At 33.8% G+C, this 72089-nt stretch overlaps 1 long non-coding RNA gene across 1 annotated transcript; it reads left to right on the plus strand.

Moving 5' to 3' along the window:
• Nucleotides 1-25156: 25156 nt before the first annotated feature.
• On the plus strand, nucleotides 25157-46963 carry LOC134738038 (uncharacterized). The gene is made up of 3 exons (XR_010123509.1): nucleotides 25157-25208; nucleotides 46446-46529; nucleotides 46875-46963. It is a non-coding gene; the product is annotated as an uncharacterized LOC134738038 (long non-coding RNA).
• Nucleotides 46964-72089: the final 25126 nt, after the last annotated feature.

Genomic DNA, 72089 nt, shown 5'->3' on the forward strand with positions numbered 1-72089 from the left:
CTTGAGGAATCGCCACACTGTCTTCCACAATGGTTGAACCAGTTTACAGTCCCACCAGCAGTGTAAAAGTGTTCCTATTTCTCCACATCCTCCCCAGCACCTGTTGTTTCCTGACTTTTTAATGATCGCCATTCTAACTGGTGTGAGACACTATCTCATTGTGGTTTTGATTTGCATTTTTCTGATGGCCAGTGATGATGAGCATTGTTTCATGTGTCTGTTGGCACATGAAATGTCTTCTTTTGAGAAGTGTCTGTTCATATCCTTTGCCCACTTGTTGATGGGGTTTGTTTTTTTCTTGTAAATTTGTTGGAGTTCTTCGTAGATTCTGGATATTAGCCCTTTGTCACATGAGTAGATTGCAAAAATTTTCTCCCATTCTGTAGGTTGCCTGTTCACTCTGATGGTAGTGTCTTTTGCTGTTCAGGAGCTCTTTAGTTTAATTAGATCCCATTTGTCAATTTTGGCTTTTGTTGCTGTTGCTTTTAGTGTTTTAGACAAGAAGTCCTTGCCCATGCCTATGTCCTGAATGGTGTTGCCTAGGTTTTCTTCTAGGGTTTTTATGGTTTTAGGTCTAACATTTAAGTCTTTAATCCATCTTGAATTAATTTTTGTATAAGGTGCAAGGAAGGGATCCAGTTTCAGCTTTCTACATGTGGCTAGCCAGTTTTCCCAGCACCATTTATTAAATAGGGAATCCTTTCCCCATTGCTTGTTTTTCTCAGGTTTGTCAAAGATCAGGTGATTGTAGATGTGTGGTATTATTTCTGAGGCCTCTGTTCTGTTCCATTGATCTATATCTCTGTTTTGGTACCAGCACCATGCTGTTTTGGTTACTGTAGCCTTGTAGTATAGTTTGAAGTCAGGTAGCATGATGCCTCCAGCTTTGTTCATTTGGCTTAGGATTGTCTTGGCAATGTGGGTTCTTTTTTGATTCCATATGAACTTTAAAGTAGTTTTTTCCAATTCTGTGAATAAAGTCATTGGTAGCTTGATGGGAATGACATTAAATCTATAAATTACCTTGGGCAGTATGGCCATTTTCACGACATTGATTCTTCCTGTCCATGAGCATGGAATATTCTTCCATTTGTTTGTGTCCTCTTTAATTTTGTTGAGCAGTGGTTTGTAGTTCTCCTTGAAGAGGTCCTTCACATCCCTTGTAAGTTGGATTCCTAGGTATTTTATTCTCTTTGAAGCAATTGTGAATGGGAGTTCACTCATGATTTGGCTCTCTGTTTGTCTGTTATTGGTGTATAAGAATGCTTGTGATTTTTGCACATTGATTTTGTATCCTGAGTCTTTGCTGAAGTTGCTTATCAGCTTAAGGAGATTTTGGGCTGAGATGATGGGGTTTTCTAAATATACAATCATGTCATCTGCAAACAGGGACAATTTGACTTCCTCTTTTCCTAATTGAATACCCTTTATTTCTTTCTCCTGCCTGATTGCCCGGGCCAGAATTTCCAGCACTGTGTTGAATAGGAGTGGTGAGAGAGGGCATTCCTGTCTTGTGCCAGTTTTCAAAGGGAATGCTTCCAGTTTTTGCCCATTCAGTATGATATTGGCTGTGGGTTTGTCATAAATAGCTCTTATTATTTTGAGATACGTCCCATCAATACCAACGTATTGCGAGTTTTTAGCATGAAGCGCTGTTGAATTTTGTCAAAGGTCTTTTCTGCATCTATTGAGATAATCATGTGGTTTTTGTCTTTGGTTTTGTTTATATGCTGGATTACATTTATTGATTTGCATATGTTGAACCAGCCTTGCATCCCAAGGATGAAGCCCACTTGATCACGGTGGATAAGCTTTTTGATGTGCTGCTGGATTCGGTTTGCTGGTATTTTATTGAGGATTTTTGCATCGATGTTCATCAGGGATGTTGGTCTAAAATTCTCTTTTTTTGTTGTGTCTCTGCCAGGCTTTGGTGTCAGGATGATGCTGGCCACATAAAATGAGTTACAGAGGATTCCCTCTTTTTCTATTGATTGGAATAGTTTCAGAAGGAATAGTACCAGCTCCTCCTTGTACCTCTGGTAGAATTTGGCTGTGAATCTGTGTGGTCCTGGACTTTTTTTGGTTGGTTAGCTATTAATATTGCCTCAATTTCAGAGCCTGTTATTGGTCTATTCAGGGATTCAGCTTCTTCCTGGTTTAGTCTTGGGAGGGTGTATGTGTCCAGGAATTTATGCATTTCTTCTAGATTTTCTAGTTTGTTTGTGTAGAGTTGTTTATAGACTGCTATACTTTTTAATGTACTTTTTAATATGATTGGGTTTGAGTCCAACGTCTCTGTTTTCCACTTGTCTCATCTATTAAAAAAATCTTTTCATGTTTTCTTTTGGAATAATATTATATGCTAGTGTTTCACTTTACTTTTACTATTATTTCATTAGCTATGCCTCTTTTATTTACATTATTCTAGAGCAGTGATTTTCAACTAGAGACGATATTGCCCTCAAGATACACTTGTCAGTGTCTGGGGATATTTTTTGCTTTCATATTGGACAGGAAGTGTGTGTGCTGCTGACATTTAATGGGTAGACGTCAGAGATTCTGCTCAACATCCTAGAATTCACAGGAGAGCCCCCCATAGCAAAGAATTATCTAAGCCAAAGTGTCAGTAGTGTCAAGATTGAGAAACTCTTATTTAAGATGCATAACATAACATCAAGTAACATTAAATACTAGATTTAAAAAACTAGTTCAAATAGTATTTAGTATGAAATATTGTCTAATGCTATTTAAACAACATTAAATCAGATAATATTATCTAATGCTATTTAAATAACATCTAATGATATTTAAATAACATTAAAGTGTAAGAATCTTAAATCAGTGTACTGTAATTCTAGTTATCCCCTTATGTGTACTATTAGCTAGCATTTTACTTCTGTACTTGTTTATATATCGTATGTTTATAAGCCTCACAAAACATCAGTTGTAATTTCCTTTCAATCAATTGATTTTAAAGTGATTAAAATGAGAAGAAAGATTTTTATTCACCCACATAACGTTCTATAGGTCTTCATTCCTTTGTATAGTTCCCAATTTCCTTAAAATATTTTACTTCACCCTGAAGAATTTCCTTTAACTTTTCTTATATTCATGTCTATTAGCAATACATTCATTCTCAAAAAGTTTTATTTTGCCTACCTTTTAAAATATATTTTCATTGTGAATAGGATTCTAAATTAGCCAGATTTTTCTTTAGTTCTTCTGTGGTAGTGCTCTAGTTTTCTCAATATTGAATAGTTTCTGACACAAAGTTGGCTATGTCATGATATACCGTTGTTCCTCTCTCTATATATAGTCTTTTTTTTCCTGCTGCTTTTAACTTTTTTATTTTTATGACTTGTATTCAACAATTTTATTATGATGTGTCTTGATATCATTTTCTGTATGTTTACTATGCTTGCAGTTGATTAAACTTCTTAGATCTGTGGATTCATAGTTTTGATCACATTTAGATAATTCTTTGTCAGTGTCTCTTCAAATATTATTTTCTGACTTACCCTGGACTTTTTTTCAGTATTCTAACTACATATCTATTAGAGTGTTAAATTATATTCCTCAGATACTGATTGATATGGTTGCTTGTGTCCCCACCCCAATCTCATCTTGAAACATAACTTTCATAATCCCCATGTGTCATGGGAGAGACCCGTTGGGAGGTAATTGAATCCCAGCATGGTTACCTCTATGCTGTTCTCACCAAGGTGAGTGAGTTTTCATGAGATCTGATGTTTTTATAAGGGGTTTTTCCCCTCACTTTGCTCTGCACATCTCCTTGCTGCCACCATGTGGAGAAGGACTTGTCTGCTTCCCCTTCCACCATGATAATATGGTTTGGCTGTGTCCCAACCCAAATCTCATCTTGAATTGTAGCTCCCATAATCCCTACATGTCGTGAAAGGGACCAGTTGCGAGGTAATTGAATCATGAGGGCAGGTTTTTCCCATGCTGTTCTCATGATAGTGAATAAGTCTCATGAGATCTTGTGGTTTTAAAAAGAGCAGTTCCCCTGCACACTCTCTATTTCCTGCCACCATGTAAGATGTGCCTTTGCCCCTCCTTTGCCTTCTGCCGTGATTGTGTGGTCTCCCCAGTCATGTGAAACTGTGAGTCCATTAAATTACCCAGTCTTGCGTATTTCTTCATAGCAGTATGAAAATGGACTAATACACTGATGCTTTGCTGATTTTTAAAAAATCTTTTAGTTTCAAAGGTACATGTGCAGTTTTGATATAGGTAAACTCCTGTTATGCGGGTGTATTGTGCAGACTGTTTTGTATCCCAGATACTAAGCCTAGTACTCAAAAGCCACTTTTTTCTACTCCTCTCCCTCCTCCCACTCTTCAACCTCAGGTAGGCCCCAGCAACTGTTGTTCCCCTCTTTGTGTTCTTGTGTTCTTATCATTTAGCTCCCACCTATAAGTGAGAGCATGCAGCATTTGCTTTTCTTTTCCTGTGTTAGTTTGCTAAAGATAATGCCTCCAGCTCCTATTCTATAAATTTTCTATTCACTCTGATGATGGTTTATTTTGCTGTGCAGAAATGCTTTAGTTTAATTAGATCTCATTTGTAAATTTTTACCTCTGTTGCAATTGCTTTTTTGACATCTTTGTCATGAAATCTTTGCCCAATTCTGTGTCTAGAATGTTATTGCCTAGGTTGTCTTTCATGGTTTTTATAGTTTTGGGTTTTAAATTTAGGTCTTTAATTCATCTTGAGTTAATTTTTTTATGTGGTGAAAAGAAGGGGCCTAGTTCCACTGTTCTGCATATGGCTAGCCAGTTATCCCTGCACCAAGGAGTCTTTTCCCCATTGCTTTTCTTTTTCAGTTTTGTCAAAGATCAGATGCTTATAGATTTGAGGACTTATTTCTGGGTTTTATGTTCTATTTCATTGGTCTATGTGTCTGTTTTTGTATCAATACCATGCTGTTTTTAATACTGTAACCCTGTAGTGTAGTTTGAAGTTAAGTAGCACACTGATGCAAAAATCCTCAACCAAAATACTAGCAAGCTGAATCCAACAGCACGTCAAAAAGCTAATCCACTATGATCAAGCAGGCTTTATCCATAGGATGCAAGGTTGGTTCAGCATATGCAAATTAATAATTGTAATTCATCACATAAGTAGAGGTAAAGACAAAAACCACATGATTATCTTCATAGATGCAGAAAAGTCTTTCAATACAATTCAGTATCCCTTTATGTTAAAAACTTTCCGAAAACTAGGCATTGAAGGAACATAGCTCAAAATAAATCGAGCCATCTGTGACAAACCCACAGGCCAATGTCATACGAAATGGTCCCTTTGAAAACTGGCACAAGACAAGGATGTCCTCTCTCACCACTCCTGTTCAACATAGTATTGAAAGTCCTGGCCAGAGCAATCAGGCAAGAAAAAAAAATAAAGGCGTCCAAATAGGAGGAGAGGAAGTCAAGGTATCCCTCTTTGCAGATGATAAACCAGGGAGGGCAACCATCTCTACAATGAGAATTACAAAACACTACTCAAAGAAATCAGAGACAACACAAACAAATGAGAAAACATCCCATGCTTATGGATTGGAAGATTCAATATTGTTAAAATGGCCATACTGCCTAAAACTTTACAGATTCAATACTATTCCTATCAAACTACCAAAAACATTCTTCGATGAACTAGAAAAGCTATTTTAAAATTCATATGGAACCAAAAAGGAGCTCAAATAGCTAAGGCAATACTAAGCAAAAAAGAGCAAAGCAAGAAACATCTACCTAATAATTTATTAGTGTCTCTATCCCTTACTCTGTTTCCTTTTGGATAGTTACTGTTAGTATGTCTTCAAGTTCACTTACCTTTTCTTCTGTAGTACATAATCTACTGTTAATCTCATAAAATATTTTAAACATTTTTATTTTTAATTTATCATATAGTAACCTACTATTGTATATGAATAATATTAATGAGAAAATGTTACATTCTTAGTTAAATTACTTGGGATTCATTTGCTTCTGAGTTTTTGTAATGACAAATATGGAGCAGCCTCTACTTTTACGCTTTTATAGCTTTACTACTAAACACAGTTGTTCTGTAGATTCTATTTAATATCCTATGGAGTATGAGAGCTCTGTTTTCTGTCTAGTAAAAATTGTTTACTTGCTTGCCAGTGGTGCTTTCTTTAGCCTTGAAATTTTACCCATGCATGCAGAGATTGATACTCTACCAAAGACTGGAGAGGAGGTTTCCCTGGGCAGTTTTTCGTGATCTGTTTTTGTTTATGCAGCTTCTTTACCTCCAGTGTGCTGCTATACAAATAATAGCCATCTTAACCTTTCCTTTCTAAACCCTAATGTCTGTCTCTTCATCTCAGCAAGATCACTAGACTAGTTTCATACACCTTTGCTCGGGCTTAGAGACTGATTTCTGCAGCAATCTAGGAAAGTTGTAGGACTTACCCCATTTTGTTTTCTTTCAAGTATCCCAGTCCTTCAAGGTCCATTGTCCAATATCTGAAAACATGTATTTTGTCTGTTTTTTCAGGTATGTGTGGTAAGATTACAATTCTGGAACCAGTTAAGGTTTTCTGGGCAATTCTATAAACTTCAAGTTATACAAACTGGAATATTTTCTGAGCTTTTAGAGAACTAGATGACTTCTATTTTTCTGGATCTACGTTAATGAAGATAAATGTGGTTCTTTTCATTTTGTTAATAGAAGATACCTTATTGTTCTCGCTAATGTGAAATAAAGTATTTAATAAATGACTTATTTGTCCCCTGAATCCTGATTACTTCCTACTACAAACACACAACTCCCTCAACACACACTCACACATACACATGCTCACAAAATGCACACACAAAGTGACAGACCTCCTCGTGAGTTCACTGATGACTTCTCTATTGCCAAATTCTCATCTCATCAGCATTTGACATCATTAATTATTTCTCCAAAGACCTTCTTCACTTTTGCTTTCAGAATACCACCATCTCTTGTTTTTTCTTCTTATTTAGCAGGCTGCTTAACTCAGATTTCTTTGTTATTCCTTGTGTATCCTCAAAGCTGTTCATGTTGAAGTGCTGCGGGCCTTAGCAGTTGGTGCTCTAATCTTCTGTAGCTGCACTTTCTCCTCTGATGATGTCATTCGGTTTCATCTGTGTAAGTACCATTTCTAAGCCAGTAACTGCAACTGATATCTCCAGCCAGACCATTTGTCTGAAATCTAACTTCATATATCCAAATATTTGCTGAACATTTCTACTTGATTCTTTCTAAATATATAAATTATAATGTGTGAAACTCAATTTTTTGTTCTTCCAATCCAAAACCAACTTTACCCTCTCTACTTTCTCCTCTAATTCAATAGCGTTAATATTCTCCCTGCTGCTTTTCCTTGGATCTTTACGTCTTTGGCAGGTGATATTCAATGTGCCAGGAATTAATCATTGCATTGCCTTCAAAATATATCCAGAGTCCAGTGACTTCTCTCAGCCTCTTCTGCTACCACCTGATATTGCACAACTACCATAATTTCTTTACTACAGCACATATTTACTAAGTGTATAAATATGCTGTTATAAACATAGGTACTTGAATAATATTTATGGAATGTTTGGTCACATACATACATAGCAATAATCCTATACATTTAGTGTCATTACTTGAGTACTCATAGTTTTGTTACAAGGGAAAATAAAGCCTTCTAAGAAGGTTAAGGCCCAAAATAATAATATATATATTGAAAAATTTTGAATGTATCACATGGAACATAAAGATAGGAAATGCAGTGCGAACACATATAGGACTAAATAAGAAAGTGGCAAATCAGGAATTGGCCCTTGACTCTAGATGTATATGATCACTCCTGTCCAGATAACTTAATAACTCGTTAAATTTAATATTGTCATTGCTCAAGACCTGTATAAACTATTCCTTGTTGAGTATGTTCATGCTTATTCAGCCAACTGGTTTAGGGTTCTTATGTAAAGTCACAGAATATAAAGATGTGCTTTCCAGGGCTGATAAAGTCACTGTAAATAGGTAGTAAGCGTTCATACAGATTTGACGGACATTTTAATACAATCATTTTTACATAATTTATTGCTAAAAAATTGAAGCTTCAAGAGTCCAAAGAACTTGCCCAAGATCATTCAGCTATTAAAAAACTGTGAGTTATGTCTTTATAAACAATATCAAAATTATGTATTTGATTGTTAGAATAAATCACATTAGTCTCTGCACTTAAAAAAATCACTATCCTCATCTATGTTTGGTACTGAGGACATGCTAGTCTCATAGAATTATTTGGGTAGTTTTCTATATTTTATATATGTATGTAGTATTATGTATAGTTACTATAAAGAACTCCTGTTGAAGTTTTTGTCAAGTTCATGCTAGAATGATCAAGAAAATATATGTAATGTGTTTATATCTATACATCTGTGCCCTCATATCCATGTAAATATATTTGTATTGGTTTAGATAATTTGACATGATTTTATTAAGGCTTCACTAATATAAAATCACACCTTAATAAGAGACTTTCCTACAGTTCTTCCAGAAATTAGAACAAGAGGACAATAAGTAAATTAACAAAATTCATAGAATTTTAACCGTGACAATATAAATTTTAAAAGTTGGAAGATTGTGTCAGAAAACTATAAATTAACAAAATTGGCTTAAATATGAAGTCTTTTAGCTCTATTTTTAGAAAATAAATTGAATAATACATACAGTTCTATACCCAAAAAAGCACAAGGGTTTGTTGCACAAATCAGTAATTTTATATGTATATACCTATGTCCAGATCACTTTTCTAAGAGAAAATGTTTTAGAGAAATAAAACATTTTTAAGTGCTTTAAGAAATATACTAATAAGGCCGGGTGCAGTGGCTCAAGCCTGTAATTCCAGCACTTTGGGAGGCTGAGGTGGGCAGATCACAATGTCAGGAGATGGAGACGTTCCTGACCAACATGGTAAAACCCCATCTCTACTAAAATACAAAAAAAACAGCCATGGTGGTGCGTGCCTGTAGTCCCAAGTACTTGGGAGGCTGAGTCAGGGGGATCAGGTGAACCAGGGAGGTGGAGATTGCAGTGAGCCAAGATCACGCCACTGCACTCCAACATGGTGACAGAGTGCGATTCCGTCTCAAAAATATAGGCATATATATAATATATGTTGTATATTATATGTTATATATCATGTTATATATGATATATTGTATATAACATGTTATATATAATATATTGTATATAACATGTTATATATTATATAACATGTTATATATAGTATATGTTATATATTACATAATATGTTATATATATACACTAATGAATTCAGAAATGGAGAAAACTATATAGAACAAAAATAAAATCAGAATATTAATTCAAAATGGTAAGAGTATGCTAAAATTAACAGGTAACTTATAAGTGGTGTACACTCATAAGTATGAGTATATAATATTTGTAACATAAGATAAATGTTAGCCAAACATTATTGATGAGAGTATTTTAATTTCAACTCAAAAAGTTAAACAGTAGTTGCATGCTTTCTAAAACAGGACCAAAACTTAGCAAGATTTCAATTTTCCTCATGCCTATGTGCTGTCACCTCTAAAACTGTATGAAATTGAGGCTTTGGTGTTATATTTGTTTTATTTTACATATCAGCAATTCATTTCCTATTATCTATTAGACCATTTAATTTCTTCCCTATTTCTCTTACCCTACTTTCTTGAATACATTCTTAAATAATTATTCCAGAGTTGATCAGTGGGTGGTATTTACCTTTTGATTCTTTGCATCTTTTCTAGATGTCTCTATATTGTATTTCTATTTGACAGTTTCTATAATCAGAATTATTTTCCTTTACAAAGCAAAAATTTCAGCATAGATTTTTCCTCCAATTTTCATACTTATTCATTTAATTTGCTACTATGCTTTTCTTCCTGGGTCACTCACTAACAACTCAAGATCATTACTTTTTTCATCTTTTCCCGACCGTCAGTATTCCTCCCTTAAATGTCGCTGTTTTAGTTCACAACACGATGGTCTAACTAATTTCACCAGGAACTTGGTGTTCATCTTGGATAGCTTGTTTTCCCTTAAAATCTTCATGTAAGCTCCCAGCAAGCTCTACTACTTCCTCCAAATATGAATCTTGGATATCTATCTTGAAACCTTGTGTGCAGGTCTATTATCATTTGAATCCCAGATACAACATTTTACATTCAAGTTGCTGAAATGGCCACCTGCAAGATCTTCCTGCCTTCCCTCTTGCTCTTATACAATCTATTTGCCAGGAAATATCTGTAAGTAACCCCTAAAAAAACATAATTCACATCATGGGTGCCCTGCAATATTCCATTTTATTTAAAATACAGCCAAACCTACTTGCCATGTCCTCCATGTTCTTTTGTGATCAGTCTCCAGTTTACGCCTGCAACCTTGTCTAGAACTCTCCTATTCTTGGCTTCTTTTGGTTGTTTCCAAAACCCATGTATTTTCTGTCTCCGGGCCTTTTCACTTTCTGTTCCCTATTTTTTTTTTTTTTTTTTTTTTTTTTGAGACAGGATCTTGCTGTGTCACCCAGGCTACAGTGCAGTGGTGCAATCTTGGTTCACTACAACCTCTGACTCCCGGGTTCGAGTGATTCTTCTGCCTCGGCCTCCTGAGTAGCTGGGATTACAGGTGCACACCAACATACCTGGCTAATTTTTGTATTTTTAGTAGAGACGGGGTTTCACCATGTTGGTCAGGCTGTTCTCCAACTCCTGACCTCGTGATCCACCCACCTCGGCCTCCCAAAGTGCAGTGATTACTGGTGTGAGCCACTGTGCCTGGCCTCCGTTCCCTCTTTTAAGAAACTTTAACCTTTGGTTCAAGGCCACCTCCTTTATTTGGTTCAATTCTCAAATTTAATGTTTTTCTTTTAATCCAGAGAAAACTTATCTAATAATCATGTCTAATATGCCTCCAAGTTGGACTTTCTTTCACTATACATTATTGATTTTCTTATGGATCTATTTTAATCCCTAGTTATTTTCTTCTTTTAATTTGTTTTTTTCTGTTTATATCTATTTATTTGTATTTATAGCTACTTACTTTTATTTATACCTATTTTCTGTTTCTGTTTATACCTATGTATATCTGTATTTTCCTGTTATAGCTACCAAGATATACTATCTATGAAGACAAGGAATATATATATCAATCTTAGTTATCCATCATATAATCAGAGTCTATCGTATACTAATGAGTAATAATATTTTGAATATATCTCTAAATAAGTATTATTTGATGAGTAAATATTTTAAGTACAATTTGACCTATGAGTTTGAGCACTTTTAAGTATTTCTGCCTTAAGGAAAACCATCATGGAGAATAGAAGTAGTTTCAGTAGGTTATAGAAAATTTAGGTTAGAAATTCATTTTGATTTTTGTGTGTTATCAACTAAAAACTTTGCAAGGCGTATTTGATATTTGTCCTATCTCCATTAAAAAGAAAAATAATGCTATTTGTAGCCAATGATGCATTTATAAGATCAATGTGAATCTATAATATTTGATTTTCTCTATTTTTGTTGTCATATCTTAATATTTTATTATTTGAAAGAGACTGGAGATTCATGGTCAAAATACTCGTAGATATTCTAGTCAAATTGTTTTATTTGCAAGTCAGAGAAATATCACAATATAATTAAAATAAAGGCAAAATTATTAAATACAGAAAAATCATGCAAATAATTGTATCTAATCTAAGTTATCAAGAATAAAATTCACTTTCCCTCTCAGTATCTACGTGGAATTCGTTATTCCTGTATCTTTCTGTATCTTCTCTTTCTATGCTGTGTCTTCTTTTGTTCACAAATCAACATTAGCTAGAAGGTATGCACTGCAAATCTTTACAAGAAACAACTTCCCCTTCGTGTCCATGTGCAACTTTCCCGGTGAAGCACCTCACACTGTTTGGGCTGCCTTGGTCCAATCAGTTATGAGGTGCCAGATATGCACACCCACCCACTGATATGGTTTGGCTCTGTGTCCCCACCCAAATCTCATCTTGTAGCTCCCATAATTCCCACCTGTTGTGGGAGGGACTCAGTGGGAGATGACTGAACCATGGGGGTGGGTCTTTCCCATGCTGTTCTCGTGATAGTGAATGAATCTCATGCGAGCTGATCATTTAAAAAAATGGGAGTTTCTCTGCACAAGCTCTTTTTTTGCCTGCTGCCGTCTACGTAAGATATGACTTGCTCCTCCTTGTCTTCCACTATAATTGTGAGGCATCCCAGCCATGTGGAAGTGTAAGTCCAATTAAAACTCTTTCTTTTGTAAATTACCCAGTCTTGGGTATGTCTTTATCAGCAGCAGGGAAATGGACTAATAAATCCATCCACCCACCTACACACACACACACACACACACATTTGTTTTCTTTATTGAGGTATAATCAATATACAAAATGTTGCACATAGATGACTTTGGCCATATGCGGCTACTTGTGATGTAATCACAATCAATGTGCTATATATTAGTAAGAATTCTTTTGCTTACACTTTGCACTAATCTAATTCCAACATAATATAAATATAAACTAGTCTGTATTCTAAAACAACATTTAATAACTCATACAGCATGGATGTGCCATGGCTAGCTGCTTATGACTACATGCAGAGACTCACACCTATTCAAACTTTGTCTTTGAATCTATACTATTTCCCTTATAGACCAACTTCTCAACAAGTGAGTTGCTGAATCTTAGGCAATTACCAGGCTTCTGTCTTTACATTTGTACCATTTAAGACAAACAAAAAGAACTTTTATTCAGGTCAGTTTGAAAAATTTTTGTGAATTCTGGTTGGCAAGGATTGGGTTGCACGATTATTCTTTGAAACCCTTCCTGTACCTATGAGGGTAAAATGAAATAATTGCTAGTGCCCTCTAAAGGCATATGTTTGGAGTCAGGAAGGAGCAGTTGCCCAAAAGAAGAATGTGGATTCTAAGAGACAAAAGAGAAAAAGTCATGATTTAATAACAAAATATTTCCATTATAAGATGTTAAGTGCTATCTCTTCCAAGTAATGAAGTTATTTGTAGTGTAGGTACAGCAGTCAATGGTGTGTCTGCATTTTGACAAAGCATTTGTCAAAATCTCTTCTTATATCTTCACAGAAAGATGAAGAAGCATTGGGAAGAAAATAATATGGTGAAATGTATTCACATCTGGCAAGAACTCCTCATTAAAAATTGTTAATTAATAAAAATCACTAGTGATGTGTCGTAGGGCTGTGTCCTTGGCTGTTAAGAATTCTATATTTTTATCAACGATCAGAGGAAATAATTAAATGCACAAGTGAAGTTAAAGATTTTGTGGCATGGTTAACCTCATAGAAAAAATATGTTGGAGTTACTCTGTATTTGAAGTCCAGCAGCTTACAATAATTTTTAGAATACAATTTTATCTCCTTGATTTATCTCAACAGATTTTCATAATCTTGGAATTTCTTAACAGGCATCCTTAAGCCTAACCATTTAAAACTACTGGCAGTTCCGTGATCTTGTTATGTTCGCCCATTGTCCTATCTGGGTCTCCTTTTTCCTGTTACTAACTTCCTTTCATCTAGTTGACTTTTACTCATTTCACAAGGCTTAATTTTTATAAGAACTCAGTTGAATTTAGTTGTAAGTGTTTGGCATTGCTGTAGCATCCTGAGTAAAACTTTAATGTAGCACACTTTTACAATGCATTGCATTAATTGGTTTATGTTTCGGTTTTTGTTTATTTGTTTCCCTTTTCTCCATAAGGCAGAAAGCCACTGAGAAGGGCTTGGAATAAGTCTTAAATGCCTGTGTGTTCTCAATACCAAGAACAGTGCCTAATAGTAAAAAAAGAAAATAGTAAATGTCAGCTTAACCACGTTGAGAAAGAGATTCAACATGATCTGGAAAAGGAGAATGTAAATTGTAAGGTGTGTGTGTGTGTCTGTGTTTGTGTCTCTGTGTGTGTGTGTACGTATTTCTAAGGATCAGTTGAAGGAGAACTTGCGTTTTGGCGACAATTGGTGTGGCAGCAGTCTGTGTAAAGAGGAGGAGAATGTGTTAGTGTTAGTTCACAATCAATATGAAATAATAGCATGCTTAATTTCCTCATAAATAGACTCCTTTAGAATGTGTAATTAAGTTGATGGGAAAGCAATAGCACATTTTTTTTCTGTATTTATTCATTTATTTAGTAGATTGTGTCAGGCTTGAGGAGATATTGCTCCATACCCTCGGGATTCAAGCTGGACCCGACAAATCTCCATCCTCAAATCTTTTAGTCCATTATTATTCAGTACGATAAGTGCTAACATAGGGAAAATTACAAAACAATGTGGGAGCACAGAGGAGATACCTGCTGCATCCCTTTAAGGTCTGAGTAGGAAATGTTATTTTAAGTTAAAACTATTCAAATAAACAATGGTATTCTGGAGTAGTATAAAGGAATTAGAGTTGCAAGAATAGGAATAGCTTATGTGGGATCTTGGAGGTGAAAATATGGCCCATTCAGGTAATTAAGTGTTCAGTCCAACAACAGCAGAGATGGTAATATAGGAAGGTGAAATGTGTGCTCCATTTTGCAAGGCAAATTATCTCTCTGCTGGAGCTGGAACACTGAGAAATCAGGTTTCACTTTCACAATTTATTATGATTTTAACAGCATTGAATTTAATGTTGGGTTTTGTAATGGATATCCTCTTACTTCACATTGTAAAAAGAGTCATTTTGGATTCCATCAGACAGAGACCGAAGCTGTTGATTGACTTCTATGTAGAGAAGAGATTAACACACAAGCAATGCACTTCCTGAATTTATATCAAACTTACTCTCCCTCCCTCCTTTCTTCTTTTTTTTCCTTTCTCCCTTCCCTCCTTCTTTGCTTCTTTCTTCCTTTCTTTCTTCTTGTCAGCCTTCCTGCTTTCCCGCCTTCTTTCATTTTGCCAGTACAGTGATCCATTTCTTTTCATTTTAATGGAAATTCTTTTTCATTGGGAGCATGATTTCTCATGAGCCATGTTCCTACCACTGCCTGCTGTCTCACATATTGTCACTGTCGTTGATATTGCTCTTGAAGACTAACTTTGTGCCCTATCTCTAAGTAGAAATAATACAACATGAACCTTTTTGGGCACTTGTCCCAGCTAATGAACCTCTTTGACTAGCTTCATTTTATATGGTTCCTGTCATCATATAGAAAACTTAAAATAATAATTTAGCATGAGAGTAGAGTTGCATCTTTAGGTGGGTCCTGCCCTAAGTGGAAATCTTCATAGGCCTTTAATTAAAATGATTGAAATAAGTGTTGATGATTTAAAATCTTTAATTTGTTCAGCAAACTCCAGGGACATTGAAATATCTTCCATTATTAAATGACCAAATCACTTGAAACTTTTTCTTAATTGTTATGTTTTTAATAAAAGCCAAAAGTATAATTATTACAAATAAAGTATGTACTTCAACTGATATTTTACATGCAAATTGAGTTAACATTTTTAAGGCAAATTCACATCTTCTGTCTTCAGACAGATGATTGTAGGTTAAAATTCAATATGAATGAATAACCAACAGTATGATTTTTCTGGTGAAAAGGAACCACAGATATATCAAAAATCTTTTAATGTATATATGATTATTCATTATGTATATATTTAAATTCTGTACAACACATGTTAAGAAGTATGATGATAAGCTGTATTGTATTCAGGGGTAAGCAAGGATAATTGTGATGTGTTCTAGAGATTCAACTATAATGAACAAAATTAATATCCTAGAAAGTGGAAGGTTTCAGGATATGTATTAGCTCTATGATATCAAAAATTATTTCATGTGGAAAAGGCAATTGGTTCTCACCAGAATCTTAATTGTTGAAAACAGTGCAAGTTCACGGGAGGTGGAAAAAGATATATTTGTATCCTTAAAGGAATATATATATATATATATACACACACACACACGCACACACAAATTACAACAGTAAAGAAGTGACAATTATTCTGAGAAGAGGCCATTTCTGTTCCAGCAGCATTGAACTGTTGATTTTGTGGAAATTTTAGATGTCCCCTAAATTATTATTGCTCTACAATTCTATGAATACTCTTAGTATATGCTGGAAAAATGCAAACAAAACAAACAAAAAATAGAATTGATTGTTTAAAAATCAGTGATTTTAGCTAGCCACTAAATATGTTTTTGATTAAAGCTTTCTTCTGTCACCATCCAGAACCCATTTCAACTGATCATTGAAAACTACCCGCCCTAGCTTATTTCCACATGCTCTGTAAGAATGCTTGTTACTGACCTCTCCTTAAGACTTTGAACCTAATAATCTCTCCTATAACACTATGGATGTAAATGTTAGCTCTGGAGAATTTTGGCTCATTTCACTTGTTATTTGAGTAATCTCAGATAAGTTACTTAATATCACCAAGCTCAATATCCTCTCTACAAAATAGAAACAATGATAGGTTTATAATCTCAGTATTTTTTGATAATGAATGAGCTATACATGGTTGTAAAGAGTTTATCACAGTGCCCAAGAAAGAGAAAATTCTTCACAACATGGTTATTATTCCAAATGGGGTTAATGTAGCATCTAGATAATCTGGTAAACTTGTATCTGTTAATAAGTTACACTTACTAATGTTGCCATACTAATCAGGCTAAATACATATAATACGTATTTTAAGTAAAGTATCGTCTTCCTCAGAATTATTATAAAGTGATTATTTCAAATAATTTAAGAGTGTGAACAAATGCCAAAGAAATCAGGTAGTACCATAGATGCTCAGTTTTGGAGAGGGGAAACTTTTGATATCGTCGAAAGAAAAATGACTTTACCTTTTTGAGTTTGCACCATGCTTATAATATTACTAATAATATATAAATTTAGCTAGGTTCAGTTTATTGTCCTAAAATCAGTTTTGAAATCATTCCAGTTGATTCATGGTATAAATTACACTAAAATATTTGCTTTGGTCTGGCTGACTGTTTGCTTCATAAATGTTATATAAATAAATATATACATAATATGTCTATATGTTTATTTCTGGTACAGTAATATTCTTTTTGTAATATAAATCTGAAGAAAGGGAACAAATATGAAAAAAATCATTGCTATCCATTTTCTGTATAAAAACATTCAAATATATTTTCTTGGTCTTATAAGCTTTCAAAAGTAGCCTAATTTTGCCATCTACATCTACTTAGTGATATAACCTATCTTCTAGATATACTGCATTACTGAGAATTATTATCCCAATATCTCATTCTTTTCATATGTCATCTGTTGGAATTAGTAGAGAATGAACTAATATGTATTGAGCTTCTACTTGTGTAGCTTCCATGCTAATTAATTTGCTAGTTATAAAATTTCAAAATTCATTTTTTTGTTCTTCAACTAATTCTGAGAAATGAATGTTATCATTATCAGATGAAGAAAGTGATACTCAGAGAAAAATAGTATCCTTAAATTAATGTTAGGAAGGCTCAAAGATGAGTTTTGAAGCAGTCTTTTGGATGTAATTTCTTTCCCACCGCTTGGCTGTAGTACCCTATATTGCTCACATTTCTTCTATTATCATCAGTGTATCACATGTATAAGTCAAATAATACCCCCACACAAAGATTTGTCTTATGTAATGCTAAATGTATAAAGCCTCTTTAAGTGAACACCTCATAACTTCGTAACAGAACTCCTATGGAATATTATCCTAAAGTACTCTAAAGTATTACTTTTAAATCTTATCAAATACTGCTTACGTCACAAACATTTTAGCTTCTTACTATGCATGTTATGCTACAGTTACATGTGTTCATTACCAGCTTTCATTGTAGAAAATAAATTAGGAGCCGTACCTTTACATGTATACATATCATGAGATCAACTAAAATGACCTCAAACACAGATAATGCTTGATTATTATTTTGCTGCTGCTGTTGTTGTTGTTTGTTCTGTTTTGTTTTGTTTTGTTTTTAGACTGAGTCACACTCTGTCTCCCAGGCTGGAGTGCAGTGGTTCACTGCAACCTCCGCCTCCCAGGTTCAAGTGATTATCTTGTCTCAGCCTCCCGAGTACTTGGGACTACGGTCGCCCACCACCACGCCTGGCTAATTTTTGTATCTTTTTAGTAGAGATGGGCTTTCGCCATGTTGACCAGGCTGGTCTCAAACTCTTGACTTCAAATAATCCGCCTGCCTTTGCTTCCCAAAGTGCTGGGATTACAGGTGTGAGCCACTACACTCAGCCTTGATTATAATCTTTTAATCATAGAAATAAAAGCATAGAATTGAAAATTTAATTAATAATTCATATTTTCCATCTCATTTTGGGGTCAACCATTATTACCAGATTCATGAAAAGCAAAATACAATAGTTCAGAGATAAATGTAATAAGAAAAAATTTATTTTTATGCAAAACATACCTCTTATTCATGAAAACATATCGTGATAAGAAAAGTTCATGTAGAGTTACATCAATCCCAAAATAACCAAATTATTTCTGAAAACATTGAGCATGCCCTATATTACCAAAGGCAAAGAGCTGACATTGCCAATTATTTGTGTGTATTTTCTTACGCAGAGATTAGAATGGATGGAGGGTCATTGTCTAGAAAAATAGAAAACAGATATTTGGCAGAAAGAGAATGAGTTTCCACATAGTTTGTATGTACATTTTCCCAATTGTATGCTCTGCATCATTTAAAAAAGCAGATCTTTTTAAATTTAGTTGTGTACTTTAAGGAGTAGCCAATGTAGTCAAGGAAGAAAGAGATTTCTGATGGGTATGTTTTTTACTTTAATTGCTTTAAGCATTTTCCTCTCCCAATATTGATGAATTAATGATTTAATTTGAACTGATGCCAAAGCAAAAGTTGCACTGGATAAACTTAAAGAGATTAGGAAGAAGTGCTGCAAACTCTACTCCACTTAAACAAAGGTTGGGAAGGCGTTTTAAGCGCTTGGAGAGTGGGGAATTTTAAGCCATCTGTGCGAATTGACCTTACCCAAAGGAAAAGGAAATTTTCTTGTATCTTCATGACAGGAGATAGTTTTACAACTTGAAGATGGTGCTTACCAAAGTTAAGCTCCTACCCTCCCACAGAGAAGAGGCGGAATGCTATATTCCTTGATTACATTTCAAAAGGATGGCTCCCAGATCTTTGAGAAAGACAGTCATAAGTTTTAAAACTTACGAGAGGCTGATAAAATGATTTACAACTTAATGGGGCAGAGAAGGAATCTACAATTAAAAACTTTCTAAGGTAAATAAGCTAAGAAAATGTAGAGGAGAGATCTCTGTGGTTAGAAAATCTGAATTCTGTAAGGAAGAGGGTAAGAGGGAGGTCAGGGATATAGAGGCAATGGGAAGTTTGTCTATAGTTTTGTCAAGCTGAGGGCAATGTTATGCCTGCATTTGTCACTAGAATAACATTCCTTGACGTGCAATGAACAAGCCATCCTGGCACATATTTGTTTTTAGTTTCTCAGGCTGTGCCATACTTTGTATGAATCTGTTCATTCCACGATATAATCATATAATGTTTCTGAATGGTACCAGGAAAAATAAATGTCATAATTTGGGTCAAGATGATGGACTGGGCATGTATATCTACATCCTCCCTTGGCTCCAATCATTGACAATTCTGTGGATAAAAAAAAGACATACTGGTACTTACCAGTTTTTGAACCAACTTTCTCCCCTCTTGGTCCCCAACATGCTCCACAACTGTCCAATATAAGGAAGTACAAATCAGGAATAGGTAAAATTACTTAAAATCAGGAAGCAGATGTTTCTAGATTGAAGGAGAAACAAGATTAATAGAAATGAACACAATACATGAGCATTATTTTCAAAGAGGATAGAATTCCAGTTCTCCAAACTCCAAATAACTAAATACCAGAGTGATGTAAAGCTCAGGGGTAATTGACTATGAAAGGTGCAATGAGGAATTTGCATTTGAGGCAGGTTAGTTTGTTGACAGACTTTACCTTCAACATTCAACAATCTGTCAATTTGTTGAGAAATTTACCTTCAACATTGGTGAGAATCAATGTGTGGGCTAATATTACCATTTTTATTTGGTATTATGAAAGGAAGATAAAGAAGTGAACACCAGGAAAGACAGGGAGGAGTGACAAAAGCAAGCAAGCTACCTCATCCTCATTCCACTACAGCCACATGTTTAATTAACCATGTAACTCACTCAAAAAGCTGCTATAATGAGAGCTAGCATTTACCAAGAGATTAGGAGGGAATAAAAAATACAAAACAAGCAGGCAACTGAGAATTACCAAATATTGTTTCAGGAGATAAAAGGACACTAAACAAAAAGAATAATTGCTAATTTACGAAGTGGAATTAAAGTAATGCACATAAAAAATTTAAAAAGTATATTATATCAAATACTGCTAGAAAATTCACAGGGATGGATAGGAAACCATTAACCAAAGAGAGACCATAAAGTGAATGGGATTACTAGAGATATTTGATATTTAAAAATATATTCTTAAAAAAGATGGAATTATTAGCTTAATGTTTTCACCTCAAGAGCAAATTAATGATCTACAGCATTCTCCTAGATTCCATGGCAAGAGAGGCAGACAAAAAGATGTATTGAATTGAATATATGTGAATGAGATAAGGGATATTTTTTGGTAGCTCTACTGTCCTTTTCGAGAAATTCAGAAGGAGGCAGAGGGAATGAAGTAAAGAAAAACAATAAAATACTTAATAAAGGGGAAAACTGTGCTGAAGAAGATCATAAATCTTCACCTGACAATCCCCAAGTGAATTTTGAGGAGAATAAATTTAAAAAAAAAGATATAAAGCTAGGCAGAATATGTTGACACTTCACAGAAAGAGAAAATCCTAAAGATTTACGGAAAAAAAGTACCAAATTAACTACAAGAGAAAAATAAGGAGCATGACACTAGATTCCTTATGCTTAAATGAAAGATAGCTGAGAAGATAAGTTCATGAGTTTTTATGATTCTATTCTATTTAATTCCCTGGAATTTAGGGAGAAAGGATGAATCAAAGAGAGACATGACCAAGTTCTGATGAAGTTTCACATCTGTTATTGAGGAGAGAAGGACTCAGCAAAGTAGACTGAAATGAAACATCCACTGGGATAGGAAGGAATTTAGGAGTGGATCGTATCACGAGTGTTTAAAGAAGGCAAATCGATTAAATTGTGTTAAACCATATGGATAAATCGAGAAAGATGTAGATAGAAGTAGGCAAATTACATTTCAAAATGTAGTGTTTTGGTGGCTTTGGCAAAAATAATTTCACTGGAATGGTGGGAAATAAAACCAAATTCACATAAGTTAAAAATAACTGAGGTTAAGGAAATGGAGACATTTTATATACAGTTTCTGGGTAGATTTTAATGGCAAGAGGATCAAGTAGGATGTGAACTTTCTGAAAGATACATGGAAAAAAGAGACTCTTACAGAAAGAAAACATTAGGTCATTGTTGTATGCTTCTGGAATTGTGGGGAGGCGTATGAGTGAGCTAGTCAAACCTGCACAGGAAGTGGAGAGACTTTGATTTGAGAAGGGGTCTGGTCTGTTTTACAGTGAGTTGTAAGGCAGAAATAATACTGAAAATAGATTTGATAATAGATTTATTTACAGATTAATTAAGGGAAAGATAAATGTATTTTATTCTGATTAAATCTATTTTATCTGCGAAGTATGAGCCTATAAATTACCATAAAAATGTGTTTGTAAGAAGATACAGAAGTTTTAAAGAGCACAAAGAAAATTTTAAATAACCCTTGTAAAGATAGAAAAACGAATCTATCAATGTTGAGTGGTTGGGTGGGATTTATCATCACACATTTAAAGCAAATTTATGTGACTGTCTCTACTATTCTTCAGCTATTTGGATGTCAATATGGAAATCATGGACTAAAGTTTTATGCAGACTTGGGCTTTTGCTTGAGTGAAAGGATTGGGCCGTCTTTTTAGTAATTTAAGTCTAAGGAAGATCTCTGGATTACAGCTTGACCAACAGAGAAGTGAGCCACAGGAGACTATTGCACAGTGAAAATATTATACATATAATAAATGTTGGCACGATATGATCTCAGACTTGCTTTGGTAGGAATACTTGAGTAAGCCAGTTGGTGAGTTAGAAAGTTGTGATGAGTGATATATTTGTGAGGCAAGACAAATATGACACTGAGTATATCTGTAAATATATTCCTCTGATTTCTAAAATGTAGACAGATTGTACAATTTTTCAATTCAAGGACTTTTTAAAGGTAAACATTAGAAGCAGCCTAATGCTAATTTCTTTCCCTGTCTTTTCTGAAAGAATAAATAATGGGATAGATTATGTAATGGGTCTATAGTTAGGAAGAGAGAGAGAAATTGCAGCAAGGCAAGACAGGCAATCTTTGGAGATTATGAAGGTGAATACCTTTAGTGACAATGTTAAATTTTACATGAGCCTTGTACTCCTGTAAAACTGTGAAGGCTAAAAAATACCCCAATCCTTTGTGTCTCTTAAAATGGCTACTGTAGAGGACCACACTTCCCCATATGACTTAGATAAGACTCATGGATGCCTCACTTGTTTATTTATGACAATGCCAGACACAGATCCTCCAAATTCCCATTATTTGTCTCATAAATGATTAGCTAAACTGTTTGTCCTCGCTGATCAATGTGAACAAAATGTTTGTCAACTAAACTTTGGTTAAGATTCTTTCCTTCCTCCAGGACGTTGCACCGTGGCCGACTCTCAGCCTGAGCCAGACTGCAACTTCTTCTGAGAATATAGGCTGGCTTCCATTGACATTCTCTGATTTACTGGGCCAAAGTGATCTACTCCCCACATTGGGATCTTCCTAGCCTTATTTACTCCTCTCTTTAAAAAATGAAAACAAAAACAAACAACAAAAACAATCGCCTCTTTGTCTGACATTTGTGAAACCGTTGTCCCTCAGTATCTGTTGGGGATTGGTTTCAGGACCCCCTGCAAATACCAAAATCCACGGATGTTCGAGTTTCTGATATAAAATGGTATAGTATTTGTATATAACTTATGTTCATTCTCCCATAAACTTTAAATAATCTCTTTTATTGTTGTATTGTTTCTATTTACTTATTTATTTGTTATTTATTTTTGATCCACGGTTGGTTGAATCTGCGGATGTGGAACCTGCAGATATCGAGATTGCACGTGTAGATCTTAGGGTTACAGCTTTCTCCCGACTGTGAAGTCCCTATTCTTCCTTGCAATAATCTTTTTGCATAAGTGTCTTCTTGTGTAAGTCCTGATTTATTTTATTTCTTTATTTTAAAATTTAACTGCAAAATCCCACTGACAAAGTGGTCTTTCTGATTTAATAAATGAATGAATGAATGAATGAATAAAATGTATTGCTGGATTTTCAGGTGCAGAAAAGAGAGTTAATCAGACTGCTCACTTCATAGTGTGTAATCAGCAGCAGCATACCCAAGGTTCTTTCTTATTTTATGGTTCTTTCTTTATCCCTTATTCCCACACAAATCTCTCCTAAATGCAACCGCATTAGCATGTCTTGATATAGGTTTTTGTCACTCTATATGGCTTTACATAATTTACTTAAAATATATTTGATTTACATCTCATCCTAATTCATAATTTTTTTCAGCACTGTTTTATGACCTATGGCTTTTGTCATATCCACTAATCCATAGTTTACAAATACTGCATTGTATTCTTTACCATGAATCCGTAACATCTTATTTAGCTATTCCCTATATACATATATAGACTGTGAAAGTTGCCAAGTCAATATATTTGTATGGAACTTTGTAAGACAGTTTACTAAAAAATTATCTGGCATATATAAAACCAAGGATAGTATAAATGTTTAGTTGAAGAACTTTATTTTATTCAAGTTTACTAAATGAGCTTGAAAATTGTACCGAATAGTTGAAATAACCTCCAGCCTCACCACAAGTGAATAGGAGTTTCTTTCTCATGAAATCCCTTCTAATTCATTATATTATATGTAATTATATCTTTTCAATACATTGGGTTTAAAATAGTAATATAACTGTTATATTAATTCTTATTTATAGGATTACTAGTGATTTAAAGCATCTCTTTATATACACAGAGCTAATGGGAATTTTTTCTGCAAAATTTTCTATTTATATATTTTTTCTTGCTTTGTAGATTTCTTTTTATACTATAGAAGTAAATTTTTGATGTTTTAAGATGTGGCAAATATTTTTTCTAATTTATTACCCAGTCTACATCATCTTTTGGTTAATTTAATCCTTCATTTTGAGGTAACCAAATCTAAAAAAATCACTCATCTTTCGTACTTTGGAAAAAAAGTTTGTTCTGATGAAAATATATTTTTACATTATTGCCTATTAAGTTTATATTATATTCTTTTACGTTTGGATATTTAATTAACCTATGGCTCACTTGGATGTGTGGCAAAAGCAGGATCTTGCCTTATCTTTGGCCATGTTTGAGACGGTTTTCTCAATGCTAATTAATTTACTACTTATATCTCATTAATTTTTCTAATTTTTCCATTTATGTATTTTTTTCTTGAGCTCTGTATTTTGTTCAGGAGCTTATTTATATCTAAGCCAAGACTGAACTGTTTTCATAGCAATGACTCTTTGAATGTCACAATATCTGGTATGTTCAAATCTTTTTTCTTTGCCTTGTTTCTGAAAATTCACACAGCTATTTCTTGGTGTTTATTTTTTGGCATAGATTTTAGAAATTGTTTGTTAAGAGCCTAAAACAAATAACCAAATTAAAACATCATGGGGGTATTTTGTAAATGCATTTGGAATTGACATAAAAGCAAAATAAATTCATTAGAGCTGATATTATGGTAATTTTTTCCTATTTTTTAAATATACTTTAGAATATAATAGAGTATTAAAATTTCCCTTTTCATTTTTGATACATTCTTGTTACTTTTTCTCCATAAGGAAGGAATATTTAAATCCCAGGATAGAATAAAATATTATAGTGTTTTTCTAAAATGCAAACCTTTTCACATCAATATTCTTTGATTCTTCTTACTTTATTGTCATTTACTGATTTTGCTTCTCAAATAATTTAAAATTATTTATGATTCCTTTTAGGTTACCAAATAACAGTGGTCATCAGGAAAATATAGATATTAGAAACAAACTGTAAGTATAATCTATATTCTACTACCACAGAACAACTATCTTTAACTTTTAAATTTTATTTCAGTTATTATTTCAACTCACAGATTTCTCCAGTGATTTACAAGGTATATTTCCTTTTAGTTATTTTTTCTTAAATTTTACAACTCAAAAAGTTTGGAAATATTTCTGCAGTCTATATTTTTTAAATTCCTAAGATATATAAATAAATATATGTATATATGTAAACATTGTCATATATCTAAATTATAGTAAGTGTTACTCAGGTAAATAAATACATGAAATTTTACCTATGGTCTTTATTATATTTTCTGAAATTTGCAGTTCTTCTTAGGAACAAGAGTAACAACCTAAGATTAGGTTAAAGGAAATGTTTAATATACTATAAACATGCGAAGTCACTTATCTTGGGCCCAATTTATCATACTTTCTATGAAAATAATATGGAAAATGGAAACCATTAAAACAACTTATTTTTCTGTCTTTCTTGCATCCATGTAAGCACTGAGTTCAAACCAGTGCAAATCCTCTCACATGGATAAAAGATTATCTGATTATGTTATTTGCACTGGATCAAATAGCATTAAAGAAAAGTAATTCATCTCTACAATCTTAGTAGGCAAATTATATTTACTCAAGGATATATAACAAAACTGATAAGGGACAATTACACGCGATTTCCATAACAAAAAAAATCTTTATCAGTCAGTAAATTTAAACATCACTATCTGCCTATGATAAACAAACAGCTATATATTTACTCTGTTAATGTAATGAAAACTCTATTATAGAGCACTGTACTTTGTCATGTTTATTTTCTAATATGGTTGCATGTTAATTTTTATGCATATAATTACACATTGAAAGTAAAATCTGAAGGCATACTGCCAATAACCTGAAAGAAGTTGTAATTTAATTTAAAATGAACCTCTTAGGCTTGGCACATTTTGTGAAACTAACCTGTGGTTTCCAATAAATCAATAATGTTCAATCAGAATCTTTAAGTATACAAACTACTATAATTTGTTATTTGTTACTTTAGTCAAAGAGAATTAATACAAGCATAGCCTTAAAACATTTTGCTTCTTTCCAGCTCTCATTATACAATATTTATGTCAAAACAAAAGAAATAGTCTCCAGGAGAAAATATCATGGAAACATAGAAAATAGGAATTATAACTGTTTAGTGATTATTTGTATAATGATATGCTTTTTACCAGGTAATTGTTACTTATCTAAAACATAGCATGTTATCAGTTGAATGTTGCCACCCTCTCCAATTCATATATTGAAGTCCTAATCTCCAGTACTCCAGAATGTGATCTTATTTGGAAATAGGATTATTGTGGACATACAGTTGCTCTTTAAACAATACGGGTGTTAGGGGTACTGGCCCTCCACACAGTTGAAAATCTATGTATAATTTTGACTCTCTCAAAACTTAACTAATAACCTACTGTTGACCAGAAGACTTACCAATAACATGCCTAACACATATTTTGTATAGGTATTATTTACTATAGTCCTACAATAATGGAACCAAAAGAAAATTGTGGAAGAGAAAACATATTTACTGTTCATTAAGGTCTTCAACATCATTGACTTCACATTGAGTAGTTCGAGAAGGAGGAAGGATAGGAGAGCTTGGTCTTGTTCTCTCAAAGGTGGCAGAGGCAGAAGAAAATACACATATAAGTGGACCTGCGCAGTTCAATCCTGCATGGTTCAAGGGTCAACTGTAATTAGTAAAGATGAGGTCATACTGGCGTAGAGTTGTTCCCTAATCCAATATGATTGTTGCTCTTATAGAAGGAGGAAATTTGGAACAGACCCGTATACAGGGAGAATACCAAATGAAGATTAGAGTTATGCTGTCACAAATCAAGGAACAACCAGAAGCTAGAAGAAATAACTAGAACTGATCATTCTCTGGTGTTTTAGAGGGAGCATGGCCTTTCGGACACCTTGATTTTGGACTTCTAACCTCCAGAACAGTGAGAAAATACATTTTGGTTGTTTAAGCTTCCTGGTTTGTGGTACTTTGTTACTTCAGGCCTAGCAAGTTAATACAGATTTTGGTCCCAAGAAGTGTGGTGCTTCTATAACAAACACCTAAAAATGTGAAAGTGGTTTTGGGATGGGGTAATATTGGAGGCTGGGAGAGCTTTGTGGTGCATAATAGGAAAAACCCAGATTGCTTTGAAGAGACTGTTGCTAGAAATATGAGTGTTAAAGAGATATCTGCTGAGGTCTCAGACAGGAACGAGGAACATGTATTGGAAACTGGTGGAAAAAGATAATCTTGTTATAAAGTGGTGAGAACTTGGCTATTTTATGAAAAGTAGAACTTGTAAATTGATGAGCTAGTTTCTCTTTGCTGCTCATAGTAAAATGAGAGAGGAAAGAAATAAAATCTGTTTTTCTTTTTTAAGCAAAAAAGAACCAGAATTTGATAAATACTCAGACTATCCATATTGCAAAAAATAATAATAATAATAAAAATAATAATAAAATAAAAAAAAAGAGACAGAAAATGTGCTCTGGAGATCTGTGTTTCCACAGCCAGGAAATGGGCTGATTGAGCCACCCCTCTATGAACATGTATCCTTCAAGAGAGAAGAATGATCCTCAAAGTGGGTCAGGATCTGGCTCCTTCTGGGTTCCCACGGGCGGAGGTACCTCTTTGGTTCCCGAGAGCAGGGCCACCAACGAGGGACTACAGAACTTAAAAACAAATCAGTAAATCCCAATAATCTATAAAGTCTAGAGGTTTTATGATAGTCCTTTTTCAGAAATAACATTATGCAAGTACTGTTTATTCCACATACTGGGTGCTTTTTATAGGTTAAAAGGAGAACATTTTTGTCTCTTTGTCATCTTTTATCACCCAGACTCTTCCTCTATTAGCAGATAGAAAATGCCTTTTTTTTTTTTCTAAAAGCTCATCACTATAATTGTATTAGATAAGACTTGGAGAAAAAGAGTTAACAAAAAGTTAACCTTGAGGTGACTCAAATTTAAAATACAGAAAAGAAAATGGTGGGCGATTGTATTAAGAAATATAGTATAGCGATAGAAGTGTTTTTCATCAACAATATTTTCCAAGGTTAGAATGAAAAAATAAAACTTTTGAACATCCAATGAAACGAGCCTATTCAGAAACAGAGTAGTTTTGCTGAAACATGAGAGAAATGTTTCCCTTAGTAAGCTCCGTGTTTGTCATACTGCTGTGCATCTGAGGTATGTAGAAGGAATATGCACTATAAACCAAACTGTCAAGGAACTTTCAAACCCAGTGCTAAATATGATTCATTTTAGCAAGACATTTAGAGCTAATACAGTATAAAGTTGAAAAAAAAGATCTGAAATATACGGCACGGTACACTAATAAAAAAAAAACACATGAAAATTAATGTTTAAAATATCTGGCATAATTAAATATCAAGTTATTTATTTTATTATTATGTTGATATAGAAGAAAAAAATTCCAAAGTAATGGTGTGGTTTTCTTGATAAGTTAAAATATCGTCCTTGACATTTTCTCTTAAATATGAAATATTATAGTAATAACCAAACGCTTGTTCAAATTAAACATACAGACAAGACTATACTGAAAATATGTAATTTATTGTCCAAAGCAGTGTTAGATGAAGGACTGATCTTTGGGTAGAGGGTCCATGAGTGGCAGTAAAAAATCCTTCAAAGACACAAATTCTATAATAGATTTTGCAATATACTGAGGAATTTTTCATGACTCAGGAATAAATTTCCATGAGACATCAGAGATTTCTCTAGCTAATAGGGTGTGTCTGAATGGTTTGGGAACTTTCTCGGTGTGTCAATTTTAAGGATTGTGGACCAATGTAATTTACACCTAGAGTGAAGAATCTCATCTTTTCCTTTGAAGGACTCTTATGAAATTTAATGATATCATCGTTCTCTCTACAAATGTAGCTTTAAAATACTCAATTTATTTGTGTATATTATCCACACACTCTCACAGAAAGTTAACTCTTCAATGTTGACAGACATTGCCATTTATGTCAAGTATTTTGCAGGCAAAGATTTTGTAAAATGCTAATACAATGAAGTGTTAATTTAGCAAAGGCCTTTAATGTTTTTATTCACTCTGCCTCTATTGTGAGGATTCTAATTACATGTGTCTTATCTCACTAGGTTTAACTGTGATAAATTCCTGCTTCAAAATTAATCTTTTGTCTTGGTTTCATTCTTATTTTCTGTTTAAGTTGTACTTTTACTTTCCAGTTAGAGGAACATCATTCTAATTAAGGCACCAACCTAAATAAAACAGATATTCTTTGTTTACTAAATGCAAGAAATACACATGTATAAAAAATAATCAAACGGAAATGATTATCCTATATATTTGGATAATTGCTTACATAAATAGGTCGTGAAAACCTACCGGTGCAAAACAGTAATATGGTATGTCTGCATATTCGCTTATAGGATATTGACATAATTAACTTGGATCATTGAAAATATAATACCAAAAATATATAACCTAAATAAAGGTTACAAACTTTAATGGTGCTGATCAAGAGATTTCAATAAATGTCTAGATCATGTATTTCATGTGTAAAAATATTTGTCAGTATAAGTATTTATGTAGTCTTAAATTTCAGCAATGTTTTAGGCGTAATTATCATTGCCATTTTAAAGCTTTACCTAATTATAACTTTTGGGTATTGTAATTGAAGCAACTAACTTTACTCCTTGCTAGTTAAAATTTAAAGTATCATTTATATCTATTCAAAATTATTCTGATTTTGAGGGTCTTTTAAATATAATAAAAGTATGTGCTAGTTCTAAAATTCTCAAGATTTTAAAGTCAAGAGTTAAAATGTTCAATGTCTGAATGTTTCAGAACCAAGTTAATTATTCAATTGGTCTACTCTATCTTTCCATATGTAGCTTTCCATTTGAAATATTGACAATACGTTTGAAACAGTTGTGGAATATTTTGCTAGATTTGAAAGACTTCAGGGTAATCATATTTGAGCTGAGCTATCTGACCACTTTCTAACAAACAAATTTTTTTTCATCATAATATTACAGCTTTTAGTGACTAATAGAATTTTAGTTAAAATAAATTATTAACTACGTTAGTAGTCACTTGCTACATTCAAAAGAGAATTTATTTATGCCAGAGTTGGATAATCTTTTTCACAAAGATTCAAATAGTAAATGGTTTCAGCTTTTTGGGGTTATACAACAACTACTCACTTATGCCACTGTAGTGTGAAATTGGTTGTAGACAATACATAAATGAATGAGTGTGGCTAGGTCTCAATAAAACTTTATAGAAACAGGCACCAGCCCAAATTGGGCCTGTGGGCCTTAGCTTTCTGGCACATAGTTTATACCATTTTACATGTAAAATATATATTCTCAGTTTTCTACTATCCATCCTGCTTGTTATTATTACTTTTATTCAATAGGTATAAAACAGAGTTTCTATTTGTGTCCCATTTATCTACTTTACCCACTATTCTCAAAGTCCTCCAGGAGCAAAATCTGTACAATTATCTGTAGTTGGTTCTCCCTTTGTCCTTTCTTGTTCAATTAATTTCATATTTTTGTAGGTTATATTTTCATAATATCTCAAGTTTTATCCTTATGTTCTGTTGTCCATGATGTGATCTTAAATAAACATTTAATACTCCTGCTTTGAGCATTAAAAAACACTCTAAATCAATTTGTCTCTAGATTTTTCCTTTAAATGTATTCATCCATTCTACAAAACATATTCTAAAACCAACTCCAGATCACAACTCCTCGCCTCTCTTGAACCAATTTCAGTCCAGCTTCTGCCTGTTTATTTCTACCAATGCTCATAGAATTCATAAATATAGTGTTCAGTTCTCCATTCTCATCAAACCTGATCATTTGGTGAGATTTGAGAGTGTTCATTTACTCCTATTTGAAGCACTTACCTCTTTTGGCTTTCAGTACACTGCACTTCCTTGGTTTTATCTTCTATGCCAGTGGCTGCTGTTTTCGTCTTCTGTGCTCCTCACCTTTAGAACTGAGGCTTTCCCTATTGAATAAAAATCAGAACGGATTTTTCTTTCATGCTGTCAGAGGTTTAACTACCATCTTTCCCTTTATGTAGGGAATGGCCCATTTTAATATTTTCGGAGGTATTGGTTTTCACAACAAAAGTTAACTTCTAATACCTTTGGAAAAAAAGAGGGAATTTTCAAAAAAGTGAATTATTTTAGGGATTTACTTAATCAGAAATTTCAGCAGTATAAAATAAGTAGGGAAGTTTCTTTTGCAATGATAGGAGCAAAAACATTTTATTCAAAATAGTTATTATGTGTAAGAAATATGATGGATATTTTAAAATGGAGCATGATCTTTTCTGAAGTCAATAATTTCTACTACAAAAGGCAGCTTTCAATTCTAAGGCTTTGTAACATAAATGAAAAATAATGTAGATTAATACATATTACCATAAACACATAAATAGCTTTGTTTTCACAAAAAAATTAGCAAGCTCATGGTATCTCTGAAGTTGAGCCTTTTAATCTTTAGAAATTAAATAAGGACATTTATTTTTAAGAATAATGCTGTTCTCTATTTTGAAGTTTTTAGAATGTGAATCATATAGTCGTTTGTTTAAATATAAGATGCATTATTTAAATTCAATAAACAACTTTGGCAAACATTGTACAATTTTTTCTTTTATTTTATTATTTTTTATGTTTTTAATTGTTTTTTTGAGACAGTGTTTTGCTTTGTCACCCAGGCTGGAGTGCAACGGCATAATCATGGCTCCTTGGCTCAATGCAGCCTCAAACCCCTGGACTCAAGTGATTCTCCTGCCTCAGTCTCTCAAGTATCTGGGACTACAGGCACACACCACTACACCTGATTTTCTTTTTTTAAATTTCCTAGAGATGGGGTCTTGCTGTGTTGCCCAGGCTGCTCTCGAACTCCTGCGATGGCCTCAAGTTATCCTCCTGCCTCAGCCTTCCAAAATCCTGGGGTTATAGGCATGAAAAATCACACCTGACTTGTGCAATATTTTTCAAAGAAAACATGATAAATGTGATTGTATCAATATCTAGAAAATAATAATATTTGAAAAATTACAAGACATGTCTGTAGTCCAATAGTTTGAAAATAAGCATAAATTTAATGATGTGGTAAATAATTTCCAGAGAATACTGTCAAAAACACTTCCCATATATATTGGATCTATTCACCTGCCCTTATATGGCCACATGATTTTCTTGGATACCAGTAAGATATGGCAGAATTGAAAAATAACTCATGTGGTTAGACCTTAAATGGCTTGGCAACACCCCTTGCTCTTTTGGAACCCTCAGGAAACATACAACAAGGTTTCCTTCACTGTCTTGGCACTATGAGCCACCACACAAAGATATCTAGGATACCCTACTGGAGAGAGCACAAGAAGAGAGCATCTCGTCCACATCTAACATTGAGGTGCCAAACATTTGAGGGAGGAGTGCTCAGAATTTTTTGTCCCTAATTGAACCTCCAAGGATCTTAAACAACCTAGTTGAACTTATGAGAGACCTTAAACAACTAACCAGCGGAACCAGTTATCTGAACCCAGCTAGACTGAAGAATAATAAGTAAATAACTGTTTATTATTATTTTAGGCCACCAAGTTTTTGGCAGTTTGTTACTTAACAGTAGAGACAGCGTGATGAAATTGGTAGCAGATGCAAATGGATGTCTTTACTGGAGGACTTCTCTTTTATCTATCAGGTTACATTTTGACTCCTTAGAATGGTATAAGTTTTCAGCAAATTATCTGGTCAATGTGGGAAAATACTCAATATTTTTCAAGTATTTCTGATGTCCTAAAATGATGCCATTCCAATAGAAATATAATATGAGACATACATATAATTAAAAAATTTCTAATAGCCATATTTTTTAAAAGTATAAATAGATAAAATCAATTATAGTTTATTTAACCAAATATATTAAAATGTTATTATTTCAACAAATAATAGATCTGAACTTACTAATGACATAGTTTGCATTTTTTTACTTAATCTTTCATATCACGTGTATTTTACGCTTACAACATGTTCATTTTGGACTATCCATGTTTCAAGTGCTCACATTTCAAATATGGCTAGCGAATACTGTATTGGAAAACAGAGCTCCAAAATATGTTTTTTTATCTGTCAATTAAAAAAAAATCTGTTGGCCAGGCACGGTGCCTCATGCCTGTAATCCCAGCAGTCTGGGAGGCCGAGGCTGGTGGATCACCTGAGGGCAGGAGTTCGAGACCAGCCTGGCCAACATGGCAAAACCCCGTCTCTACTAAAAATACAAAAATTAACTGAGTGTGGTGGCAGGCGCCTGTAATCCCAGCTGCTGGGGAGGCTGAGGCAAGAGAATTGCGTGAACCCAGGAGGCAGAGGTTGCAGTGAGCCGAGATCACGCCACTGCACTCCAGCCTGGGCAACAAGAGCAAGACTCCATCTCAAAGAAAAAGAAAAAAACAAATCTGTTTTGTGCCTGCTATTTGCTAATTTCCATATTTTTTATACTTGTCCTATTTATTCACAATATATTTGTAATAGACTGATCATATAAATATTTTATTTTTTTCTCTTCTTATAGTTCACTGTTAAAAAAGTTTCAGTTACCTGAATGTCCTAAGTTTTACACTTTGGTTCTCATATCATTGAATGACTAATTATTATTCCATATTATATAATATGAATATATATGTAAATAGATTTTTTTCTCCTATACTATTCAATAATAAGACATTAGAGGGGAGGTAAGTAGTACAATGTTGTAATGCCTATTATCTTTCCTGGCATATATTATGTAATTAAGTTTTAATTTATAGATGATTAAATACATTTCTATTTACCATTCACTCACTCTCAATATCATTACTAATTTCTATGAATTATTTCAGCAGTTATATCATGATTATAGTATTCTTGGGAACTTACATCTATTTTAGCAGATAAGGATATAATGCTTTTTATTTCACTACATTTGATTTCTCTACATAAATTCTAATGTGTTAGAATTTGTAAAAAAGCAGAGTATACATTTAATCTTGCTTTAGCAGGTTTATCCATGTATATGCATGGTTTGATACCTCATTTATTTTTCATAATGAATGGTATTTCACTGTATGGATGTACCAACATTTGTTTGTACACTTATAAATTTGGTTTTAGAGCTATTCAGTGTTATTCTTGTTCTTGAGCTGTTGTGGTATTCTCCACTCAATTGAAGAACTGGAGGAGTTAGGTGCTCAATCAGGATGGTCTTGTTAACTCTACATCCTGGATTAATAGGTAATGTAATAGCACTAAAGAAATATTGTGTCTTTAGACAGAAAATGCTTTGGGTAAATATGAACAATTTTTGTGGAATAACTAAATGGAGCAATATTAGACTAGCAAATGAAAATAGTGGTAAGAGCTTAACCCTCATTATCTCACACAGAAGTATAAAATTTTAGCTCCATTTATCCACAATTCTATACCAAATTCCAACCAATATAGTTCATAAACTTTCTGATACCCATTTAATTTCCTTCTTTCTAAAAAGAGATCGCAGGCCCTTTCAAGTTCGTATTGTATTTTAGCTTAGAATCTTTATTTCTCATAAACATACACAAAGGTCTAACTTCAATTTTATCTCCATTCTCTCTCCCACCACAGTTCAGTTTTTATTTTATTTTATTTTATGTATTTAATTTATTTATTTTGAAATGGAGTCTCGCTCTGTAGCCCAGGCTGGAGTGCAGTGGTGTGATCTCGGCTCACTGTAACTAACCTCTGTCTCCCGGGTTCAAGCAATTCTCCAGCCTCAGCCTCCTGAGTAGCTGGGATTACAGGCACCCACCACCACGCCTGGCTAATTTTTGTATTTTTAGCACAGATGGGGTTTCGCCATGTTGGTCAGTCTGGTCTCGAATTCCTGACCTCAGGTAATCTGCCCACCTCAGCCTTTCAAAGTGCTGGGATTACAGGCATGAGCCACTGCGCCCAGGCCCACCACAGTTCTGTTTTTTGTTTGTTTGTTTGTTTTTTGTTGTTGTTGTTGTTTTTGAGACAGAGTCTCGCTCTGTCACCCAGGCTGGAGTGCAGTGGCGCGATCTCAGCTCACTGCAAGCTCCGCCTCCCGGGTTCACTCCATTCTCCTGCCTCAGCCTCCCGAGTAGCTGGGACTACAGGCGCCCACCACCACGCCTAGCTAATTTTTTTTTTTTGTATTTTTAGTAGAAACGGGGTTTCACCTTGCTAGCCAGGATGGTCCCGATCTCCTGACCTCATGATCCGCCCGCGTCAGCCTCCCAAAGTGCTGGGATTACAGGCGTCAGCCACCGCGCCCGGCCAATTCTGTTTTTTAAAGTGTCACTATTATTGTTTAATAGGATCATAATTTAGAGGGAGAGTTGTAGTCTTCAGGAGACATTCTTGAAGATCTTAATTGGACCATCAAGAAGGATTAACATTGTGTAGGTAAATATGATTGGGAGGTTGTCAATAGCATTTCAAATTAGGGTAGACATACACATAATACTAGTTATTATAACCTGGGTGACAGTAAAGAAACTGAATTTTATGGATAGGATAGGAAAGAAACTGGGAGAAATAAGTGTGAGAAGAATTTGTGGATTAAATGATATTGGTAACAATTGCAATAGTTGAGAGTGAGCTCTTAGAAGTTGTTGCTGAATCTGAAAGTAAGAAAATTACCCATCAAATCTCCATATATTAAATCAAGGCTAAGTAATTGGGCAAAAGAACAAAAAATTCTGCCTCCGCCTACTTTGAAAAAGATAATCTCTATTATTATCATTTATGGGATACATTATGCACAAAAGTTCTCTGGTCAGCTCTGATAACATTTTTGCTTTTATTCATTTCAAATATTTAGGAAAATTCTTTTTTCATTTCTCTTCCTCTCCTTTCCCTTCCCTTCCCTCCCCTCCCCTCCTCTCTCCTCCTCTCCATTCCCTTCCTCTTCTTTCCTTCTTTTTCTTTTTCTTTTCTTTTCTTTTTTTTTTTTTTTTTTTTTTTTTTGAGACAGGGTCTCCCTCTGTCACCCAGCCTAGAGTGCAGTGGCATGATCATGGCTCACTGCAGCCTCGACCTCCCGAGCTCAAGCAATTTTCACACCTCAGCTTCCCATGTATTTGGGACCACATGTATGTACCACCACACCAAGCTAATATTTATTTATTTATTTAATATTTATTTTGTAAAAATGATGTCTCACTATGTTGCCCGAGCTGTTCTCAAACTCTTGGACTCAAGCTAACCTCCGCCTTGGTCTCCCAAAGTGCTGGGATTACAGGAGTCAACCATTGCACCCAGCCAGGAAAATTTTCTAATCAGGGAGGAGGAACAGAAATTTCTGAGAATAGAGCCAATGAATATTTTATGGCTGATTTTTTTATATTGCTGTGTGTTTGTTTCATTCTATTTCCACATCCAGTTTTTATTCTGAGTTGGTGGCAGACAGCTGTGTCTAACTTTAGGGCATGAGCATTATGTTGAAAGATCATGTGTAATTCACTGTTGTATTAAGTATGTAAACTATTTGTAACTCATAATAATAATGATGCTAATAATTATTATTTTCATGTCAATGTTCTAGCATGTAATTTATACATAATAGTCTTTCTCTTTTAGTGCCTTGTACTTCATCTAATTATAGGGCTTTTCATCAGCTGGCTCCTGGCAATGAAAATTATCTTCATAATTGCCCCATACCCAAACTTCTGCCTACATATGTTAGATGTTGTCTCCTTTAACACGTTCTACCATATATATTTTATCAGGGTCATTTGTGAGGAAAAAAAAATTGAACATTTTTCTTTTTTTTTCTTTCTTTTTTCTTTTTCTTTTCTTCCTTTCTTTCTTTCTTTTTTTTTTTTTTTTTTTGAGATGGAGTCTTGCTCTGTTGCCCAGGCTGGAGGGCAGCGGTGCGATTTCTGCTCACTGCAACCTCTGCCTCCCAGGTTCAAGTGATTCTTCCATCTCGACCCCCCAAGTAGCTGGGATTACAGGCACCTGCCATCATGCTCAGCTAATTTTTGTATTTTTAGTAGAGATAGGGTTTCACCATGTTAGCCAGGCTGAACTTGAACTCGTGACCTCAGGTGATCTACCTGCCTCAGCCTCCCAAAGTGCTGGGATTACAGGTATGAGCATTTTTAAATGAATTGTTAATCATTTGAATTTGCCAGCAACTAAGAATAATCAAATCAGGTGTGAGTTTGTAGATTGACAGATATATGAAGACTCACAGCTGCGTGCTAATCATTGTAATTTGAGAAACTTTTCAGAAATTTGGAAGTTATGTTGTATGTATTAGTAAAGGTTCCCCAGCAAAACAGAAACAATAGGATATGTATATATTCTTATTTGATGTAAAACATTAGCTCACATGATTATGGAGGCTGACAAGTCATAAGGTCTGCAGGTTGAGCTGGCAAACTGAAGACCCAGGAGAGCCTGTGGTATAGTTTCATTCCAATCCCAAAGGCCTTAAAACTTATGGAACTGATGGTGTAATTCCCATACAGGGGCTGGCAGGCTTGAGATCCAGAAAGAGCTAGTGTTTCTGTTTGAGTCTGAAGGCAAGATAAAAGCCCATGTCTTAGTTCAAAGGAATTGGGCAGGAGAAGGCTCTCTTACTTGGGGTGGAGTAGGGTGGGGGTGGGAAGGGGGTGTGTGGGTCAGCCATTTTGTTCTCTTTAGGCCTTCCATTGAGTGGATGATGTTTACGTGCATTAGGGATGGCAATCTGCTTTATTCTATCAATTGAGTGTTAATTTCATCTACAAGCACCCTCACACAAACATCCAGAATAATGTTTCACTAAATATGTGATCACTTCATGGCTTAGTCAAGTTGACAAATAAAATTATCCATCATACTGTGTTCAGAATTAATACTAGAAATGATTACTGCACTAATAATTAATTAAGAAAGAAAATGTTGATGCATGACACATAACGAGCTGCAAACATAGATAGGGTGATAGACAAATTAATCATCTTACAATTCCACTAAGTGCTAGAATATGAACTTTTAGACTTTTCCATTTGTATGGTATTCGGTATACCTTTGGCCATCTATTACAGAAAATCAGGTTGAACTTTATATACTGCATATAGGCACTCTTATGTACAAGTTATGTTGGTAGACAGTGACTATCAGACATGACTCCCACAGGATACTACCAATGAAGTCACTAGAATGGGAGGGTACTGGAGGCCCATGCTACCCTTAGATCTGGGCAGCAGGCCCTGAATATCACATAAACACCCAATCTTAAAACACATATTTTTAGTTTCCTAAGAAATTTTTTTGAAAGGTAACAACTGAACAAAATGGAGTTACCACTGAGGAAAACCTGAGCCAAGGTATCTAGAAGATAAGGTGCAGAGCAAGATGAGGACTAACAGCCTCTGTCTAGGTTTTATCTCTGGTTGCCTCTCCAAATTCTCCCAGGCAGATCACTTTTCCCAGATCACTGTAGTTTCTTCCTTTTTCTGCTTACATGAAATAGTTTTGAAAGCATGTATAATTGCCTGGAAATTCTGAATTGGAAAAAGGCAATATGAGGGAGAAGCACTTGCCTGATCTAATGCCTTGGGTAGCTTGAACTGTCAGTTCTCATCTAAGTTTTAAGCAGGTCCAGTCACTGCCTGAGCTGGGATCTGCGTTCACTATTTTCCATGCTCTATCGAGGGGATCCACAGAAACACTTGGTAGTACGGCTGACACAGGGGAGGCAACAATATCATTATACACCCATTACCAATGAAATTTCTGGGAAGCATGATGTGTGGCCCTTCATGGAAACACAAGCTGGGACAAAGGCTTAATTTGTAACTTTTAAATATTTAGACTTATGATGTGTAGGTTTACATTTGCACTGTTGGCCTGTGCTTTGATGCTCAAGGCAGTATGAGACAGTGTGGCTTATGCAGAGTCAGAAAAATCATTGAGGAGACAAGTTTTTTGCACTGTATTATTGAAGCAGGTATGGGAATTGCAGAAATAATTGTAAAGTCAGAGGGCAGAAGAGCTTAAAAGGGAAGTATGCAAGAGGATAAGAAGTGAGTTAGAGGGATTTGAGGGCTGATCAAAGAATGAAATGAAGGTGCCAGGGCAAGGAATGTGATTATGTAAAGACCAATGATTGGCCAGGAGGCCCTGAGTCCCTGAATGCAGCATCCCTTTGAAACCACAAGACTGCCATGCATTGGCTATACATCAAGTCTAATGTGAGAAGGGTAACTTTCTTCCATGAGGCCTGCTAGATAAAGCCTTTGTATATAGCCAGGACAGAAAAATAACAGACAGTTTATTAACATGGAGTTAGACTCAATATACAGGCAGGCTGGATTTTTTTTTTCAGGCAGTGATATGTGATTTTTATAAGCGAGTATTGGTTAGCAAAAGCAATGTAAAGTCAATCCAAATAAAAGCAGTGATCTTAGAGGTCCATGGACTTGGACCATGAAAACTACTGGCATACCTCAGCAACATTGCTCATTCACTTCAAACCACAACAATAAAGTGAGTATCACAGTGAAAGTAGTCACACTTTTTTTTCTGGTTTCTTAGTGCATATAAGTGTTATGTTTATACCATACTGTAGTCCGTGAACTGTGCAATCGTATTATGTCTAAGAAAACAATCTGCATACCTCCATTAAAAAGTACTTTACTGCTAAAACTGCTAACAATCATCTGAGTGAGTTGTAAACTTTTTGCTGATAGAGGGTCTTGCTTCAATGATAACTGCTGACTGATCAGGTTAGTGCTGAAGGTTAGGATGGCTGTGACAATTTCTTAAAATAAGACAACAGTGAAGTTTGATGCATTAATTTAGTCTTTCTTTTATGAAAGATTTATCTGTAGCATGCAAGTCTATTTGATACTACTTTACCCATGGTAGAACTTCCTTCAAAATGGACTTCTTTCTCAAACCCTGCTGCTGCTTTATTAACTAAGTTTATGTAATATTCTAAACCCTCTGTTTTTATTTCAACAATGTTTGCAGCATCTTTGTCAGGAGTAGATTCCATTTCAAGACACCAATTTTTTGTTCATCCATAAGAAGTGACTCCTCATTCATTCAAGTCTTGTCATTAGCTTGCTGCAGTTCAGCAACATCTTCAGGCTCTGCCCCTAGTTATCGTGCTATTTCTCTCACATCTGCAGTTACTAGCTCCACTGAAGTATTGAACCACTCAGGTATACTTGACAAAACTTATAAATATATGTTATATTACCTGATGTTTTGATATACATATACAGTTTGAAATGATTACCACAATCAAGCTAATTAACATATCCATCACTCACAGTGACTTTTTAAAATTAATACATGATAATTATACATAATTATCAGTTACATGTATTACTTTGACCAGAGCATTCTGTTACAATGTGTGTGGCCCTAACTACATTTTCAATCTCAATTTTTATATTCCCTTTCATTACTGTTTATGTTCTAACTCTAAGCCCAAGAAGATTTTATGATTGTTTTATTACAAAACAATTACAAAGTGTTTTTTACACTTTTAGATGTTCTGCTTCTGAGAAAAAAAGGATAGTAGTAGATGTTTAAAACATAATACCTTATACTAAATCAGTTTTTGCAGCTGAAAAACAGTCAAGAACACATTGGACATCAAATCTGTAAACTTGCAATCTAATTAATTACATGTAACTTCACTGAGCTTCTGATTCTATTAATAAAAATAAGTTGAATAGTATGTTTAGGTCATCTGGTTTAAAATAACAGATGTGACATTCAAAACTGGATTGGATCACTCAGACACAACTATGAAAATGTGTTCCAGGTAAATTTTAGTGAGTTCTCCAAAATTTATTTTTCCTACCTTGGAGAAACTGGTCACATATAGGACTGTCTTTGAAGAATGTCTTATGTGTTCATCAGTTAATTTCTTGTTTTCATCATGTTAACAATTTTAAGGAGTGACCAAGCAAAGCTGAAATTGAGATTTGTAATTCTAAAGCTCCATGACACTGATGAGATAGTGTCTCTGACCTAGTTTCCTAATTAACAGTAATTAGGATAGTAAGAGATTTGTCATAAAATGTAAAGAAGAAATGAATTGCTTAATATTTTTCTGGCACACTGGTTGGCTCATGTTGTCTATTATATGTATATTAAGTTTTGGCTTTGCATGAAATTTTAAGAAACTCTCAAAGACATGTATTTTACTCTTCCAGTTCTAAAACAAGAACATATAATCTATCGATTCTTTTTTTCACAGATAAAATGTACACTAAGTGTTATGTTATGAGTAGACAGTTTTGGGTTTGTGGAGTGAGTACAAGTTAACTGAGAAAGTGAAGAGCCAGTTTCCCTATTCTTTTTCTTTCTCTTATTTTGGTTTATAAGAATTGAGTTGATTGTAAATATTTCATGATGCTTGTTTCTGTGTTTTCATACAGTATATGTATATCTCTAAGATGTAAACTGACTTGGATTTCCACTGTCCCTCCTAAACATACCACACACACACACTCACACACATAATTTCTCTCCTGGGACAATTTATTAAAGTCTAATTGAGCATCATAAAAGTACAGGAATTACCATGAATTTTTAAAAAATAGGCTGAATATGGGAAAAGTGTTATTACTATATTTGGGTCTGAATATTCTTAAAAAACACTCTTCAAATTTTTGGAAATAGCACTGAGAGAGAAAAAAATTTTATTTAAACATATGGAATTAGTGTTGAGGTTGAGAATATATATCAAAAAATGGACTGACAAGCAGATAGCAGCTTGTTGTTAAAGGGACAATTAGTTATTTGGTCTAAACAATTATCTACGTGAATAGGTGCCAAACCTCATATACAAGCAATCAACACACCCTCTTTTTGGTCTTCCATGATAGCTGTTAATGCAAGTTGGGTCATGGTCTAAGGAAAATCAAAACCTACATAAAGCAATGGATTTCTCACATATCTAGTCTTTTAATTTTAACTAGTTGCCTGTTTGGCTGATTGTTCAAGAGTCAGTTTTATTTTTTAGAATGTTGAAAAAAATCACTTCTATCATCTCCAAATTCAATGAGCAAGTCAGTCATTCATATATATACAAATGGAAAATTAATATTTTGTTGGTTTGTATTTACAATGTATAATTCCCATCATTTACAGAAAGCTTGTGGCCGTGTTCAAGTTTTCCAGGACCACACTATTTGCAACTTACTATTTTGGCAGGGTAGATTATTTGATGATATATTTGGATGTAAATTCATATTTAAATATAATCAATTCCTAAATATATACTCAAGGGCAAGCAAAGAAATATCTTTGTAATGTCTGATGGGCACCCATACTTTTTTCTTTCTTTTGCCTTTTAGCCACAGCCTTCAAAATACCCTTCCAATTTTTTTTTCTGAGAATATATTGGATTAGAAAGATATACCAAGAAGATATAAGAAATCAAGTTAGAATTTAATTAGTGGAGTCACGTATCTCAGCCTCCTTAGGTCAGAGAAGGTATATACTAGGGGAAAGTAGTGATTATAAAACAAAACAAAACAAACAAAACAACAAAAAAAACCATAAGTAAAGTCAGAGTTTATTTTTAATCAGAATAAGGAATAAATAGTGGGTCAGAGAAAATAAAAATAATTTGATTTCCGTTAAAAAAATAGGACCTACGTATTATCTTCCTGTATATGTACAATGCCACCGTGATGGAGTAGAGAGAGCAGGACTATTCATAATGCCTGTCCTATGATTATTGATATCACAGGAACTCTTACAAAGTAGAATGAGTCTTCTCCCTTTGTAGTTATAGTTAACTACTTAGACTAGAATATATTTCACTAGAATCAATAACACCTGTAAGTATCAACATAACTATGCGATGTTCTCTCCTATTTACCAGTCCTATAATTATGAAAGTGTTAAGATATGAGCTTCAGTTTTCTAAATTGCACAAACAGAAAAGTAATGTATGTACTCTTTGTCTTATATTGATAATTTGGGGATCAGATGTAGTAACATATTTGAAGTTACTTGGAAAAATTAAAAAATATACAATTAAATATCATTGCTACAGAGTATATCGAGAGATTAAAAAAATTCTGAATATTCCATGTTAGTATCTTTATTTCTTGAGGTCAATTCCTGAAGCTTCTAAATTGAATTGCATATTGTATCTTTTGTCTTCTGTATGGAAGCCTTCTCTTTCTTTGTTCTTTACTCCTTTTTTATTATGCTTTTAACAGAAGCAAAATAGTATCACAATAGAAATGAGATTGGCAAATTTTTCCCTGACATGTAAATGTGTCCCAGTCCCTTTTTTGGTTCTGTTTGGGAACTAATAATGATTTTTACATTTTAAACTGATTAAAATTTTTAAAATAATACTTTATGTCACATGAAAAGTATATGGAACTCAACTTGTATTTTTCATAAATAAAATTTAATTAGGACACAGCCTTGCTCCTTCCTTGATGTATTGTCTGTGGCTGTTTTCTTGCTGTAGCAACAGAGTTTAATAGCTGCAACATAGTCTCCATTCATTGTTTTCACCACTGGTAGGCAGACAAAAACTTTCAGTGACACAATTATGCCTGGACAGCATTTGGGGTGTCATATTTATCACTGTACTGTGACTTTTTTATGTTTGTTTATACTAGTGCATACTCAACAAGAAAACTTAAGTTTGAGTATTGTGTTTTTAAGTCATGGTATGACAATTTTTTGGTTACTGAATTAGAAGACAGTTATGTTTATTTACAATGGCACTCTAATGGTATAAAAAGAACATAATTCACATTGACACTGTCAGAATATAGTATGCACATACACACATGCTTATCACAATATTCCCATCTTACAAGAAGACAATAATCAGAAAAGTTGAAAATTGAAAATGGAATATCTCATTGTGGAAGAATTTCTTCACACACACAAAAATCTAACAGTCAAGCAGTAAGCAAATATTTTGAGTGGCTTACTTGTAAGACAAATGAGAAAAACTCTTTATTAGTAGTGAATCAACTGAATTACATGTGATTGCAGCAGCTGAACAAATGTAGCTTAAGCTTAAGATAAAAAACTTATTTAAGACTGCAAGCTCTTTAGAGAGAGCAGCTACATAAAGAGAACATTGAGTGTGATATCCATAATCAATTAAAAAAACAAGGCAAATATTTTTATTAGTTTTCCTTGGCTCTTGATAGGTTTACAAATTTTACTAATACTATTTTGTTGTTGTTGTTGTTTAACAGATGCGTCACTGTCAACTTGAAAGTGACTAAAGAGTTAAAGTCTATAAATAGATTGCTTGAAACAAGTACAAGAGGCAGTGTTTTCCAAGTGACTAAGACTTAATTCAGTACAACCCAAAGCAGAATCTGCTAAGATGTGTTAGAACTGATGGTGGTAAAATTATACATAAAGCAGTTAAATAATTAGTTGGGAAAATTTACAAAGCTTGTGATAATAAAGGGTGTTTATAGTATCCATTAATTCATTTTATTATTCATTAGCAGGTACTTGTCAGAAAAATATTTTATACTATCATATACAATTTAACTAGAAGTTTATTGATGAATTTGATTTATTTTCCTGGAGTTAACTATTGCCAGGCATGTGAGTTAGAAATATATGTGAAGTAACTTGACTTTTTCTACCACATCAAAATCTGATGGTTTAGCTGTGGTAAAGTATTACTGGGATTTTATTTTTATTTTTATTTTTTAGCTCAGGACTAAGACTGACATTGTTTTCTGAATGGAAGAACCATCCTTAATTACTATTAGAATATATTTAGTGAGTTTGGTGATTATTTTTATGCAGAATAGGTAATGCTCCTCAGTGAAATTCGGTGTAAAATTAAATGGTAAAATAGTATTTCTCTGTGAAACTGATATTGCAGTAATGTCATTTTGATGACAACTAACATTATTTGTATTTTAAGTGACATCAACCTTTTAAAAACATTTCCCATGTGGTCAAATGATAAAAAATTACATCTCTGTTTCAACACAAATTTTTAGTAGTTATATTTTATTACATTTTCAGAGGATATTTCAGAATCCACTGAACTGTGCAATTGAGGAGATCTACCTAAACTTCAACTGGAAGTGACTACTTGGTAATGCAATAACGTGATTAGAGACAAATGTCAAAGAAATTATCTAATAGACTTCCATAAATGCATTCCAAGGAATAAATATTCTCAATAAAAATATGAGCTTATGAGGCTGGGAGCAGTTGCTCATGCCTGTAATCCCAGCAATTTTGGAGGCTGAGGCAGGTGGATCACGAGGTCAACAGATTGAGATCATCCTGGCCAACATAGTGAAACCCCATCTCTACTAAAAATACAAAAATTAGCAGGGCATGGTGGCACATGCCTGTAGTCCCAGCTACTTGGGAGGTTGAGGCAGGGGAATCCCTTAAACTGGAAGGCGGAGGCTGCAGTGAGCCAAGATCATGCCACTGCACTCCAGCCTGGCGACCGAGCAAGACTTTGTCTCAGAAAAGAAAAAAAAAAAGAGCTCATGTAATATCAGTAGCACATAGTACATATTTGTGTGAAAATATTTTCAAAGATAAGATACATGAAATCTCATTTCTTATCAGCATTAACTTATGAACTATTTCAGTCACTTGTACTGATAGGGAATACTAACTTTGAGATACAATCAAGCAAATATTAACCTTTACCCCCTCCAAAAGTTTCATTTTGCTAATACACAGTACATAAACCTCTACTATGATGAATTAAATTCAATTATTATTTATTTACAGAAAATATTTATGTACTATTAGTTTATTTTATTTTATACATTTTTATTTATATTCTTTTATTTTATTATTTATTATTATTTATTTATGTAAAATAAAATAGAAATGAAATCTAATATGAAAGTATGTGTTAGAGGTTTATCTCTTGTTATACAAATTTTTACATAATATGCCGATTTTGCCTTGTGGCCTACATAGCCTAAAAGATTTACTATCTGGTCCTTTTTGGAAAAAGTTTGTTTATCCCTGGTATTGAAGATTTAGAAGTTAACATGAACATATCTTTGCAGTTTTTATGACAGTATTAACATTGCATTATTATAAAAGTAGTATGATCATTGGGGGAGTATTAAGGGCTGACAAGTGAAAACTGTAAAGCATTGTCTCCTTCCTTTCATCTACTTTTCCAATGCAGATGGTACATACTCTTTGAATATGATTGATGAGCCAGGGAAGCCTCTTGCTAGCAGCTCTTGCTTCTGCTCACTACATACATAAGGTAAGAACATAAGCATGCACAAACACAAAATGTTTTTCTTCTGCTGCTTACTTCTCTCAGAGGCAGAATGGTTAAGTTGATATGAGGCTTTCTCTCAGACATTTTATTTTGTTTGCTTGTATTACGAGCATCTGCTCGCTTGGCCCCTGAGATCTCAGAAACTCTAATATTTAATATTCAGTGTTGGCTGGTAGGAGATTTGGACCTGACAATAGAGAAAATATATATTTTTGCAGGAGTTCATCAAATAATAAGCTAGTAATTTTATTGTGCCTTTGTTGTTGAAACATACCATATGTTTTTAAGCACTCAAAAAATTAAGCTTTTTATTCTTCCCTACCTCAGATTTATTTGTACAAATAGGACAGAGGACACCAGATCCATGCAGAAGACAGCCCAGGCGTCACATCAGTTCTTCTGTCCTCACACAGGCAGGCAGAGGACTCTACCTCAGAGATGGGGTTTTGAACTGGAGCTGGGAAGTGAGGCAACACACCAAGCAACAGCTTGGGCCTTGGTTTGAGCCTTTGGCCACAACAGCCTGAGACCTTTGGTGATGAGGGCACATTTCCTGAGCCTCAGGTAGGCAATACAAAGAAGTTGATTGGGCTTCAAGCTGATCCCCTTTGGGGTATTGAGCTTGACTTTCTTTGGCTTTGTGAAGACCTTGATACCTTCGACACATGAACTCATAGCCTTGGTGTTGTTGGCCTGCATCTTCTTCAGGTCTTTCTTAATGTGCCTCTTGGAAAAGTACATGTTTCTCAGAAATTTGGGGTCCACCCACTTAAGAAATTCATATCTTTGTGACTGAGTTTTCTTAATACAATCTCTGTACCATTTTGGGGACTGGTTTTATGTGGTATGGTTCTTGCACTTGGCCATGAATACATCATAACCCACCTGATTCAAGTATTCTTTAACAGCTTGATCATAATATTGATTTTATCTCAAAAAACTGTATTATATTTGTTATTTCTAACATTTATAGTTGGTTTCCTAGGGGTTCTATGAGACTAACCTTTTACAAATGACAAGTATCCTGTTAATATGTAATTTATATCTTCATAAAGTTGCTGAAATTATCACAAAGGTCTTCAATATTGAAATCATTTTTTAAAATATTAAATTAACAAGGAGATGGGGGAATAATGTTATGTTACATTATTTTAACTGATATTTTTACTTTATTTCCATTGTAAAAGAAGTGAGTGTTTCCGCTTCTTGTTCCATTACTAACTAAGCCAGAAGCAAAAAAATGATGCTGTTTCCTCAGCCTCATCAGATAGCCTCACACACTTTGAGTTAATATGCCTATAATTAGCTTCACATCATATTATTTTTAGTAGCTCTTAGAAGATCTCCCAAACACCCAGATTATTGTTTTATCCTTATGATTATAGTTTTCCACTATAAGTTAAAATACAGAGGATATGTTAATGGGTATAAAGCATGCAGTACTTCTACTGAATACCAGATCAGAAATCCACTATTTATCACAGACAGCAAAGTCTATGACAAGTTACAGGCTACTATGATGCAAGAACTCTGAGGCTATAAAGATGCATATTTCTTCTACTTAAATGCATTATTTTTCACTTATGAATACAAAATGAGACAAAACATAAAGTGCATTTAGCTACTCTTTTAGAGATTGTCATGGCATAGAACATTTATATTCCAGACTTATTTTTGATCTTGATCATTTGAGTTCTATTTCTTCTAAATTTTGTTATGAATGAAATCACAATACCAAAGAAAATGATCCCCAGAAATAATCAAAATTGGGTAAGATTTAATAACACAAAAATTAATAAGACCATAGTGATATTTGCAAGTAACCATTCAGTAAGATAGGGATAATACATTAATAGACAAAATAGCCTTAAGATTTGTGCTCTGGGAATTCTGTATTAAACATGCATGAGGAGTTGCAAAGCCATCTCCCTAAAAAAATTTACTGTATGATTCAGTTCTAGTATTTTGTTCTTAATTATGAAAATTCATTAAAATGTCTTAATAAACAAGCCCTTCAATTTTTAGAACAGATGTTTAAATGCATGCTTCACTACATTGTGAGTAATATGACAAATGCAATTACCTTTCAAAATGTTGAAATGTTTGCTATGCCAAAATATAAGCATACAATAAGGATTTCCTGAATTTACAAATTGTTTTCTCATCTGCATATGATCATGTATGTTTTTTCACATCACCTAGTGTGTTCTGTGCCTCTTTTAAAATAGACATGTTAAAAGACACTCCCACCAGCACCATGACAGTTTATGAATGGCAACGTCAGGAAGTTATCCTATATGGTCTAGAAAAAGGAGAAACCCTCCATTCCAGGAATTGCCCACCCCTTCCCAAAAACTCAGGAATAATCCACCCCTTATTCACAATATAATCAAGAAATAACCATAAAAATGGGTAACCAGCAGCCCTCAGGGTGGCTATGTCTATGGAGTAGCCATTTTTTTTATTCCTTTACTTTCCTAATAAACTTGTTTTCACTTTACTTTATAGACTCGCCCTGAATTCTTTCTTGTGGGAGATCCAAGAAGCCTCTCTTGGGGTCTGGATTGGAAACCCTTTCTAATAACAATATTAGACTAGAACCATGATAGTACCACACTGTCTTGATTACTGTAGCTTTACAGTAGCTTTTAAAATCTGGAATTATGACTTTTCTGTTTATTGTCCCTAATTATATTTTCCTTTTTTTGAATTTTTTCAAACTGCATAATGTTAATTGCCCTGTTTTCTAGTTCATTGACTCTTTCTCTACCTGTTCTTATCTACTGTTTACTCTCTAGTGAATTTTTTATTTCAGTTACTGAACTTTTCAGCTCCAGAATTTCTACTTGGATTATTTTAATAATTTTATTTCTTTGTTATTATTCTCCATTTTGTGAGATATTAGCCTCGTACTTTCCTTTAATTTTGTTTAGAAATTGTATTATTTAGCTCCTTGAACACATGTAAAATTGCTGCATTCTAGTCATTGTCTAGTAAATTCATCTTATGGGCTTCCTCATAAATGGTATATAGTTTATATTAAATGTTTTATTTTTTCCCCGTGTATGGATCATTGTTTCTTATTTCTTTATATTTTTATTATTTTTTTTTTGTAAAAACAATATTTAAATCAATACAATATGGAATCTCTGGAAATTAGATCCCCCCTCTTTAAGGGTCTGTTGTTACTACCTGTTGTAGTAGTTTAAGTGACACTTCTGAACTAATCCTGTAAAGTCTGTATCTTCGAAATGAGTAACCACTAAAGTCTTCACTTGCTTAGTTTCATGGTCACTTAATTATTGGACACAGATTTCCTCAGACACCTGGGAAAATAAGTCTCCCATTCTCTGCTGTGAGATCCTGTTTGAGTTTAGAGCATGCCTTCAACAGTCAGTCAGGTACTTGAAAACTCTCCTGAGTCCTTACTTCCTGGTTGCATGAAATCTCAAGGTAAGGCAGAGGTGTGAACCTAAGACCTCTAAAGGTCTTTCAGGAGAATCTGTACAGCCCAAGCATGTGTATGGCCATCTTGATTCCCAGGAATATGTTAAACATTTTCCAAGCGCTTAAGAACATCTCATTCCTTGCTTCTTCTTTTAAGTTTTTGTTTTGTCTATTGTTTCCCCCAACTGTTACCAATCACCAGAGAAAGCTGCGATGTTAAGACATGTGACAAATGCTTCCTTGTGGAAAAGTTTTAGTACTGAGCAATTTTGATTGAGGTCACAAAAAAGATAAGTCTTTTGAACAGGCTCTTCCAGGAAACCACCAGACAGGTTGAATAATATATTTTCATTGGGAATAAAACTTTGAAGGAGCTCTCAATCTGAAACCACTTTGCAAAAATTGTATCACTGAGAAAATTGGGGCAGTGGGAGAGATCTGATCTAGCCAACCCTCATCTTGCATTTACCTCCAAGCTGCCCTTAAGTATTTCTGGGTATAGGCCAAACTAACTTTGGGAGACACTTAGTTTATAGTTTAAATGATAATAGCCCTTCCCCAAACCTCAACTGCGTTTGTAAAGCTAATGAAAGACCACTAGGCTAGAAGGCTACAGGAGCCTGAATTCTGCTAAGGTGTAGACATAAATAATTGTCAGACATTATTCCAGAGGTCACAAGATACACAACTTTCTCAGTTACTCCTGCAGATCACATCACTATTGTAGAACCTAAGATTGGCCTTTTGAGATATCTTTTAAGGTTTTTTGCAATGTCTGATGACCAGCGGCTCCAACTGGACCCACTGATAATGGCTCCACCTAGACCCACTGACCACTTTTGTGGCCTCACCCAGAAGTGACTCAGCTTGCAAAAGGACCATTTACCATACTCCTATGATTGCATGCCCAACCAATCAGCAGCAAGCACCCATTGCCTAGCCACCCCTACCCCTTCTTTCAAACTACTTTTGTAAAACTATAGCCCCAAATGCTCAGAGAGGTTGATTTGAGTAATAACTTTATCTCCCACATGGCGTGGCTGGCCTCACATCAGTTAAACTGTTTCTTTACTGCGCTGCCATGGCCTCCGTGAATTGGTTTTATTTGTGCAGCAGGCAGGAAGAACCCATTGGGTTGTTACAGTTCTAACCTTCTCTATCTAGTACCTGAAAGCAAGATGTTACTTTTCAAGGTTGCCAGAGAGCTGGAAAGGGGACAGGGGAACTGGACTGCAATAGATGAAATTTCTACAAAACTCGCTGTTCTTATCAAGGTTCAGCCATCTTTACTGACAAAATTGCTTGCTGCAAGACTTTGGTAATTTTAATTTTCAGAGTTATGAAAAATGAAGTTTTACAATTTTTTCTACTTTTTCATTATTTTCATTGAGGGGTGAAATTTGGATGTCTGTCCTCTGTCGTTTTGGTTGACATCTGCTTGCCTAAGAGTATTTTTAACCAAAAATTTTAGCAGACACAGTGATACTGCTCGGTATGTTTAAGAAAAATTTGGAATCATGTATATTTACTGGTTAGTATATATAGCCTTATTCAAACTTACATGTGTACATTATACCACTTTGAAGACTTACAGGCAGGCACCATGTGTTAAACTATATCATTTACTTCATAAATAACAGAAACACAACTGAAAATCATACTTCAAATGTGTTCAAAATTCTACATACTTTCATTGTTTAATAAATGCATTTATCATTCAATAAATTTGAAACATAATTAATCGATGGTAATATATGTTCACCCAATAAAATATCACAAACATACAACACCATTGAGACTTCTCAATGAGGAAGGGTTGAACAGTTATTTAATTGAAATCAATCACTACGAAAAAAATTATAAGTTGTAAAATTGTAGTGCATTTGAAAAAATTGCTCTAAGATTTAATTTTTACATTTCCATGAGAAGAAATACAAGCTATACCTGAACTGTGCTTCTTTAAAAAAGATGACTCTTATAGAAATTTTAAAAAATATTTTTATTATCTTCAGTACTGTAACTAGAAATCATTGATTCTCTTGACACAGGGCATGAAGCGAATGTGTGCATTTCAAAGAAGAAATGGTTAAATAGGAAAGATAAAGAATAATTTTTAATGACATATATGGGTTAGTGGAAAATATATAAAATTATTGTTGTAAAGAGATAATTTAGATGTTTTAAAATATATTGATGAATTTCATTGGAAAGGGGTATTGTGTCCCCTAAGGTAATGATATAAGAAACAGTAGTAAATTTTTAGAACACTTGTGGCACTTCTCTAGATTCTAACATCATTCACATTTAGCAAGCTAGAGCTTAGTGAGCAAAAGATTGATAACAAATAATAGTAAAGAATTTATAAATTTAGAATCTGGAATTTAAAAAAAAGACAACATCAGTAATGACTATTATAGCAAATTGGTATTTTGGAAATAATGTTTATAATTTGCTGAATTACTAAAATACAAGTGGATTTAAAATGTTGACAATTTATGGCTAATATCATAATATTTTGGAAAACCAGAACCTCTATGGTGTAATTTTAGGACTATCTACCAGGAAAATATTTTTTCCAAGAAATTACTCTCCAAGTTTTTTGTATTCATTCCTTAAATGTAAAACATTTTTACACCATTTTGCAATTCATATAAAGCTAGTGTGAAATTATATTTCCAATTTGAAAAGAGCAGGAAATTAAAAGTTCAGTGTCAATTAACCTCTCAGATAAAATTAGTTTATCAATTTCTACAAAAAAATAGTACGCTGAGGAAATGGAGCATCAAAAAAGGCCTCTAGACTAATGGAATTTTTGGGATAATGAAAAATTCTAGAAGTAGATCTGGATTTTGTGTGACGGGACAATGACTGCCACATGTGGCTGCGTGAATCACCTGTGTGTCTTTGTGGTGTGCCAAAATATAGGAGGATGATGGCAAGAATAGAGGGAAGATGATCTTACAGCTTAATTGGCTCCACTCTTTTGACCTATGTGTTCAAATTACTGTGTTCTGGTTACTTAGCTTTTGAAAAATATCTAGGGACTGTGAGGTGCCGTGGTGATAACAGATTTAAGCAATATCTGTGTGAGGCCAAACTCTACCATACATACTCTCTGAGAACATTCATTATTTCTTTCAACTCCAAAGTCAACTTCTTCTTTGGTAAATTGAGGATGTTTATTTCTGTGATCCCTTTCTAATCTTGGATTCCAGATGAAATCATTATCACTCCCAAAATTCTTGCTTAAAAATACTATGCTATAAAAGAACTTCAGGGAAAATTTTATCTTAAATTTGACAATAAGGAAAAAATGGGTAAACTATTTTTCCGATGTCACATAAGGGTAAAAGACTGTGTAGAGGAATATTTATTTTAATTCTAATTACTATATACTATGGGTTAAAGTTCTGAGACTTAGTGAAGCTATATGTTAACTTATAGGCTTTTGGTGAAAAGTAGATTTTGTACAGATGCAAATAATTTTTGTCTGAAGGAAAAAATAAGCCCCCAAATGCATGCTTTATTATGTCTTTGGATATTACCTAGCTTTGTAACTAGGCTAGTAGGTTTATCCTACTAATGTCCAAAAACAATCGGTTTTTAAAATGTTTTTGAGTCTATTCTATTATCCTACTGGCTTCTTTATTAATTTCAATAAAATATTTGGCAAATATATTTATATTTGTATGAGAGACATATTTTAAAATACTTTAGAAATATTTTTTAAATTTCTTTTCAATTATAATGACTATCTTCAGAGAAAAATAATATTCTCTCTCTCCCCAAACTTCCTATTATTACAGACATTATTCGTAATAAGTAGATATTATATATCAGCTTTAATAAATTAGAATATAATATTGGAGTGTGTACTCTTCTGAGTGGCCTGTATTAAGATAAGTTTGTTTAAGTAGAGATGGCAGAGATTCTGCTTGCAAAAATATGGTAGAGTAGCACCATTAAGGTCAAATATGTTGATATATCACTAACATATTGAGAATGTAGGGAAAACATTTGAATTTTTCTGTTCACGTTTTTTTCCCATTACAGATGTATCATTTTTTCTTAGGCACTTCTAAAAATATAAGTCATTATCGCCACATCTAGACTTATTACACACATATTTAGAAGTGAGACCATGTAGTATGTCCTTTTTTGAAAAGCATCACATTTGATTAAGATCTAAAAGCCAGCTGGGAGCAGTGGCTTCCACCTGTAGTCTACAGTACTTTGGGAAGCTAAGGTGGGCAGATTGCTTGGGCCCAGCCACTGTAGACCAGGCTGGGCAACATGGAGAAACACTGTCTCCACAAAAAACACAAAAATTAGCGGGATGTGATGGCATGCACCTGTAGTCCCAGCTACTCGAGAGGCTGAGATGGGAGGATCACTTGAGCCCTGGAGATCCAGTGAGCCACAATCATGCTGCACTTCAGCCAGCACAACAGAGTGAGATACTGTAACAACAACAACAACAACAAAAATCTAAAAGTTGCTTTCGAATGATAGCTCTAGTTTCACAATAGAGAGCTTTTAAGTAATGATTTCTAATAATTATGCTCAGATTATAAATAGTAGAGGTAAACATAATTGTAGAGGTAAACATAAATAGTAGAGGTAAAAGTAATTGAGAATATGTATAATAAATTCTCTTTCCAGAGGTAAATTTTGATATATGTTACAAAGAAGTATACAGAAGTTTTAATGTAATATTTTTGTTCATATTAAACTCAAGTATGTAGATATTGTTTTGTATTTTAGAGTCAGAAAAAGAGAAAAAAAATCTGCCAGTTTCAAAGGATGACTTCTTAATGACATTTTTGGTAATCATAAAGAATTCATATAGGCCAATAATAAGTCAGTCTCAGAGAAGAAATCAAAGCCCTGAAAAATTAAATTTTTAGCTTTGATAGAGACATTAGAGGACAATGTGGCAGTGGAAGCTGTGGTACTTCAGAAGCATGTTGGAAACATCACTTGATTTTAGTCTGAGTAGTGAAAGGGCAATCATGAGAAGTCAGCTGGGTGCAAAGAGAAAAGGTCTAGAACATGGTCATCAGGGGGCTAGTTTGTTAGAGTGCTAGTGGCAGACAAATCCAAATGTTTTGAGTTCATTTACATTTTTCTTGATGCTATCTTAATAACATCTACAAAACTTGACAATTCCATTGCTGCAGTCATTTACCATTAAGTATTCAGATACAGCAGGACAACAAGAAAAACAAAAATTAAAGTAAAATAACATCTATGCCAGAATTGAATACTATCTAACGGTTGAGGTTGTCCCACCAGCTTTAAGTGCATGAAATGACCTGAAGAAACTCCTGCCCAGTTGTGGTGAGGTTTAATTGATCCAAAAACCTGATGAAATGTTAATTAAATATACAATGTCTGTGTTTCCCTGGGTCTTCACTTTAATGTAGAGACCCAATGTTTACTTTTCAGAGCAATCAGAACATCTTATCCACAGTGCTTCTAAACTCCCAGATACATTTTTCCACGTTTAGTAACATTAGAAATACATATAACATATTTACAGTATGACTATACTGTAAGAGTGAGTGTGTGAATATATTTGTGAATGTGTGTACATATGGGAGAGGAAGTATATGAGTGTGAATGAGGTACATTTGAGAGTATGAGTGTGAATGAGGCTGTGTGTGCATGTATGTATATGTATGTCTGTCTATGTGTGCCATTGTGGTTATGTGTGATTGTATATGCGTGTGTGTTTGCTGGGGTGAGTGATAACAGGTGATAATTTTATATTTTACTGTCTGTATAGCTGAATCACTAAAGTGATTTATTCTGAAAGGCCTCATAAAAAAATGTTGTCTTAGGATATGTGGGGGTGTACCTGTGTGTTTAAATCATCTCATCTATTAAAAAGACAACTTAAACAGGTTACAATGGTAGTAGCAATTTTTTTCCTAATCTAGCAAAGTTAAACTAAAGTATCTCATAGAGCAGTGTGCACTGAAAAGGGGTACTGCAGAGCTGTATGCTGTTCCATTGTGGATCTCATACAGAGGTTTTGTTTCCATCTAAGTAATCAGACATCAAAGCCAAGAGAAACATAAAATAATGTAGAGTCAATATAGGTCTTGTCTCAGGGGAAAATTAGAGTCATTTACTTGCTATGGTGTAAGAGAGAAGAGGCATACAATTTATTTTCCTGCTTTCTCAATTTAGCATACATAAAAAACAAAATAGCAGATCTTTCAAATATCATCCTTTCTCATAATATTATTCTGCAAAATTATACTAATGGAGTGATCCATGAAGAAAAGTCATAATCAGAAGCATACAGGAAAGAATAGTAGTTTTCATATAGTGCTTACTATCTTTAAAGTATTTCACTTATATTCTTATCTGATTTTCATAACCACAATAGGAAATAAGGCCTCTATTGTTATCCTGATTTTTAAATTAGGAGATTGAGTCATTAGTGAGGTATTAAGTAGCTTGCCCAGGGTTTCATACTTCTATTAAGTGGTGGATCCGGAATTCAAATCTAATCAGTCTGGCTTCATGTAACCACTCTGCTTCGACTCCTTATGTTATTCTCATTAATTTTATCACTGGAATGGTTTTCTTATTTTCCATAAAAATTAACTTTAACTTTGTTTAAGCCTCAATTTCTAATGCATTTCCCATGTAGTTTTTTATTTTTTATTTTTTTTTTTACTTTTACGAGGGTAACATATATTAACATTGTTTAGAACAAGTGTTCATTACAACATAATTTATAAGTCCCCATTGTAACAGTTTGTGAAGTTTTCAGCCTATTTTTATTCCCACTAATTAATACTGTCTTGGGAAATGTATTCTGAGATAGAGATTTATATGAAAGAGGTTTATGGTGAGAGAAAAGTGGGATTAAGATGAGAGACCCTTGAACTGGAATTGAGTTGCAGCAGAAGGCCTCAGCTCATGGCAGTATATGGTTATGCTTTGCTGTTTGTCCAATCTGACAGTCTTGGGTGGTGGCGGCTGTATGTGTGTGTTTAGTTTATTTCTATTCCATATGATTAGCTCTGTGTTTGGATTAACATATCCTATCTTGCTAAATTGTTTCTACTTGTTCATCTAGCTTGATTGTTATCCCCTTCTATTTTTATGCTTGGTTTGGATATTTTATATGATTCTATATTATCTCTATGATTAGCTGAAGACTTACACCTCTTTTGTTGATGTTTAGTGATTGCACTAAGTTTGAAACACAACTTTAATTAATCACAGTTCACCATCAAGTAATATTAATGCCACTTCATTCGTAGTGTTAAAAAACCAGTATACACTTAAGTACTCCATCCTGTGTATTGTACTATTGATTTTATATATTTCACTTTTGAATATGCTATTAATCCAAAATAGCAAAAATCCAACAATATTTTTTATTTAGATAGCCATTTATTTCTTAATACAGTTAAAATAGAAATAATCTTTTATAATTTACCTTTACTTTAACCATTTTCATGGATCTTATTTCTTGGTGTTGATGTAGTCTTCTCTATCTTACTACACTATTTTTGCTTTAAAAATTTCTTTTTTCTTCACCAGAGCTCCTCGTATGCTTTACTTTTTATTGTGTATACTTAAGATTTAAAACTTGATAATTATATATATAACTAAAAATTATATATATATATATCTAAAACTAAAAACAATCACCACAATCCAGCTTATTATCTCATCCATCACCTCACATAATTACTTTTTTTATTTTGGTGAAAACACATAGGATCTACCCTTCAGCAAATGTAAAGCATATAATACAGTACTGTTACCACTAATCATCATGCTGCATTTTAGATATATGGAGCTTATTTATCTTTCATAACTGAAATATAGGTCTGCAGGTAATGAATTCAATGCCTTTGTTTGCTTTAATATTTTTATTCCTTCTTTATTTTTGAAACTAACTGTTGCTGGTTAAACGTTTTCTCCTTTTAGACACTAAAAATGTTACTCCATTGTCTTGTGAAATATCACAAATTCTGATGAGAATTTTATTTTTCTTATCTTTCTTTCTCTGTATGTAACAAGTTCTTTTTCCCCCGCTCAATTTGATTTCAAGATTTTTTTTTTAACTTTGGTTTTCATCAGTTTGAATACAATGTCTAGATATGTGTGTGTGTGTTTCTTATTTATTTGTTTGTTTGGATTTGGGGTATTTATATTATGGTACTCTGAGCTTCTTAAATATGTGGTGTTGGGTATTTTTTACTGTTTATAAAAATGTTTCATCCATTATGTTTTCATATGTTTTCTTCTTCCCTCTTCTTGGTGTCTTTTCCTTCTGGGATTTTAATTAGAGTTATGTTATACCATTTGCTATTGGTCCACTTTTCTCAGATGCTTGTTTTATTATTGTTCTTTACCTCTATCTTTTTGTAATCGTTTATTTGACTTTGTATAATTTCTGTTGACCTATCTTCAAGTTCACTGATGCTCTTTCTGACTTCAACTAGTCCACCGATGAGCTCCTTAAAGGCATTCTTCATCTGTGACTGTCTGTGTTTCCTTTTAACACTGTATTATTTCTATTCTTTTACATAATTTGTCCGTTAAACTTACCAGTTGATAAACATATGCTGATCCCTTTTTCCATTAGAGCCTTTAGCATATTTAACATAGCCATTTAATTGTCTCTTCCTTATAGAGTCACATTGGGATAGTCTCTGAATATTGTTGTTAATCATCTCACCTCTTGACAAAAAATTGTTTTAGTCTGGCCTGTTTGAGTTTGAATTTTTTAATTGATTTCTGAACATAGTATCTAGAATATTAGAAGCTGAGATATAGAAAGAATATGCCTTGAAATAGTATCTGTCTTTGCTTGGATGCAAGTGTTGGGGGTCAGATGAATCTGTCAAGAGTTGAGCTAGGTTGGGACTTTATTGTTGCTATGATTACCTTCAGTGTAGGCTTCACATTCTTCTGGTATTACCTTAGTAAAGATTGGTATACTGGAGGGTTTTTCTTAATATTTCTTCTCTGCCATCAGCAGCTTTAGACTTTTCCTCTATATCTGCCCTAAAAGAGAGCCTTTCTCCATCCACTTGCCTCTCGCTCAGCGGTAGACTACTGTGTCTTGCCACCTGCTACTTGCTTGCCTGCTGACTGTCCAAGGTGGGGATTTCTCATTCATCTTACCCCTCACCCAGTTGTAGGAGATTGTAATGGGTTAAACATAGGACAGTTTTATGCAAATGGTATATTTTTTTTTTTGCTAACTCCCCACCACCTCCGGCTGCAGTGTGTTTTCCTCTTACCCAGGAGGATGAACAGATTCGCTGCCTAATAATTTTTTTAGTGAGAATTATTATTCATTAATTATAAAATGTCAAAGAACTTCTGGTTCTTTCCTATGTAAAATAAACATAGGAGAATAAGCCCGTTTTTTTTTTTTTCTACCTAATGCTCTTTCTATCTTCCTGCTTCTTGGAGTACAATTGCTTATTAGTATTAAATATATTGATGTTAATGTAAGTATGCTGTTTTTTCCTTAACTATTTACTCATAAATTTGACATTCTGCCATACTAGTTATTTAAGGATATGCACAATATTTATTTCATCAGTTCTTGTACTAACCACCAAATTTTCTTTTTTACAGTGAATTTTGTATTCATATTAATCTCCACTTCTTTTTTCCTTTTGGGGTCATTTTTAATTTTACTTCTCTCTTTCTTCATTGAACATTTATTTTTGCTTACTATATACCAAACTGAGCACTTTGCTTATTTATCTCTTTGAAAAAGTATTTTACACCCTTGCTTTACTTTCATTCTTCTGCAAATGTTGCTGTATTGTTTATTTTTAAAATTTAATGATGTGGATCTAAAATTTGCTTTTTATAATTTTGGAAATAATTTTTGCCTGAGCAACATAAACTTCTTTTATCCTTAACACTAAAAATGCTATCCCTCAAAGTTATTTTCTTTCCCTCAATTTTGAATGAATGGTTGCTTTTATATCTGCAATGTTATATTGCTTCTAATTTTAGTAAAGTCTTATACTTTTAAAATATTTTTAAATAAAGTCCTTGTGAATTTATCCTGTAGTCTTTACTGAACATTAATTATCCACATTTGAGATCTGTATGTCCTGTCAACTGTGCCAATTGTTCTAATCTCTATTTTTGCTTCTGTATCCTGGAGAGATTTATTTAAAAGGCCTTCAACAATGGTTATATTTCTTCAGTGTTAATTCTGCCTTTACTGTGTCTAATGCAGATTTTATTCTTATTGTTTCACTTTTAAGGCCCGCAAATGATTTATTTCACTCTCTTAAACTCCATCTGTATTTTGGTCTGGTAATAAGTTATTTAATCTTTCAAGATTTTGATTCCCAAATTCCAAACATTTTTAAATGTGGATAAGGATTCAAAGCAGGCTCTATCTAAATATATACATATATATAGCTATTCTATTATATACTTTTCAAAAAGTTTTGTGCTCCTATTTCTACACATTTTATACACTTTTTAGGAAGGATCATTTTCTCTCCTTTTATTCACTGTTGAAAGAAGAGAGATCAATCCAACCCTAACATTTACTGGAAAAGTATAGATTTTTCTAAAACACTGGAACTATTCAATTGGCTTTCATTAGCATCATCCTCTAAAACACTAAGGATGAAGAGTTTGGTGAATGTAAATTTTGAAAGCCAGTTCAATTATGCAGAACTCAGAGCAAGTTGACAGTCACCCAGAGCCCTAGGAAGTCATTTAAATAAATTTCATATTCATATAATGTATTCTCTGGTGAGAATGCTGTGCCAGAGGCCATGTTTTCTGTGAACCAATTTCAGTTTGGTCCAATTACTATCCCAATTACCCTCTTCTGCCTTTTTATAGCATCATATTTTGGAAGAAGCCATGTTTCATCAAGAAGCCCTTGTCCAATAGCATGGCTTTTGCTTGGGGGTGCTGACGTGAATAGCCAAAAGCCTCGTAAGTTAACTACCATGGGTCACTGTTGTGAAAGAGATACTACTGAGAATCATTCAATTTGTTCTTTATGCGTGAAATCTGGATGTATGTTTGGTGTTGTTACAGCATTTCCCCTGGTTGTTGCAGCATTTTTAAGGGGAAATCTTGTAAGTAAATGTATGCTTATCTCCCTAAAGCTGGTTCTTTCTGAACTGCAGTTAACTGACTTTCTAGCAGTGATACAGGTCTTATCATTTTTATAAAATTATATGGGTCATTAGAATACCAAGGAAGAAATATCTTGCTTAATTTACCATTATAATCGTAAAAGCACTTTCTCAATTTAAAACTTTTACATGTTTTGGTTCTTCAGACACAACTTCTGTCATATTCTATCTTCTTTTCTACCAGCATTTCTGGATATTTTGTCCCATTACTCTTTGAATGCTCTTATTTGGCCTCTTTTCCTCATCTTTCTTTCTTGAGTTTCTGCTTTTAGTTCCTACACAGCTTTCTTAGAAACGTATTGCATATAAACAGTATTTCAAATAATAAACATACATATACATTCAAATTATGCTTCTGGACCATATCTCTCTTCTGAGCTCTAATGGCTTACAATCAACTGTCTCTGGGAAGTCATAATTTGGATATTCAACAGGCACCTCAAATGCAGTTTTTGAGAAAGTATTTCTAATAATTTGGGGCTCCTTTTTTTGGGCTCCTTTTTTTTTGACTTGAATAACATCACTTCAAAAATTTAAACTGGATGCTATGAAGCAATAATTATGTCCTTTCTATGTAGCTAAAAACTAACTAAATAATTTCCCTGTTAATATCTTACATCCTTATTTTTTTAACCATACTATAGCAACTATAGCCTACATGTCCTCCTGCTTCATCATATACATCTAAAGCCTGCACCAATTTTTCCTATGACTTGTAATTTTGATTTGCTAATGAAAAAAATTTATATAAATTCAACCATGAAAATACGAATTTCAAACAGGAATAAATATTCAGAATATTCTATTAATGCAGCCTCATGGATATAATTATTGCTGATTTTTAATAAGGTTTTTCTCCTATTATAATTTTTCTTCATTGAAATCTTATTGTATAATGCTTTTGTAATTTAATTTTCTTGTTTAAAATTATTCAGTAACTATTTTTGAAAACATTAAGACTTGTAAAAAGAGTCAATTTTCTAATAACACATTTTGTGTAAGATTGTTACAACTATAAAATTTATTGGCATTATATGTATGTATTCATTTTCTCCATCGGGCTTTGATGCTTCTGAAATCTTGAATTGTGTATCACTCGTTAATTTTTTTTCCTCAGCCTATATTTTAGTGGCTGATCCATGGAATCTGCTCAAGATATCTTTACTGAAAGAAAAACTGCATGGTATATCATTATAGTGAATCTTCAAAATTTCCTTAAGCATTATCAAGTTCCTGAACACCTAGCCTTTTTCCTCTGAACCATTATACTATTTACTTTTGAACTTTTTTTTTCTTTTAAGTAAAGTAGAGTAATTTATGGGCCTACAGGTATTATTGGTTGAACTAAAGCCATCCAGGATTGAGGGAGTCTGTCTTGGTTTTATTTTGTTTGGTTTTCAATACAGTCCCAGAAGACAAAAAATAATAATTATTTCATTTGTCAACAATTTGTTAGTCAAATTTAAAAATTTGAAAATTTAAAACAATGCTATAATGGTCACCCTAAATCATCCATATTAAAGCAGTATATATCATTGATACTGCGAACAAACAACCTACTGAATCAGTGAAGAAGAAAGTTTAAGAATCTAATATTGTGTTTCTGAAAATGTAAAGTCTTTCTGTAATTATAAATCTATAATATAAATTATATAAATATGATGATCATATTTAATTACTTGAATTTATTGTGAATTCTGTTATCTCTTCTAATAATTTGATTCTATCCTAAATTAATTTTTAAATTATTATGATTAATTTGAGAAACCGAAGTAATATTTCACAAAGAAATATAAATATTTAGAAAGTAGTGCTTCCTTATTTGAAATGTGTTAAGTTCAATTTACTTTTAAATTTATTTTGGAACATATATAGGATATGTGCATATTTGTTATGCAAATACCCACTTGATTTATTTTAAAATAGGCAAATTTACAGATTTCATGAAAATAAAATATAAATGACTTTTTAACAAGATGAGAATAACAAGATTAACTTGGGCAGTATTATTGAGAAGCAGCTGGACCAGAATGGAGAGTGAATAAAATGGTGATTCTTACAAGATAAAAACATGTGACTGTTGCATTTATGTAGAAAGAGGAATTTGCAGTAAAATGTGGAGACATGATAATAGTCACAAAGAGTCTCTATTTGCCAATCTAGCATGTAGAATCTAAAGGACCATGTAACATTTTGGCAGAAAATCGTGATTGAATAGAGAAATATGTCTAACTTCCAGGATTGAGATAATTCTAAAAGTACATTTCATATGATCTTGGGTTACTCATGTCAATTAAAAAGAATACAATCTTGATATTATAGAAAAGCTTAATATTGCGCATAGAGTACTTTAAGAGTGCTTTAGAATGTATAATTTGGAAAGGGTTAAGAAATGACTGCATGACATCAGGATACCTTTAACCAAGGAAGGTGGGGACAAAAGGCCAAAAATAAGCATTAACAAAAATTGAAATGATAGACTTTGAGATAGCATAAATAAATAAATTAATTAAGTAGCAATGATGTATTCAGACCAACTTGGGTTAATTTACTTTATTAAATATAAGATAACAGAGTGAGACCCTCTGTCTCACTCAGACTAGAGTGCAGTGGCCTCATTTTGGCTCACTGCAGTTCAAGACTCCCAGGCTCAAGATTTCTCCAACCTCAGCCTCAGCATTTAGCTGGAACTACAGGCACAGGCCACCATGCCCAGCTCTTTTTCTTTTTTTTTTAAATGAAGAAGTCTCATTATGTTGTCCAGGCTAGTCTGGAACTCTTAGGCTCAAGTGATCCTCCGAGTTTGGCCTCCCAAATTCCAAGGATTATATGCATTAGCCCCATGCCCAGCCAATTTGTCTTAATTTAGACAAATTTTTGATACCGGACTTTAATCAGGTGAAAATAAGCAAAATGGCACTAAATTTGGCAAATCACAAAATGATGAGAAAAAAATAATTTTCAGGATCTTAATGTTGTTGAAGGGCTGATAACAGTACCTTATGTCCTCGAATGCATAGAAAAATCAAGTGCCAGTGTACTCAGTAGTGAGTAAGCCATTCTTTTTTTTTTTTAATTAGCACAGAGACAGATGCAAAATCTATGTAAATAGATGCATATAATAAGGCAAATTATGTAAGGCACTGGGAGTAGTCAACCAATGGCCCTCAGTGGAACTGTGTTTCATGTAGTCAGCAAATTAGAAGTTTGATCTTTCCAATTAGCTTTTCACATTAAACAGATTGGCCATTGAAATGTTTTATTAAACATGCAAGAAAGTAAATTACATTTATTTATATATGAATACAATCAAAGGAGAGGTTTTTAAACTTCTGCATTATGTTGCAAAATGTGTTTTCTGCTTCCAGAGCTCTACTCTATGTAAACTATTGCAGCTTTTCCCAACAAAGCTGGGTATTGGAAGTGTGGTGAAAGTGAGAAATTAACTGAACTTTTCTGGGATTGATGAAATGAGAATTTATGTATGGATGTTTCTGTGGATCACTGCTTTCTAACATGAGAAAAATAAACCCAAAAGAGATAGAAATATATTAAAAAGTACCTTTCAAAAATAGGTTTAGTTATTCCTATTCATTTGTAATTACATTTACTCAGAATTGAGTGATTATGAGCACATATTTAAATGAAGTGATTCTAATTGGAGCTATGAACTTACAATATTATTACCAAATAGTGCTGTGTTGAAAGGAAAAATGTTTTAATTTACACTTAATAAATATAAATCAGTCCTTTGAATATATTGAGGTGTATGAGCTTTCTCAGGTTTCCTGTAAGAATCTCTTAGCATATCAATAAGTGATTATAATTCCTCTTTGTCTTCAAAAAGGCTTTGGATCACTGCCAAAATGTTCTTAATACCTAATATTCAGTAAGAACTATAAATCTTAGTTTACATAGCACTCTTTTAATTATGGAAGTAAGTTTATAAGAGTTAATATCACAGTAGATAAAAACTTTGAAAATAATTTTCAGCCGTAAACATGTCTGAATTCACATTAGCTTTTTTTTTTTTTTTTTTTTTAAATAATACTTTAGGTTTTATGGTACATGTGCGCAATGTGCAGGTAAGTTACATATGTATACATGTGCCATGCTGGTGTGCTGCACCCACCAACTCGTCATCTAGCATTAGGTATATCTCCCAATGCTATCCCTCCCCCCTCCCCCCACCCCACAACAGTCCCCGAAGTGTGATGTTCCCCTTCCTGTGTCCATGTGTTCTCATTGTTCAATTCCCACCTATGAGTGAGAATATGCAGTGTTTGGTTTTTTGTTCTTGCGATAGTTTACTGAGAATGATGATTTCCAATTTCATCCATGTCCCTACAAAGGACGTGAACTCATCATTTTTTATGGCTGCATAGTATTCCATGGTGTATATGTGCCACATTTTCTTAATCCAGTCTATCATTGTTGGACATTTGGGTTGGTTCCAAGTCTTTGCTATTGTGAATAATGCAGCAATAAACATACGTGTGCATGTGTCTTTATAGCAGCATGATTTATAGTCCTTTGGGTATATACCCAGTAATGGGATGGCTGGGTCGAATGGAATTTCTAGTTCTAGATCCCTGAGGAATCGCCACACTGACTTCCACAAGGGTTGAACTAGTTTACAGTCCCACCAACAGTGTAAAAGTGTTCCTATTTCTCCACATCCTCTCCAGCACCTGTTGTTTCCTGACTTTTTAATGATTGCCATTCTAACTGGTGTGAGATGGTATCACATTGTGGTTTTGATTTGCATTTCTCTGATGGCCAGTGATGGTGAGCATTTTTTCATGTGTTTTTTGGCTGCATAAATGTCTTCTTTTGAGAAGTGTCTGTTCATGTCCTTCGCCCACTTTTTGATGGTGTTATTTTTTTTTTCTTGTAAATTTGTTGGAGTTCATTGTAGATTCTGGATATTAGCCCTTTGTCAGATGAGTAGGTTGCGAAAATTTTCTCCCATTTTGTAGGTTGCCTGTTCACTCTGATGGTAGTTTCTTTTGCTGTGCAGAAGCTCTTGAGTTTAATTAGATCCCATTTGTCAATTTTGGCTTTTGTTGCCATTGCTTTTGGTGTTTTAGACATGAAGTCCTTGCCCATGCCTATGTCCTGAATGGTAATGCCTAGGTTTTCTTCTAGGGTTTTTATGGTTTTAGGTCTAACATTTAAGTCTTTAATCCATCTTGAATTGATTTTTGTATAAGGTGTAAGGAAGGGATCCAGTTTCAGCTTTCTCCATATGGCTAGCCAGTTTTCCCAGCACCATTTATTAAATAGGGAATCCTTTCCCCATTTCTTGTTTTTGTCAGGTTTGTCAAAGATCAGATAGTTGTAGATATGTGGCATTATTTCTGACGGCTCTGTTCTGTTCCATTGATCTATATCTCTGTTTTGGTACCAGTACCATGCTGTTTTGGTTACTGTAGCCTTGTAGTATAGTTTGAAGTCAGGTAGTGTGATGCCTCCAGCTTTGTTCTTTTGGCTTAGGATTGACTTGGCGATGTGGGCTCTTTTTTGGTTCCATATGAACTTTAAAGTAGTTTTTTCCAATTCTGTGAAGAAAGCCATTGGTAGCTTGATGGGGATGGCATTGAATCTGTAAATTACCTTGGGAAGGATGGCCATTTTCATGATATTGATTCTTCCTACCCATGAGCATGGAATGTTCTTCCATTTGTTTGTATCCTCTTTTATTTCCTTGAGCAGTGGTTTGTAGTTCTCCTTGAAGAGGTCTTTCCCCAATCTAGCAAGGCAGGCCAACATTCAGATTCAGGAAATACAGAGAATGCCACAAAGATACTCCTCGAGAAGAGCAACTCCAGGACACATAATTGTCAGATTCACCAAAGTTGAAATGAAGGAAAAAATGTTAAGGGCAGCCAGAGAGAAAGGTCGGATTACCATCAAAGGGAAGCCCATCAGACTAACAGCGGATCTCTCGGCAGAAACCCTACAAGCCAGAAGAGAGTGGGGGCCAATATTCAACATTCTTAAAGAAAAGAATTTTCAACCCAGAATTTCATATCCAGCCAAACTAAGCTTCATAAGTGAAGGAGAAATAAAATACTTTACAGACAAGCAAATGCTGAGAGATTTTGTCACCACCAGGCCTGCCCTAAAAGAGCTCCTGAAGGAAGCGCTAAACATGGAAAGGCACAACCGGTACCAGCCACTGCAAAATCATACCGAAATGTAAAGACCATCCAGACTAGGAAGAGACTGCATCAACTAACGAGCAAAATAACCAGCTAACATCATAATGACAGGATCAAATGCACACATAACAATATTAACTTTAAATGTAAATGGACTAAATGCTCCAATTAAAAGACACAGACTGGCAAATTGGATAAAGACTCAAGACCCATCAGTGTGCTGTATTCAGGAAACCCATCTCACATGCAGAGACACACATAGGCTCAAAATAAAAGGATGGAGGAAGATCTACCAAGCAAATGGAAAACAAAAAAAGGCAGGGGTTGCAATCCTAGTCTCTGATAAAACAGACTTTAAACCAACAAAGATCAAAAGAGACAAAGAAGGCCATTACATAATGGTAAAGGGATTAATTCAACAAGAAGAGCTAACTATCCTAAATATATATGCACCCAATACAGGAGCACCTAGATTCATAAAGCAAGTCCTGAGTGACCTACAAAGAGACTTAGACTCCCACACATTAATAATGGGAGACTTTAACACCCCACTGTCAACATTAGACAGATCAACGAGACAGAAAGTCAACAAGGATACCCAGGAATTGAACTCAGCTCTGCACCAAGCGGACCTAATAGACATCTACAGAACTCTCCACCCCAAATCAACAGAATATACATTTTTTTCAGCACCACACCACACCTATTCCAAAATTGACCATATACTTGGAAGTAAAGCTCTCCTCAATAAATGTAAAAGAACAGAAATTGTAACAAACTGTCTCTCAGATCACAGTGCAATCAAGCTAGAACTCAGGATTAAGAATCTCACTCAAAACCGCTCAACTACGTGGAAACTGAACAACCTGCTCCTGAATGACTACTGGGTACATAATGAAATGAAGGCAGAAATAAAGATGTTCTTTGAAACCAACGAGAACCAAGACACAACATACCAGAATCTCTGGGATGCATTCAAAGCAGTGTGTAGAGGGAAATTTATAGCACTAAATGCCCACAAGAGAAAGCAGGAAAGATCCAAAATTGACACCCTAACATCACAATTAAAAGAACTAGAAAAGCAAGAGCAAACACATTCAAAAGCTAGCAGAAGGCAAGAAATAACTAAAATCAGAGCAGAACTGAAGGAAATAGAGACACAAAAACCCTTCAAAAAATAAATGAATCCAGGAGCTGGTTTTTTGAAAGGATCAACAAAGTTGATAGACCGCTAGCAAGATTAATAAAGAAAAAAAGAGAGAAGAATCAAATAGATGCAATAAAAAATGATAAAGGGGATATCACCACCGATCCCACAGAAATACAAATTACCATCAGAGAATATTACAAACACCTCTATGCAAATAAACTAGAAAATCTAGAAGAAATGGATAAATTCCTCAACACATACACCCTCCCAAGACTAAACCAGGAAGAAGTTGAATCTCTGAATAGACCACATTAGCTTTTATACTTAGTTCTGATCAATTATCAGTAACTTTACATTTTTAGTTTTTTAAACTATTAATGGAAAATTAAAATCATGTACAAGGATAGAGAATCTAGTACATTTCATGTCTAGGCACTCATTACCAGGTTTCAACATCCTTTAAGTGATGTCTTGTTTTGTTTCATTTATATCCCCAATTTATTCCCTACCACGACTATACCTGAAGACTTTGAAGCTAATAGCAAATATCATATTACTTAATCTATTCGTGTTCCCACGTTCTATAATAGGTTTTAATAGCTTGAATTATAACATAAAATAAAGCTTATTTATTGTAATCTGTTACTAAGTCTAAATCTCTCACTTAATCTAGCAATTTAGTCTTCATCTCTCCTTTTTGTCTTTGTATGTATTTTATGAAGAAACTGAGTCTTGTTCTCTAAAGAATTTCTCACAGTCTGAATTTTGCTGATTGCACATCTGTTTCCTAACATATTCTATACTTTTTTTTTTTGTAAATTGTTGGTAATACTGCAATGCACTATCTAATTTAACCTTAAATATTTTTGCAAGAATACTTCACAATTTAAATTGTGTACTTTCATGATGAGGAAAATCACATCCGTTGTCTCTTTTTATTTATTATGAGATTAATTAATTTATTAGCAGTTTGAAATTGATGATATTAAAATCCTGTTATTGTTTTCTGATTTAATAGTTGGATTTTCTGTATTAAAAAATTCCTCATTATGTACAATTTGATTATCTTGTGAAAAATGAAAGTTTAAATATTTAATATTTGTCTGTAGTGGTTAGTTTTCAGAATGAATTGATATCCTAGAATCCTCCAAAATTGATCAAAGTGTTTTCATTTCTTAATATAATTATAGATTCATTGATTTTAATGTATTTGATGTGATTCAATATTTTCTGGCTGTGTTCTTACTGATGCTTCATTTATCTCATTATTGATCATTAAGAATCACTTCAAGTTGTTGCCTGTGTCCTCTTGACAAAATACAACTAGTGATAGGGTTTTTTCATTATAAAATTAGAAGTCTACCAGGCTCATCTTGAACACACCTTGCCCCAACATATCTGTTAATAGTATTGGTTGCATTGAGGAGGAAATGGCAATGAGAGACCTAAATCTGGATGCTAGGGTTGCTTGTTTCTACTGAATTAATCATCGTTTAAAATTGTAAAGTGTAGAACTAGAAAATACAGTCTTTTCATTTTCAATTAACTTTAGGTCTTAAGAGTTTTTATTCACATTTTCTTTGCTCCAAACAATCATTAATTTATTTAGCCCGTTAACAGAAGTCTGCAGAAACCCAGATTTGACTGCTGCTGTTAGACTGAAGACAGAATTCCTCAGAATCGACCTTGTGATCATATTTTTGATTTTCTAATTTGGGGTTTTTGGTTTTGGTTTTCTAATTTTTTCATTGTTTTGAAAACACCAAAAATTTATTTTCTTTTTTGCCTTTCCTTCTACAACTTAGTGAAATCATATGCGTTTTTTGCCAGCTGTGATTTGCCCAATAGTGCTGATTGTGACAATAGGGAAAATATATTTTCTTCTAGTTTTGCTATAGATATTGTCTTTTAGATTTCTGTTTTGCTAGAATAGTTGCACTGATGTTTTTTAGGGAGGGAATTTTGAAGTATAAAGCCTATGTCTCTACCATTTTCTTCATCCCCAAACATTTTTTTTTTTAATGTTGCCCAGGCTAGTCTTGAACTCCCGGCCTCAGCAACCTCTCCTCAACCTCCCAAGTAGCTGGCATTATAAGCATGAGCCATCACAATTGGTTTACTCTTAGGTATTCTTAAGGAACATCTAGAAAAGTGAAATTATGAGGGCTTAAACTAGATCATGTCTCCTATTTTTCTTACAATTTCATGATCAATAGGAATTAAGTGATGAATACAAATGAGAAAATGATTAAAATACTTCTGTATACTGCAAGCAGTATCAATTTGCTGAGAGTAAAAACAGAGATTTCAAGTTCTTACTAAGATAAAGCAATCATACTTCACCCTGCCTCTATGCATAAATGTATCTAAAGATCCTCAGAGAACGAGTGGAGCCACTATCTGAAAATTCTTAATACCAAATCGGAGTAGGTAGATTAGTGTAGAAAACAAATACTTAAACAATAAATAACCCCATGAGTTCCATAGGAATTTTCCGTGTCTGTTATCTTCTGATTTAGACACAATGGCAGAGCAAATCCTAAAACTGCACATTGAGCACTGACAGAAGCACTTCAAAATAAATACTTTCTGGCTTGAAGTGTGGGATGAGGAGCCACTTTGAGACACAGAGGGTGGAAAGAACCCTTTATTTTTAATCTTTATGTTATGTGCATGAACCTCATTTCTTCTTTTCTTATTTTATCATAAATGTATATTTAACATTTTCAAAGCTTTTGCAGAGTTTATGCTGAAAATAATAATTTGTGTCTTTTTTATCCTTCAAGCTATTAATGTGTTACAAGATTTTAATAGATTTCTCAAAATTCAAATAATCATACATCCTTGAAATAAATCACAGCTGTTTACAGTTCATAGTATTTTCTTAATGTGGTGTTGGATTTGGTTTACTAATATTAAGTATTTTTGCATAGATATTAATAAGTGATATTCTGTAGTTTTAATGTTACTGTGTTTATCAGGATTAGATATTGATGTTATACTTGCTTAAGAAAAATAAGTACAGAATGTTTTCTTCTTTGTTAACGTTCTACAACAACTTATGATACAGTGAAACTACCCGGAAATTGAACATATGGTAGGAGTTTTCTTAAAAACTTTATACGCCTGGTGGGTGTTTTTTGGAGGGGAGGGTGTAGCTTTTTAATAGCTCTCTGTATTCTGCTATGTAAAGTTGTTTGTTTAGTCTTTCACAATCTCAAATTCTGTTACCTTCTTTAGCTTTCCTTTTTTATAATCCTTTTCCTTTGGTGGTGATAGGGAGTAGGGAATGCATATGGGTAGATGGCATGCCCATTCTTTTTATTTTGCTCAAACTAACAAATCTCTGAGGTATAAATAAATAACATTTTGGTTCTTATGGTAACTGAAACGTTATTGTCCACCCTCTTCACAGTTTAATGAATGAGCATTTCTTTTTCAATTCACTCTTGTTTTTCTACTGAGTCAGACTGGAGTGTGTGACGGGAGATGTAAATAGCTGCGGTGGCATATGGTCATTTTAAAAAATATTTGCTGGTTAATGTTTTGTAAGATTACTTTTTCTTATCTCGTTATAAGAGTATAATATATCTTCTTATAATATGTATTCTAA

Source organism: Pongo pygmaeus, chromosome 14 (assembly GCF_028885625.2).
Source record: "Pongo pygmaeus isolate AG05252 chromosome 14, NHGRI_mPonPyg2-v2.0_pri, whole genome shotgun sequence".
NCBI lineage: Eukaryota > Metazoa > Chordata > Mammalia > Primates > Hominidae > Pongo > Pongo pygmaeus.